The sequence below is a fragment of the Nycticebus coucang genome, chromosome 5 (genome assembly GCF_027406575.1).
Source record: "Nycticebus coucang isolate mNycCou1 chromosome 5, mNycCou1.pri, whole genome shotgun sequence".
NCBI lineage: Eukaryota > Metazoa > Chordata > Mammalia > Primates > Lorisidae > Nycticebus > Nycticebus coucang.
In genome coordinates this window covers 87,851,181-87,912,128 of record NC_069784.1, presented here as the reverse complement: position 1 = coordinate 87,912,128, position 60,948 = coordinate 87,851,181, and the positions used below count along the sequence as shown (strand labels likewise).

General features: G+C 43.9%; 2 protein-coding genes and 1 pseudogene across 5 annotated transcripts; all 3 read right to left on the bottom strand.

The window, feature by feature from the left end:
- Positions 1 to 862: 862 nt before the first annotated feature.
- RPF2 (ribosome production factor 2 homolog) lies at positions 863 to 32,438 on the bottom strand. Of its 4 annotated transcripts, none has more exons than XM_053592681.1 (10): positions 32,356 to 32,438; positions 28,650 to 28,782; positions 26,634 to 26,671; positions 25,729 to 25,768; positions 18,016 to 18,097; positions 15,327 to 15,403; positions 11,884 to 11,983; positions 5,779 to 5,881; positions 2,724 to 2,868; positions 863 to 1,051 (listed from the first exon to the last, which is right to left on the bottom strand). In XM_053592681.1, exons 1-10 carry the CDS (start codon positions 32,376 to 32,378, stop codon positions 872 to 874), a joined length of 921 nt encoding a protein of 306 aa, XP_053448656.1. In that variant the 5' UTR covers positions 32,379 to 32,438; the 3' UTR covers positions 863 to 871. The 4 variants fall into 4 exon arrangements, with proteins under 4 accessions (XP_053448656.1, XP_053448659.1, XP_053448657.1 ...); XM_053592684.1 differs by lacking the exon at positions 32,356 to 32,438 and adding an exon at positions 32,127 to 32,206; XM_053592682.1 differs by lacking the exon at positions 32,356 to 32,438 and adding an exon at positions 31,930 to 32,099.
- A 4,994-nt stretch (positions 32,439 to 37,432) lies between these two features.
- On the bottom strand, positions 37,433 to 47,519 carry GTF3C6 (general transcription factor IIIC subunit 6). Its single transcript, XM_053592685.1, has 6 exons — positions 47,365 to 47,519; positions 46,978 to 47,058; positions 44,805 to 44,868; positions 44,071 to 44,115; positions 41,229 to 41,342; positions 37,433 to 37,787 (listed from the first exon to the last, which is right to left on the bottom strand). Exons 1-6 carry the CDS (start codon positions 47,416 to 47,418, stop codon positions 37,495 to 37,497), a joined length of 651 nt encoding a protein of 216 aa, XP_053448660.1. The 5' UTR covers positions 47,419 to 47,519; the 3' UTR covers positions 37,433 to 37,494.
- Positions 47,520 to 58,343: 10,824 nt separating this feature from the next.
- On the bottom strand, positions 58,344 to 58,408 carry LOC128586989 (uncharacterized; annotated as a pseudogene).
- Between the last annotated feature and the right edge of the window lie 2,540 nt (positions 58,409 to 60,948).

Here is a 60,948-nt window from a genome sequence, read left to right as displayed (position 1 = left end):
TAGGGCTCCGGCCCCATATACCAACAGTGGCGGGTTCAAACCCGGCCCCGGCCGAACTGCAACAAAAAAATAGCCAGGCAACTGGCTTATTGTACCCTCAATGAATCCCCAACAATAAAAAAAAAAAAAAAAATAGCCAGGCATTGTGGCGGGCGCCTGTAGTCCCAGCTGCTCGGGAGGCTGAGGCAAGAGAATCGCGTAAGCCCAAGAGCTGGAGGTTGCTGTGAGCTGTGTGACGCCCCGGCACTCTACTGAGGGCAGTAAAGTGAGACTCTGTCTCTACAAAAACAAACAAACGAACAAACAAAAAAACACAAAAACAAATACTAAGGTAATGTGTCAAGGGTCAGTTGGTGGACATCCCTCTTAGAGACCTGTATTTTAAGACACAAAGCTGAAAATCTCGAATGAATCTGACTAGTAGGATTTCAGGCAAAATAACAGAAAAGCAAAAAATAAAAATCAGGTTGCATATGTATGTTGGAAGATGAGGTTAACTTTCTAGGTAGCTCATACTGAGTGTGTATAGAGCTCCTTTGGGTAATTTTTGTTTTCTATGGCTTTGCTTCCCCTTTAATGCCTAACTTGAAAATTTTCTAAAAATATCAATGATTGTGGAGATGAGACAGAAGAGTTGTAAGGACATATGACAAAGAGAAAATGGCACTCCAGGGTGTTATGTCTCAAGTAAGAGGTTTTAAACTTAATACTAATATATTATGGTATGTAATAATACATATTAAATCATGTTAAAAAAACAATAAAATCTTACAAGAAACTTGATAATTACAAGTTTGAAACTTACAAGAAGTTTGATAATTCTCTTAAATAAACAGACTACAATAGAACTGTAGTCGCTGGCTAAGCTCCATCAATTTTTTTTAACTCTCTTTGATTTTTTCTCCTGATAGTCTGTTATCCTTTCTGCAGGTCGCTTCTTCAACCCCTTCATTTTCCTGGTTTGTAGTTTGCTTAGGTCTTGTTTCTGCATATGAATCGTTCCATAAGTTGTACCAAAAGTGTCATGGGAGATATTTTTCTTCTTCTTTGGCTAGGAAAAAAGGAAATATATATACATATAAAATATCCATTTAACAACTTTTTACTATCATGAGTCAGTAAAACTCTAGTTTACAGCTATTTTTTTTTTTTTTTTTTATGGAGACAGAGTCTCACTCTATTGCCCTGGGTAGAGTGCCACAACATCATAGCTCATGCAACCTCAACCTCTTGGGCTCAAGCCATCCTCTTGCCTCAGCCTTCCCAGTAGCTGGGACTATAGGCACCTGCTACAATGCCCAGCTCGTTTTTCTACTTTTAGTAGAGAGATGGGGTCTTGCTCTTGCTCAGGCTGATCTTGAAATTCTGAAGTGAGGCAATCCACCTACCTCAGCCTCCCAGAGTGTTAGGATTACAGGCATGAGTCGTCAGCTAACTTAATAACTATTTCCATTAGTGAGTATCCCCTAATGATTGATGCGTATAGCCCTATATGAAACCTCTCTTCTCAACTGAACATACAAATGAACTGGGGATCCTGTCAAAATCCAAAATCTGATTTAGTAGGTCTAGGGTGGGGCTGACGTTCTGCATTTTTTTTTTTTTTTTTTTTGTAGAGACAGTCTCACTTTACCGCCCTTGGTAGAGTGCCATGATGTCACAAGACTCACAGCAACCTCCAGCTCTTGGGCTTCCGCGATTCTCCTGCCTCAGCCTCCCGAGCAGCTGGGACTACAGGCGCCTGCCACAATGCCCGGCTATTTTTTGGTTGCAGTTCAGCCAGGGCTGGGTTTAGAACCCACCACCCTCGGTATATGGGGCCAATGTGGCTCAGTGAGTAGGGCACTGGCCCCATATACTGAGGGTGACATTCTACATTTTTAACAATTCGCAGGTAAACTGTGAGACCACATTTTGAGAAGCAAGATTATAAATTACATTACAAGAGAATTTCCTGTGTTGAGCTTAAGGAATTATGACTATCGTTTCAATCTCTACTGGATTCCAGAGATAACATTTCTACTTGTTTTTTAAAACTACTTAAGAAGTCATCTCTTCTCAAAAAAAAAAGAAGTCATCTCTTCTGTGGTAGACTTTCTAAAATTTTTTTTAAAGTAGAGCCAGGCGTGTTGGGTGGCTCATGCCTGTAATCCCAGCACTTGGGAGGTCAAGGCCAGTGGACTGCCTGAGCTCACAGGTTCCAGACCAGCCTAAGCCAGAGCAAGGCCTCGTCTCTAAAAAATAGCTGAGCATTGTGGCGGGCTATAGTCCCAGTCACTTGGAAGGCTAAGGCAAGAGGATCACTTGACCCAAGAGTTTGAGATTGCTGTGAGCTAAGATGCCACTCTACCAAGGATGACCAAGTGAGATCAGTCTCAAAAAAAAATTTTTTTTTTAAATTTTTAAAGTCAGAACACATTTTATGTACACATGGTTTATACATCCTGTGCTCTAAATCCTTCAGTCTTTATGATGCTATTTTTTTTTTTTTGGCTGAGAATGGCAGTCCTGACTACCAGAAAGCCAAATTGATGTCCAGTTTCTGTAATTCTTATTCATTAACCTTTATAATTGCCTTCTTTGATTTTTTTTCTTCTCTTCCTGGCTCTGAGTAGCTAGTTTTATCTGCTCTGTTGGTCTCTTTACATATTCCTTTAATGTAATACACAAGTCCTTTGTGGAAGTAAGAAAATATATATGGCACCAAGCCTCCAGTCATGTACCTTGAGAGCTTTTGGCATTTTCATAGATAATTTATAAAGGTCATCTGACGCTAGGTGAGTCCTTCTCAAAACTAGATCCAGCGAGGGTCCCATTTCTTCCAATTCAATCCGGGGCGTTCTAAAACCAGATTTCTTCAACAGCAACCTTTATGAAATAAGAAAAAACAAAAATGCTACTTTGACTTTTATAAAAGTCCTCTCACCAAAATATTTTTGTTCAAGGGTATTACATTTCCATAAAATGACATAAGAATGTTTGGAAAAGCTAAGCTACTTAAATATTTTATACATTTAGATATCCTTTGGTTCACTTATTTTTATAATTTTCTTTTCTCTTTTAGAACAAAAGGGTCACACAAATATCAAGCAAATTTTTTAGTATATCCTTTTTCTTTCTTTTTTTTTGAGACAGAGTCTCACTATGTTGCCCTCAGTAGAGTGCCATAGCATCACAGCTCAAATTCTTGGGCTTAAGTGATTCTTTTGCATCAGCCTCCCAAGTAGCTGGGACTACAGGTGCCCGCCCCAACACCTGGCTATTTTTTTGTTGTAGTTGTCATTGTTGTTTAGCAGGCCTAGGCCAGGTTCAAACCTGCCTGCCTCGGTGCATGTGGCTGGTGCCTTCGCCACTGAGCTACGCGCCCCGAACCTATCCTTTTTCTTTTTGAGTTAAGAAGTGGTTTGTTAAAAATCAGAAATAAAGGGCAGCACCTGTGGCTCAGTAAGTAGGGCGCCAGCCCCATATACTGAGGGTGGCAGGTTCAAACCCGACCCCAGCCAAACTGCAACATAAAAATAGCCGGGCGTTGTGGCGGGCACCTGTAGTCCCAGCTACTCGGGAGGCTGAAGCAAGAGAATCGCCTAAGCCCAGGAGTTGGAGGTTGCTGTGAGTTGTGACGCCACGGTACTCTACCCAGGGCGATAAAGTAAGACTCCGTTTCAAAAAAAAAAAAAAGAAGAAGAAGAAAAGAAAATAATGAAATAAAAAACAAAACTAAAAAAAAAAAAAAAAAAAAGAAAGAAATTAGGGACATTATATATAAAATTCCAAATAAAATATTTCTATCACTTAAAGTACTAATTTTCTGCCAAGAAGAAAACTTGCCAGCATTTGGTATGTTTAATGAATTGAGATTACCCAAGCACCACTGACTATTGCCAAAACTCCTCTCAAGTACCTTTTTATTTACTTATTTAAAACTATTTCTCTAAATAGCAGTCATCTACTTTATAGCATAACATTCTTGGAAGCTCCAAATTCAAATGTTGGAAACTCAAACAGCAGACTTAAGGAGCTTTCATCTTAACTAACTAAAAATGATTAGAAAGTCCCTATATCGCATTTCATTGCATTTTACCATATAATTTTATCTTTTTTTTTGAGATAAGAGTTTCACTATGTCACCCTTGGTAGAGTGCCATAGTATCACAGCTCACAGCAACCTCAAGCTCTTGGGTTCAAGTGATTCTCCTGCCTCAGCCTCCCAAGTAGCTGGGACTACAGGTGCCTGCCACAACACCCAGCTATTTTTTTTGTTGCAGTTGTCATTATTACTTAGCTGGCCCAGGCTGGGTTCGAACCCGCCATTCTTGACGCATGTGGCTGGCACCGTAACCACTGTGCTACGGGAGCCAAGCCATATTATTTTACCTTTAATGAAGAAAATAGAAAAACAGAAGCAGTGGTGCTAATCATACTGTGAGAAGTACTAAGTGCCTCTGACTCAATGTAGCAGAGACCAAGCTGGAAATGTACACACACTTGGATGCTCAGCTGGACATAGGCTGGTCAGCCATGGAGCCCATTGGGAAAAAAAAAATAACCCCACGTATGAAATGCTGAACACAGGGTGGTGCCTGTGGCTCAGTGGGTAGGGCGCCAGCCCCATATACCGAGGGTGGTGGGTTCAAGCCCAGCCCCAGCCAAACTGCAACAAAAAAATAGCCGGGCGTTGTGGCGAGCGCCTGTAGTCCCAGTTACTCGGGAGGCTGAGGCAAGAGAATCGCTTAAGCCCAGGAGTTGGAGGTTGCTGTGAGCTGTGTGATGCCACGGCACTCTACTGAGGGCGATAAAGTAAAACTCTGCCTCTACAAAAAAAAAAAAAAAAAAAAAAAAAAAAAAGAAATGCTGAACACAAATGGTTGCACAAACAGCACAACTAAACAGAAGACGCTGTCAACACTGAGCTGACAGGTCAACACATACTCCAAAGGCTGAATCTCAATACAAAGAAAGGCACTTTGTGGGTGGCGCCTGTGGCTCAGTGGGTAGGGCGCTGGCCCCATATACCAAGGGCGGCAGGTTCAAACCCGGCCCCAGCCAAACTGTAACAAAAAGTAGCTGGGCATTGTGGCAGGCACCTATAGTCCCAGCTACTCGGGAGGCGAGCTGTGACACCATGGCACTCTACCAAAGGCAACAAAGCGAGACTCTGTCTTTTAAAAAAAAAGAAAAAGAAAGGCACTTTCCAATAGTCAGTGTATTCACTGGGAAAGTGAAGGCTCTACCAGCCAATGCCACATTTACCCCAAAAGGTACAGTTATAGCATGTCATCAGCTCTTTAATAAAAGCAGAATCAGCGTGTTCGGACCGATTTGTGCGGGAAGGAGTAAAAGGCCTAGACTGGAGGGAGGGGGTATAATGAAATGAGCCACTAAATCTTCTCATTCTTTTTAGAAAATTCCATTTTTAGTTTTAGGGTTTTCAGATTTGCTTTGGCTGACCTACAACTTGTAGTGTAGTGCTCTTAGTCCAGCCAAGAACAATGAAGAAAAAATGCATAAATAAAGCTAGGGAGGGTTAGTGTTCCAGGTTCAGAGAGAGTACAGCATCAGATGTGCTGGGGCCCTCAAAACATGGTTTCAGAGGCACCACTGAGCTGGAGAACCACAAAACCGAGGACCAGCACAGAGCTGGCTGCACTGTTGCTATCTTGCAAACTCTCCAATAAAACGTCTGGCCAAACCTTATTTCTAAGTTTGAGCTCTATAAAACAGCCACACTAAAATGTTAGCCCTGAGGGATGAGAAAAACATGGTAAGAAAAGCACTTACTTATAGCTTCGAAAGTAAATCTTCCCATTCAGTGAAGTGAAGTGCAGAACATACTCTAATCCAGCCAGGCGGATATTTGATACTGTGGGTCCTCTGAAAAAATCTTAAGAAATACATTAAGTCGTTAAAAAAAAAGAAAAAGAGCTTTTAGAATTCAGTTATAAAGAATGAGCATTCTGAATGCTGGTTTATGACAGTATCTAAAAAGGTAAGATAGGTAGCACAAGAAAGGATCCCTGAAAAATGTCTGAAGGTCTCACCCCTCAACCACTTTATCTCCTGACTTTATTTCTGCACTCACTTCCTAAGATATGTAATTTTTCAGTTTTAAGGTTCTCCCTCTAAACCAATGCTCGGCATAGAAGAACAATATTTATCATGAATATTAACTTAAAAAAGTAAATACGAGCATGAAATTTTAATCTACAAGAACAATGGGTAATTATGAGAAATTTCTATAAAAATGGCTGTTGCAAGTTTATTAAATCAAAATTAATTTATCCATGTATTTATTTACTTAGCATGAGAGTTAGAGTGAGCCTCTGTCATCTAGACTGGAGTGCAGTGGTGTGATCACAGCTCACTGCAGCCCTCAAATCCTGGGCCTAAGCAATCCTCCTGCCTCAGCCTCCTGAGCAGCTGCACTACAGGTTTGAGCTCCAACAAACCTCAAAAAAATTTTTTTTAGAGATGGAGTCTTGCTATGTTGCTCAGGCCTCTGCCTTTATTATTTTTATTGTAGTTGTTGTTTTTATGAGGGAAGCAAGCAAGAAAAAACTTTAAAAGTAACCATTACACGAGCAAAGGATGACAAACTTTATATAAACTGTCAAACCCAAAAGGAACCCTGGGGGTGGCACCTGTGGCTCAGTGGGTAGGGCGCCAGCCCCATATACCAAGGATGGTGGGTTCAAACCTGGCCCCAAACTACAACAGAAGAAATAGCCGGGCGTTGTGGCAGGCGCCTGTAGTCCCAGCTACTCGGGAGGCTGAGGCAAGAGAATCGCTTCAGCCCAGGAGTTGGAGGTTGCTGTGAGCTGTGATGCCACAGCACTCTAGCGAGGGTGATAAAGTAAGACTCTGTCTCTAAAAAAATAAAAAAAGGTTAACTAAAATTAAAAAGAATGGTCCATTAAGTACTGGCAAGGAGACGACCAACTAGAGTTCTCTCTTATTTTTTAAATGGAGACAGAATCTCACTATGTTGCCCTTGGCAGAGTGCCGTGGTGTCACAGCTCACAGCAACCTCAAATTCTTAGGCTTAAGCGATTCTCCTGCCTCAGCCTCCCCAGTGGCTGGGACTACTGGTGCCCGCGACAACGCCTGGCTATTTTTTGTTATTGTTGTCATTGTTGTGTAGCAGGCCCAGGCTGGGTTCGAACCTGCCAGCCTCGGTGTATGTGCCTGGTGCCATAACCACTCTGCTACGGGCACCAAGCCCAACTAGAGTTCTTATACACTGCTGATAGGAATATAAAATGGTACACCATGAGTCTTACCCAAATTGAGAACAATTTGGTAGCTTCCTACAATGTTAAATGCACACCATTCAAATAACCATTCCATTCCTAGGATTTGTATATAAATGTATACAGCAGCTCTACCTGTAACAGCCCAATTGTGGGATCAACCTAAATATCCATGAGATGAGTAAACAGATTTGGAACAGCTACGTGTACAGTATTTCTCATAAAAAGAAATGAGCTATTGGGGCGGCACCTGTGACTCAGTGAGTGGGGCGCCGGCCCCATATGCCAAGGGTGGTGGGTTCAAACCCAGCCCCGGCCAAACTGCAACAACAAAAAAATAGCCGGGCGTTGTGGCGGGTGCCTGTAGTCCCAGCTGCTCGGGAGGCTGAGGCAAGAGAATCACATAAGCCCAAGAGCTGGAGGTTGCTGTGAGCCGTGTGACGCTACGGCACTCTACCGAGGGCAGTAAAGTAAGACTCTGTCTCTACAAAAAAAAAAAAAAAAAAGAAATGAGCTATTGATACACAGCAACATGGATGAATCTCAAATAATATTGAGTGAAAAAAGTTAGGCCAAAAAAGCACATGCTATGGAATTCTATTTATCTAAAATTGTACAAAATGCAAACTAATCTGTGGTAACAGAAAGCAGATCAATGTTTGCTTTGGATGAAGAAATAGGATAGATTACGAAGGGGCACGGAATCTTGAAGAGTGATGTAACAGTTCTGTATTTTGATTGCAGTAGTGTTTTCTTGGATTTCCAGCCTCCAAAACTATGAGAAAATACATTTTTGTGTGGTTCAAGCCATCACCTTTGGTATTATATTACAGCAATGTGAGCAACTAACATAATTATCTTTTTAGGGCTATGGAGAGGATTAAATTTAATAAATCACTTGACCCAATTTACACTAGTTACTTTCATTAATACATATTTTTCTTTCTCTTTTTTTTTTAGAGACAGAGTGACTTTACTGCCCTTGGTAGAGTGCCGTGGTGTCACACAGCTCACAGCAACCTCCAACTCCTGGGCTTAGGTAATTCCCTTGCCTCAGCCTCCCTAATAGTTGGTGCCCGCCACAACGCCCGGCTATTTTTTTGTTGCAGTTAGGCCAGGGCAGGGTTTGAACCCACCACCCTCTGTACATGGGGCCAGCGCCCTACTCACTGAGCCACAGGCGCTGCCCAAATACATATTTTTCAAATAACATAAGAATTAGAAAATTAGAAAGGTTAAAAAAATAATTAAAACAATGACACTGATGTAGCTATGACTGCCAGTATAAATAAAGGTAATGAAGGGACAGGGCGAGGTGGTTTCATGGCTGTAATCCCAGCACTGGAGACACAGGGGAGAGGACTGCTTGAGGCCAGGAGTTTGAGACCAGCTCAAACATAGCAAGACCCAATCTCTATAAAAAATTAAAACAGCCACATTGGGGATTATATTAGCCACAAATCTACGTAATATTTAAGAAAGCAAAATGGAAGCAAAATTCAAGATGAGGGTGTTGCCTGTGACTCAGTGAGTACAGTGCTGGCCCCATATACCAAGGGTGGCGGGTTCGAACCTGGCCCTGGCCAAACGGCAACAAAAACTAGCCAGGCATTGTGGCGGGCACCCATGGTCCCAGCTATTTGGGAGGCTCAGGCCAGAAATCACCTAAGTCCCAGGGCTGGAGGTTGCTGTGAGCTGTGATGCCATGGCACTCTGCCGAGGGTGACAAAGTGAAACTCAGTCTCTAAAAAAAAAAAAAAAAAACAAATTCAAGATAAACAAAATGGGTATCTTGCATGAAAATACTGACATTAAGAAAGTCTACTTTTCTTCTTGGTCAATTACTAAAATGAAAGGAACTTCCTAGAAGGAAGAAAGCCCTTGATAAATGTCTGTCCCTGCTGATCTATGATATTTCATATGCAAAGAGGCAGCTGCCTGTCTTCTTGTTTATGAAGTTGAAAGCCCAACCTCCCTTGGAGCCCTCCAGTCTCATTCCATGCTTCTACATTCTGCTTCTGTCCTGATTCCTTTTTTCACTCACTTTCCCTCACTGCTGCAGTATTCAGTCACTCCTGCCATCTAGTGGAAGCACGAGATAATGAGAAGGTGGGGATGAGAAGGACTGGGTGTGGTGGCTCACACACCTATAACCCTAGCACTTTGGGAGGCTGAAGCAGGAGGATCATTTGAGGCCCAGGAGTTGGAGAGCAGCCAGAGCAAGAGTGAGACTATCTTCAAGAAAATACAGAAAAATTAGGCTGGGCGCCAGTAGTTCAGTGCTTAGGGCACCAGCCATATGCTTCGGGCTGATGGATTCGAACCCATCCGGGGCCTGCTGAACAAAAAAAAAAAATAGCCAGGCACTGGGCCAGGCGCCTATAGTCCCAGATACTAGGGAGGCTGAGGCAAGAGAATTGCTTAAGCCCAAGAGTTTGAGATTGCTGTGAGCTGTGACGCCACAGAACTCTACTGAGGGCGACATAATGAGACTCTGTCTCAAAAAAAAAAAAAAAAAAAAAAAGAAGGGCGGCGCCTGTGGCTCACTGAGTAGGCGCCGGCCCCATATGCCGAGGGTGGCGGGTTAAAGCCCAGCCCCGGCCAAACTGCAACAAAAAAATAGCCGGGCGTTGTGGTGGGCGCATGTAGTCCCAGCTGCTCGGGAGGCTGAGGCAGGAGAATCGCGTAAGCCCAAGAGTTAGAGGTTGCTGTGAGCCGTGTGACACCATGGCACTCTACCCGAGGGCAGTACAGTGAGACTCTGTCTCTACAAAAAAAAAACCAAAAAAAACACTAACAAATGCTGGTTAGCAAAAAAAAAAAAAAAAAGAATGAAAAAAGAATAAGTTACTTAAACAATGTCAGGAGAGGCTTGTGAGAAGGAAGCACTGTATGTAAAGCATCTAGCATATGCTGGTACTTCAGATGATGATAATAGTGGAGGAAAAGGAATCAGGGGGTCAGTGAGGGTTTCCTGCGAAAGAAACTTGATCTGAAACTTGAAAGAATGGTAGAAACTAATGACCTTTTTTTTTTTTTTTTTGAGACAGTCTCGCTTTGTCGCCCTCAGTAGAGTTCTATGGCGTCACAGCTCACAGCAACCTCAAACTCTTGGGTTCAAGCTATCCCCTTGCCTCAGCCTGCCAAGTAGCTGGGACAACAGGCGCCTGCCACAACACATGACTATTTTTTAGAGATGAGGTTTCGCTCTGGCTCAGGCTGGTGGTGAACTCTTGAGCTCAGGCAATCCACCTGCCTCAGCCTCCCAGAGTGCTGGGATTACAGTGCCCTGTAATGAGTGAGCCACCGCACCTGGCCTAACAAACCATTTTTTTTAATGGAAAAAAGAAGGAAATTGGAGACGAAGAAGGCAAGTTGTATTGGGGTCATATTGTGAAAGGCCTTGTAGGACATACAAGAAAACCAATACAGGGTCAGGTGCGATGGCTCACACCTACAATCCCAACACTCTGGGAGGCTGAGGTGGATGGATTGCTTGAGCTCACAAGTTCAAGACCAGCCTAAGCAAAAAGCAAGACCCTGTCTCTACTAAAAATAGAAAAACTGAGGCAACAGGATCACTTAAGCCCAGGAGTTGGAGGTTGCTGTGAGCTATGACCCCAGGGTGACAGATTGAGAATCTGTCTCAAAACAAACAAACAAACAAAACAATAGAGGTTTCTGAGTTGGAAGTGATGATGCATCGCATTCTTGAAAGTTCTACTTTTCATTTCCTAAATTTAAAATAATGATGCCAGTAATGGTAAGAAACGGATGCAAGGGCGGCGCCTGTGCCTCAGTCGGTAAGGCGCCAGCCCCTTATACCGAGGGTGGCGGGTTCAGAACCCGGCCCCGGCTGAACTGCAACCAAAAAATAGCCGGGCGTTGTGGCAGGCGCCTGTAGTCCCAGCTACTCGGGAGGCTGAGGCAAGAGAATCGCTTCAGCCCAGGAGTTGGAGGTTGCTGTGAGCTGTGTGATGCCACGGCACTCTACCGAGGGTGATAAAGTGAGACTCTGTCTCTATAAAAAAAGAAACGGATGCAAGCACTTAACACATTGTAAAGCACTCTACAAACAGATGATACCTACGTTACTAATGCATCAAAAATAATCACCTACAGAGCATGAAAGCCCCTTTAACTTTACAAGACAGGTACCTTCCTTCTGAAGGTGGGGAGAAAATAACAAAAAGGGAAAAAAGAAGAGATCCAAAAGGAAAAAAGAGAAAGTTACACGCCTAGTGTAGAGTAGCAAAGTGCCACCAATGTCAGTCTTAGACTGCCTACCTCAGCTACCTTGCAGATAATAAATACTAAAATAGCAGGCTAAGCATCATAGCTCACACCTAATATCCTAGTACTTTGGGAAGCCATGGAGGGAGAATGGCTTAAGCCCAGGAGTTCAAGACCCACCTGAGTGACATAGCAAGAACCTGTCTCTACAAAATAATTAAAAAAATTAGCCAGGCCTGACTGCAGGCCTACAGTCCCAGCTACTCAAGAGGCTGAGGCAGGAGGATTGCTTAAGCCTACAAGCTTAAGCCTACAGTGAGCTATGATTAAACCACTGTACTCTAGCCAGGACAACAGAGTAAGACACTGTTTCTCAAAAAAAAAAGGAAAAGAAAAAACTTACCAATAAGAAGATTTTTTAATCTTCTATAGTCTTCTGTTAAATCAAAATCATCACCAGCAAATATTAACATGGGTTTTGTTCCCTCTGGACATTTACTGTTCTAGGAAATTAAAAGAAAATATAATTATATGATTATCAAAGTCTAAACTGTTTATATGCTGATTTTAAATAAGTCAATGCTCATATACGGTAATTTATTAACTGTTCTAAAATTATATCTGCAAATACTGATTTTAGACTTAAAAACAGAGGTAGGATTTTTAAGCTTACAGATTGCTTGGGTTTTTTTTTTTTTGAGACAGAGTATCACTCTGTCGCTTTTGGTAGAGTACTATGGCATCACAGCTCACAGCAACCTCAAACTCTTGGGCTCATGTAATCCTCTTGCCTTAGCCTCCTGAGTAGCTGGGACTACAGGCACCTGCCACGATGTCCGGCTATTTTTTTTTTTTTTTTAGAAACGGGGTCTCACTTGTGCTCAGGGATTACAGGCATGAGCCAGTGCACTGAATCAAATGTTTCTACTTTTAGAAGAGATGGGGTCTGAGAAACATTATAATTTTATACAAGCTACAGAAAGTCTGAGCCAATCGTTATTCAGAGGGGTTGAAGCTTTTACTATAAAAAAATGTTTGCCCAGTTTTAGATTTTTTTTTTAATCTCAATTAGAATGTGAGGTGAGTAATCAGCGGATTTAAAAGTCACTGAAGGGCGGCGCCTGTGGCTCAGTGAGTAGGGCGCCGGCCCCATATGCCGAGGGTGGTGGGTTCAAACCCAGCCCTGGCCAAACTGCAACAACAAAAAAATAGCCAGGCGTTGTGGCGGGCGCCTGTAGTCCCAGCTGCTCCGGAGGCTGAGGCAAGAGAATCACATAAGCCCAAGAGCTGGAGGTTGCTGTGAGCCGTGTGACGCCACGGCACTCTACCGAGGGCAGTAAAGTGAGACTGTCTCTACAAAAAAAAAGAAGTCACTGAAGAAGAAAAAAATCAAATAGAAAAAAATTCTTTAACTGAGAGATTAATTTATGGAGGAAGGTGAATATGCAAACAACATCAAAAACCAAGGAGACCTGACAAACAAGAAAGGTTTTGTGGTCCAGGCTTCAGCCTCCCAAGTCAGCTGGGATTACAGGTACACACCACAACACCCAACTAGTTTTTCTATTTTTAGTAGAGATGGGGTCTCACTCCGGCTCAGACTGGTCTCGAACGCCGAGCTCAAGCAATCCACCTGCCTTGGCCTCCCAGAGTGCTAGGATTACGGGTGTGAGCCACCGTGCCTGGCCTATGGTCCAGTTTTGAAATTGCACAGTGACAAGTGTTTCACTGCTTTGGAAGTGAATTAGAACAGGGAGAAGGGCTGGCATCAGCCAGTGCTCACGCCCACAGAGCTGGGGACCGAGCTGGCAGTAGTGGTAAAGGTCAAATGCAGACATGCTGCCCATCTCCAGGAATTCCTGCAACCCCAGAGAGAAACTGTCAGTATGATGGCTTCCGCTGTAATCAAGCATCAACAGCTTCCGCACTTTATAGAACACTTACTAATACACTGTCTTCGCTGATAGGCATTTTCATACATACTGTCTCATTTGATATAGGCTTGTTTTATACATCATCGCAACTGAGGGTCAAGGAAGTCACTGACTTGTCAGGTCACAAATGGACAAGACAGGCCTCAAACTGAAATGTTCTCTCTAAATCCAATCTCAGGCCAGTGTTCTGCCTGTACCTGAGGAAGCTGGGGTGACTGCCTAAATAACTGGGATCTGCTAAGAGCCTATTTCAAACCCACAGGATAAAGATATTTATTTTAGGAATTCTACCAAAGTTGGAAAGTATATCCCCCTTTTAAAGGGAGACTGGGAAAAGGAGGGATAACGTACATAGCTAATTCAACTAGACCATGAGCCTCAAAAAGCCATCAACTGAGAACAATTACATAAACTTGGCATTAAAACAAGATCCCTTCTCTCAAAGCCTTTGAGTCCTAATCTTGGTTATATTCACCATGTGTGACTCTGGATCACCAGTGAAACCCCTCAGGGACTTGATCTATGAATCTATGTAATAGGGAAAATCATTTTGGCCTTGCACAAGGAAGCACAAGGTTTGGGTGAAATGATAAATGAGAGAAGCAGAGTTCTAGGGGAACAAGAGCCAAATTTGGACCCAGAAGCTGAGTTTGAACACTCTCTGCCTTTCTGAAACTATTTTTATGCCAGGCATGGTGGCTGATGCCTGTAATCACTTGGAGAAGTGGAGGCAGAAGGATCACTTAAGGACAGGAGTTGCCAGCCTGGGCAACATAGCAAGATTCTGTCTCTACATTAAAAAAAATAAAATAAAATAAAATAGGGGTGGCGCCTGTGGCTCAAAGGAGTAGGGCATCGGCCCCATATGCCAGAGGTGGTAGGTTCAAACCCAGCCCCGGCCAAAAACTACCAAAAAAAAAAAAAGAAAAGAAAATAGCTGGGCATGGTGGCATATGCCTATAGTCACAGCTACTTAGGAGACTGAGGCAGGAGGATCATTGGAGCCCAGAAGCTTGAGATTTCAGTTAGCTATGATGACACTACCATACTCTACGCACTTTAGCCCAGGCAACAGAGCAAGACTGTCTCAAATAAACAAAAACTATTCTTCCTACTATTTAGCACTTTCTATTTCACAATCTCCTTCAAACAAAGGAGACACAAGATGCATAAAGTAACCAAGGGGATATGAAGCTGCAATTTGGTGGCTAATAGCCCAAATACCACAAGATTAATCAGAGCTTTGAACAGGGCTCAATTTGAAAATTCTACTGATATTTCCAAGGTTCTATAATATAGGTGTGCTAATTCAGAGAGAAAGAACAGCATTTAAACTATAGCCTAAACAAGAATTACCAAGTACACTAAACGCCACAGGATCTGCATGTGTTATTATACACTATAAATATATCCTTCTTTTTAAAATAAATGTAAATAGTCAGGCATGGTGGCTCATGCCTGTAATCCTAGCACTCTGGGAGGTCGATGTGGGCGGACTGCCTGAGATCATGAGTTTGAGACCAGCCTGAGCCAGAGCGAGATTCCATCTCTAAAAATAGCTGGGTGTTGTGGTGGTCGCTTACAGTTCCAGCTACTCAGGAGGCTGAGGCAAGAGGATTGCTTGAGTCCAAGAGTTTGAGGTTGCTGTGAGCTATGATGCCATAGCACTCTGCCAAGGGTAACAGACTCTCTCTCTCAAAAAAAAAAAAATTTTTTTTTAATTTAATTTAAAAATGGAAAATAAAAAAATAAAGGTAAAATAAAATTTTATTTTTATCTTAGAAAATGCCAAAATAAAAACAAAGTCCTTTATCTATAAAACTCTACAAGAACTCTTCACCACAAGATGTCACTCTTGGCCAAGTACAGCATTACAAACTGCTTTTCCTTGTTATTAGCAGTACCTTCTTACCTTAATGTCTTTTAGAGAGACAAACTTTTCAATACCTAATTCAATCATATCCAGCACATGATAGTCATACATACGACCTAGAAGAAAAATGCATTTTTAAGTCTGTATTTTTTCCAAATAGCCATGTACCCACCCATGTGCCCTTTCCCCTACATGTGCCCATTTATATCTGTATGTTCATAGTGTTCTAATGTCTGCCTCTTCCCTTCCTCCCTATACACCCCAAAACATGCCCTCTTTCTTAAATTTTCAACTCTCCCTTGAAGAGACCTTTCGGACAGTCATGGAAAGGATCTGAAGAGATTTAGCCCACCTCCTTTACTTTAAAACTAGAATAAATGAAGACCCTAGAGAGGAAAGGGCTTGCCTAAGCCAGTAAGCATGCCAGACCAAATCTTACTAGACCAGCAAAGGGTTTTTTCTTTGTTTTTTTGAGACAGAGTCTCACTGTTTTCCAGGCTAAAGTGCTGTGATCAGCCCAGCTCACAGAAGCCTCCTGGGCTTTAGCAATCTTCCTGCCACAGCCCCCAAGTAGCTGGGAGTACAGACAAGTACCACAACACCCAGCTAATTTTTCTATTTTTAGTAGAAGCAGGGTCTTACTCTGGCTCAGGCTGGTCTCAAACTTCTGACTTGAAGCAATCCTTCTGACTAGGCCTCCCAGACTGCTAGGATTATAGGCATAAGCTACTGCACCTGGCCAGGGCTCTTTTTCAAATATATTTCCTCAATAGATATCAATTAGGAAAGGGTGAATTTATGTGGGTAGACACGATACTTTGTTTTTTTCTAACTCTAATATTGATTAAATATTGATTTTTTCTTTATTTTTATTAAATCATAGCTGTGTACATTAATGCAATCATGGGGTACAATCTGCTCGTTTTATATACAATTTGAAATGTTTTCATCAAAGTGGTTAACATAGCTTTCACGGCATTTTCTTAGTTGTCTTGTTAAGACATTTATATTCTACACCTAGTAAATTTCACGTGTACCCTTGTAAGATGCCCTGTAGGTGTGGTCCCATAAATTTCATTTTTTGAAGACAGAGTCTTACTCTGTCACCCAGTGATGTCACCCAGAGCACAGTGATGCAATCATAGCTCACAGCACCCTCAGACTCTTGGGCTCCTGAGCTCAAGTGATCCTCCTGTTTCATCTACCCAAGAAGCTGGGAATACTGTATCGGCACATGCCACCTCCTTAAAAAAACTTTTTTTTGATTGAGACAGGATCTCACTATGTTGCCCAGGCTGGTTTCAAACACCTGGCGTCAAGTAATCCTCCCACCTCAGCCTCCTACAGTGCTGGGACTATAGTTGTGAGCCACCACACCTGGCTATATTTCACATTAGACGAAATATCTACAACTTGAGGTAGGGTAATTTTTCCCCCCAATTCCAGTGGACGCATGATTACAGGCGAGCTCAGAGACACTCAGAGCCAGCACAAGGTGACTGTGGTGCATCTACAATTCAGGAAGGATACTGACAGCCCCAAAAGCCACACTTCCAACAGACAAAAGACAATGCTGTTCTAAGAAACCTGAATAGACCTGGCACAGTGGCTGACACTGTTATCCTATAATCCTAGCACTCTGGGAGGCGGAGGCGGGTGGACTGCTTGAGCTCAGGAGTTTGAGACCAGCGTAAGCAAGAGGCAAGACCCCATCTCTAAAAATAGCCGGGTGGGCTTGGCGCCTGTAGCTCAGTGGCTAGGGTACTGGCCACATCCACCAGGGCTGGCAGGTTCTAACCCAGCCAGGGCCTGCCAAACAACGACGACAACAAAAACAAACACAAAAATGGCCAGCGTTGTGGCAGGCGACTATGGTCACAGCTACTTGGGAAGCTGAGGCAAGAGAATGGCTTAAGCCCAAGAGTTTGAGGTTGCTGTGAGCTGTGATGCCATAGCATTCTACTGGGGTGACATAGTAAGACTCTGTCTCAAAAAAATAAATAAAAACTAAAATAAAAAACAGCCAGGTGTTGTGGTAGGCACCTGTCGTCCCGGCTACTCAGGAGGCTCAAGCAAGAGTCTGAGGTTGCTGTGCACTATGACGCTGTGGCACTCCACTGAAGGCGACAGAGTGAGATTCTGTCTCAAAGAAGAAAAAGAAGAAACTTGAACTGAGGAACTCTCATCTTCTTTCTTACTATGTTAGAGTTCCCTGCATTGGTAAGGTAATACTTATACACCATTCTTTACATGGAGACTGCCAAGAAAACAATTTTTACTCATGTCACAAGGTTCAAAATAAAACTAAAACTTACAACTAAAAATAAAACTAGGCAGAGCCTGTGGCTCAGTGAGTAGGGCACTGGCCCCATATACCGAGGGTGGCAGGTTCGAACCTGGCCCCGGCCAAACTGCAACAAAAATAGCCGGGCATTGTGGCGAGTGCCTGTAGTCCCAGCTACTCAGGGGGCTAAGGCAAGAGAATCGCCTAAGCCCAAGAGCTGGAGGTTGCTATGAGTTGTGACACCACAGCACTCTACCAAGGGTGACAAAGTAAGACTCTGTCTCTAAAAAAATAAAATACAATAAAAATAAAAATAAACAAAACCCTGCCAAGCTAGTTTAAAGTTACTGAGTTGAGGATTCAGTTTACTCCTGATTCTTCAACACCATCAGTTAATCTGAGACGTGGAGCTGAATATAACATTAAAAAGTAAATTTTACTTACCTATTACTAGATTATTTGGCCGCTTCTTATTATGGCAACCAAACATGAATAAAGAACAATCTGACTTCTTTGAAAAGAATTCCTATAAAACCAAAGAAATCTCATTCAGTTAATGCATAAATGTAAAAACCTGAAGGTCTTACCTCTGAACTTAGAAAATGTTTATCAGTTTTTTCCACTGGAAGTTAATGAAGACTTAACAAACTACACAGGATAATACTGAAGAATTCAAACTACTTGGGCAGCACCTGTGGCTCAAAGGAGTAGGGCGCTGGCCCCATATGCCGTAGGTGGCGGGTTCAAACCCAGCCCCAGCCAAAAACTGCAAAAAAAAAAAAAAAAGAATTCAAACTACTTTATTTTTGGCTTTTTATTTCAAATTTTCTTTTTTTTTATTTTTTTGTAGAGACAGAGTCTCACTTTATGGCCCTCGGTAGAGTGCTGTGGCATCACACAGCTCACAGCAACCTCCAACTCCTGGGCTTAAGCGATTCTCTTGCCTCAGCCTCCCGAGTAGCTGGGACTACAGGCGCCCACCACAACGCCCGGCTATTTTTTGGTTGCAATTTGGCTGGGGCTGGGTTTGAACCCGCCACCCTTGGTATATGGGGCCGGTGCCTTACCGACTGAGCCACATGCACCGCCCTATTTCAAATTTTCTAATTGAGGGTACACCTAGGGAAAAGATTTATATTTAAAGACAAAAAAATGTGAAAACGATTAAGTTACTAAGTAAAGTAAGACCGTTTATTTTCAGTTACACAGTCATTTTGGAACAGCACACAGAGTGTTTCACTTGCTGAAGAAACCCCTTTATTCACAGTACATTACCGTTATACCACCATTGATGGCACACATGAATATACAGGGGACCTACATAAATTTGTCAGTATGGTGTTTTGGATGTTTATAACTGAATTCATGAGTTTACTTTTCAAACTGCATCCACGCAAGAATCATGCCCTAGACTCTACATACACCCCAGCTGGAAGCAGTTCCACGCTGTGCACCTGGAGAGACTGACTGACAGCTCTGTGATGTTCCTACCTGCAAGAGACATCTTCTCCCTCTGGCTCTCAGAAGTACTAACTTCCATTACAGAGGGAAGAATAGTGGAAATACGACTAGGTACGGGGTTTCAATCCTAGACAGCTCGTTCTACACTATGTCTATACTTTCTGCATCCCACATACTTTACTGAGATCACCAATCTCGGCACAAAAATTATGGATTCAACATGTTCTAGTCCAAAAATCAGTTGGAAAGCCTCCTACATTAACCACAACAAAGAAGTTAAAGAACAATGAAATAGTCATAATCCTCAACTGTTCTTTACTGGTTATAAGACTCTTTGAAGTGTGGGCCCCTAGTCTGGTTATCATCCATTCCAGTATCTACGCAGAAGCATATGGTGCAAACAACTACCAGTGCCCATCCCCTCCCATGTGGAGGACACAGAGTCAGAAGGTCTAGGAATTCAGGCTCTGCCACTTACTAGGGTATCTGGACAAATTAACTTTATTATCAAGGACAATAATACCACCTGCAAAAGCCTGAGAGGGAACCATGAGATTTCACATGTAAACATGGTTTATACAGTGTCTGACACAAAGTATTCAAACTGCATCCATGCAAGAATCACACAATAACAAAATATTCAAAAAATATTTTTTTCAATGTCTAAATCAATGGATATGATTTCTTAAAAAATTTTTAACATTCCTGGCCATACATGGTGGCTCATGCCTATAATCCTAGAAGTCTGGGAGGCTAAAGTAGCAACTGAATTGCTTGAGCTACAAAGTTAGAGACCAGCCTGAGTAAGAGGGAGATGCCATCTCTACTAAAAAAAAAAAAATTCCAGCCTCAGCAAGAGCAAGACCCCATCTCTACTAAGAAATAGAAACAGGGGCAGCGCCTGTGGCTCAGTCGGTAAGGCGCTAGCCCCATATACCAAGGGTGGCGGGTTCAAACCCGTCCCCGCTGAACTGCAACCAAAAAAAAAAAAAAAAAAAATAGCCGGGCGTTGTGGCGGGCGCCTGTAGTCCCAGCTACTCAGGAGGCTGAGGCAAGAGAATCACTTACGCCCAGGAGTTGGAGGATGCTGTGAGCTGTGTGAGGCCACGGCACTCTACCCAGGGCCATAACATGAGACTCTGTCTCTACAAAAAAAAAAAAAAAAAAAGAAATAGAAACAAACGGGCGGCACCTGTGGCTCAGTCGGTAGGGCGCCGGCCCCATATACCGAGGGTGGCGGGTTCAAACCCGGCCCCGGCTGAACTGCAACCAAAAAATAGCCAGGCGTTGTGGCGGGCGCCTGTAGTCCCAGCTACTCAGGAGGCTAAGGCAAGAGAATCGCTTAAGCCCAGGAGTTGGAGGTTGCTGTGAGCTGTGTGAGGCCACAGCACTCTACCGAGGGCCATAAAGTGAGACTCTGTCTCTACAAAAAAAAAAAAAAAAAATTAAAAATAAATATATAAAAAAAAAGAAATAGAAACAAACAACAACGACAAAAAAAAAAAAAAAAACTAGCTGGGTGTAATGATACACAGCTGCAGTCTCAGCTACTTGGTAGGCTGGGGCAAAAGGACTGCTCAAGCTCAAGAGTTTGAGGTTGCTATAAGCTATGATGCCAAAGCACCCTAACCAGGGCGAGAGTCAAACTCACAAAAACAAAACAACAACAAAAAAACATAAAACTTTGTAACATTCTCATGTTATGACTCATTACCTAAGCTACCATAAAAGACCCTTTACACTCATGCACATGTTTTATACACATGTACATACACATAAATACACATGCAAACTCATCTCTGTTGCTCTTCTCCAGTCTATTTTTGAAATTTTAGAGCAGGTGTAGTCAAATTATCTGCTAAAGGCCTAATAAATACTATTTTGGGATTCTTACATGCTTTTCTTTTTTTATTTTATTTTATTTATTTATTTTTTTGTGGTTTTTGGCCGGGGCTGGGTTTGAACCCGCCACCTCCGGCATACGGGACTGGCGCCCTACTCCTTGAGCCACAGGCGCCGCCCGCTTTTCTTTTTTTAACCAACTCTTTAATAATGTAAAAAGCATTCTTGGCTCACAGGCTTTACAGAAACAAGGATTCTACACATGGTATATTTTTGACAACCTCTGTTCTAAATCACCAAAGAATATTTCCAAGACTGTAGTGAAAAGAAATGTGTGATAAAGCAGATCAAGGGGAGGAAACTGACCACGTCTCCAATACAACCACTCTTTCCACAGCCATGTGGCCATCTGGAGGTCTGAGATCTATTTTTCTTTTTCCTTTTTTCTCAATACTATACTGATGAGGAAAAGTCTGAGATTCATTATAGCCAATGAAATATACTCTACCTCTGAAGGTGGGAGATCAAAGAGAGGAAATGCCACAACTTCAAGTGTAAGAAAAGCTGTCATATTAATAGTGGATTGAAAAAGAAGTACAAATAGGCCGAGCACAGTGGCTCGTGCCTGAAATCCCAGCACTCTGAGAGGCCAAGGCGGGTGGATTGCTTGAGCTCATGAGTTCAAGACCAGTGTAAGCAAGAACGAGACCCTGTCTCTAAAAATAGCTGGGCGTTGTTGGGGGCGCCTGTAGTCCCAGCAACTCAGGAGGCTGAGGCAAGAGTTTGAGGTTGCTGTGAGCTATAACTCCATGGCACTCTGCCTAGGGCAACAAAATGAGATTCTGTTTCAGAAAAAAATGTACAGGTACTACAGATATCCCACTACAGATTTTACTACATAATATTGTTATGGCATATAAAAGAGAAAGAATTCTGGAATGAGCTCTATTATTTTTACTTTCATTATCTTGTCAACAAATGACATGACACGCCAAGACGCCTGTAATCCTAGCACTCTAGGAGGCCGAGGCGGTGGACTGCCTGAGCTCACAGGTTCGAGACTAACCTGAGGTCTCAATAGCAGGTTGCTGTGAGCTATGACACCGTAGCACTCTACTGAAGGTGACAAAGTGAGACTCTGTCTCCAAAAAAAAAATGACATGACTAAAAAACATGAGACTAAATAAAACCTATTTTGCCAACATGTTCCCTTCTTAAATTTTTTTTAAGAGATAGGATTTTCCTCTCTTGCCCAGGCTCGAGTGCAGCTACACAACCACAGCTCACTATAACTTCTAATTCCTGGGCTCAAGCAATCCTGCCACCTCAGCCCCTCAAGTAGCTAGGACTACAGGCGCACACCACCATGCCTGGCTAATTTGTAAAGTTAGAGATGGGGTCTTGCTATATTGCCCAGGTAGGGCCAAGTAATTCCTGGCCTCAAGTAATCGCCCCACCTCAGCCTTCCAAAGTGTTGAGATCACAGGTATGAACCACCACACCCAGCCATTACTTTTCTATTTTTTTTTGGTTTTTGGCCGGGGCTGGGTTTGAACCCGCCACCTCCAGCATATGGGACTGGCGCCCTACTCCTTGAGCCACAGGCACCGCCCCATTATTTTTCTTAATACAAGGTGGTTATAAAAAGTTCATGTGCATGGCGGCACCTGTGGCTCAAGGAGTAGGGTGCTGGTCCCATATGCCGGAGGTGGCGGGTTCAAACCTAGCCCCAGCCAAAAAAAAACCAAAAAAAAAAAAATAATAAAAAGTAAAATAAAAATAAATTAAAAAAAAAAAAAGTTCGTGTGCAATTTAAATTAAAACACACAAACTTTATGCCCATTCTGTATAATTCTTACTACAGTTAGTTACCACATTAGGATTAAAATATTCAATTTGGGGCGGTGCCTGTGGCTCAATGAGTGGGGCGCCAGCCCCATATACCGAGGGTGGTAGGTTTGAGCCCTGCCCCAGCCAAACTGCAACAAAAGGTGGCTGGGTGTTGTGGTAGGTGCCTGTAGTCCCAGCTACTAGGGAGGCTGAGGCAAGAGAATCGCCTAAGCCCAAGAGCTGGAGGTTGCTGTGAGCTGTGATGCCACAGCGCTCTACCAAGGGCGACAGAGACTCTGTCTATTTAAAAAAAAAAAAAAATTCAATTTGTTGTCACGTTGTTTTATTTTTCTTTCTTCGAAGACAGGTTCTCACTCTTTCGCCAGGGCTAGATAGAGTGCAGTAGTGTCATCATAACTCACTGCAACTTCAAAGTCATGGACTCAAGCAATCTTTCTGCTTTAGCCTCCCAGGAGTTGAGACTACAGGTGCAGGCTACCATGCCCAGCTAGTTTCATTTTTTTTTAATTGTTTGGTAGAGACAGGGTTGATCTGGAACTCTAGGCCTCAAGTGATCCTCCTGCCTCAGCTTCTCAAAGTACCAGGATTACAGGTGCACTTGGCCAGTCTTCTAATTAATTACTGGGATGCTATTTAAAAGTTCTTTCTTTTAAATTTACTAACTAAAAGAAAAACAAATAGTAGGTTTCTATCAAGAGAATACAATCATGGCTCACAGATTCTAGACCAGCCTGAGCAAGAGCCAGACCCCATCTCTAAAAATAGCCAGGGCTTGGTGCCCATAGCTCAGCGGTTAGGGCTCCAGCCGCATACACCAGGGCTGGCAGGTTTGAACCCTGCCCGGGCCTGCTAAAACAACAATGACAACTACAAAAAAAAAAAAAAAATAGCCAAGCGTTGTGGCAGGCGCCTGTAGTCCCAGCTACTTAGGAGGCTGAGGCAAGATAAACGCTTAAGCCCAAGAGTTTGAGGTTGTTGTGAGCTGTAACACTACAGCACTCTACTGAGGGCAACATAGTAAGACTTCTTTAAAAAAAAAAAAGGGCCGCACCTGTGGCTCAAAGGAATAGAGCACTGGCCCCATAAGCCGGAGGTGGTGGGTTCAAGCCCTGGCCAAAAACTGCAGGGGCGGGGGTGGGGTGGGGTGGGGAACGACGACAACAACACAATCATATCCTTATTTTTTAAGGTCAGTTTAAATAGTTTAAAGGGCTTATTTCCTTAAGATTCTTAAGAAAGAAACCAATTATCATCACATACTCCAAAGTCTATTCATCATTCACCATTTTACTAAACTGTCTTTGATCTTTTGATTCCATTTACTAATCTTTTTCATTTAGCTTTAGTTGATAATACAAAAAGAAATTTTATAGCTGGGTGCTGTGGTGGGCACCTGTAGTCCCAGCTACTCGGGAGGCTGAGGCAAGAGAATCACTTGAGCCCAAGAGTTTGAGGTTGTTGTAAGCTATGACACTACAGCACTATACTGAGGGCGACAAATTGAGTCTCTATCTCAAAAAAAAAAAAGAATTTTATTAACTCTAGCAAAGCAACTGACAACTGTTAGCAATTAATTCAAGTAACAAGCTCCCTGTTCTAAAAATATTCAAAAGTAGTAGTCAGATTTTTGAAACTCAAAATTGCTTCATACAAATAAATCTTTAGAAAACTTCCTGGGCTTGGTGCCTATAGCTCAAGTGGCTAAGGTGCCAGCCACATACACTGCAGCCGACAGGTTCGAATCCAGCCCCAGCCCGCCAAACAACAATGGCAACTGCAACAAAGGATAGCCAAGCAGGCGGCGCCTGTGGCTCAGTCGGTAAGGCGCCGGCCCCATATACCGAGGGTGGCGGGTTCAAACCCGGCCCCGGCTGAACTGCAACCTAGCCGGGCGTTGTGGCGGGCGCCTGTAGTCCCAGCTGCTCGGGAGGCTGAGGCAAGAGAATCGCTTAAGCCCAGGAGTTGGAGGTTGCCGTGAGCTGTGTGATGCCATGGCACTCTACCGAGGGCCATAAAGTGAGACTCTGTCTCCACAAAAAAAAAAAAAAAAAAAAGGATAACCAGGCGTTGTGGTGGGCGCCTGTGGTCCCAGCTACTTGGGAAGCTGAGGCAGGACAATTGCTTAAGTCCAAGAGTTTGAGGTGTGAGCTGTGACACCACGGCACTCTACCCAGGGTGACAGTTTGAGACCCTGTCTCAAAAAAAAGAAAAAAAAAAACTTCCTTTTGACAATTCATTAATTATGCATTTAAGATGTAATTCAAGTTTTTTTTTGTAGAGAGAGAGTCCCATGTTACTGCCCTCAGTAGAGTGCCGTGGTGTCACACGGCTCACAGCAACCTCCAGCTCTTGGGCTTACATGATTCTCTTGCCTCAGCCTCCTGAGCAGCTGGGACTACAGGCGCCCGCCACAACGCCCGGCTATTTTTTGTTGCAGTTTGGCCGGGGCTGGATTTTAAAAGTTCCATCAATATATCTGCAAACAATGCAAAACTTTTAAAAGTTTTAAAAGTTCTATCAATATATCTGCAAACAATGAATACACTTACTAGCTAAAGTGAAATGTAAGATCTATAAGTATGGGCAGTGCCTGTGGCTCAGTGGGTAGGGTGCCGGCCCCATATACCAAGAGTGGCGGGTTCAAACAGAGCCCCGGCCAAACTGCAACAAAAAAATAGCTGGGCGTTGTGGTGGGCGCCTGTAGTCCAGCTACTCGGGAGACTGAGGTGAGAGAATCACCTAAGCCCAGGAGTTGAAGGTTGCTGTGAGCTGTGATGACACCGCACTCTACTGAGTGATAAAGTGAGACTCTGTCTCGAAAAAAAAAAAAAAAAATCTATAAGTACATTTTTGAAAGTATAAGGGTCTTATTTCCTCTCCATTTTACATCAAAATTCCTTCATATAGGATTCTAATGAAAAAAATCACTAATTAAGGAGTATCACATTAATTAGTCTTAAAAATCATTTATATACTCTTTTAAAGCAAAGATTTAATACTTACCAGAGATGTCTGATCCTCAAATGGTCTTGTAATATTTTTCCTAAGAATGTTTAAAAAAAGGTGATCCCAATTTTAATAATCTTGTAAGTAAATTCAATTAGGTAATAGTAAGTAAAAGATGTTTTACACTTTATAAAGTGATAAAAAAGAACTAAAAGGATATTCATTTATTCAGAGATTTACTTAGTGCCTATTATATGCTGGATACTGTTCTGGGAGCTAGGGATACTATAATACTACATCAAACCAGAGGCTTGCTTTCATGAAGCTTACATTCTAGTGGAAAGAAAAAATACAATCTGCCCGCCCTCTGGACCATGGTTTCTGCATCCATGGATTCAAGCAACCACAAATAGAGAATATATAAGAAAAAAAAAAAAAAACGGGTGCAGTGGCTCACGCCTGAAATCCTAGCACTCTGGGAGGCTAAGGCGGGTGAATTGCCTGAGCTCAGGAGTTTGAGACCAACCTGAACCAGAGACCCTATCTCTATAAATAGCTGGGCATTGTGGAGGGTATCTGTAGTTCCAGCTACTTGGGAAGGTGAGGCAAAAGAATTAAGCCCAAAAGTTTGAGGTTACTATGAGCTGTGAAGCCACGGCACTCTGAGACTCTGCCTTATTAAAAAAAAAAGTTATAGAAGGTGTGTAAAGGGTACATGGGAATACAGTATTATTTCTGCAACTTTTTTGTAAGTCTACAATTATTTCAAAATAAAATATATATGTCATGGTTACAATTATAAAAGAACATTCAATAAAAATGAAAAAACAGACTGGAAAGAAATAAATTATAGTGTTAATAGCATATATAAGGAATTACAGTGTTTTTAATCTTCCATAAAATGGTTATTCCCATAATAGAACAAAATAATTTAAAACAGAATAAAAGAAATTATGACTTACTTTTTGTACAGAACACCATATGGTTTTTTCAGGGCATACTGTAAAACAAAATTTATAGCTTTCAAAACAAAAAAGACTTCTGAAAAGCAGAGATTAAAAAAAGGCATTATAACAGTCATTCTACAAAATCACTCTAGTCACTGAACCCTGTTCTGATGTCTTCTGGTTGGCTCTCTTTTGATCACTTACAATAATTCTAACATAAGCTTAATATTCTAACAAACTGAACTTTCCTAATTAAAAGTTTTTGAACTCGCCACCTCCGGCATATGGGACCAGTGCCCTACTCCTTGAGCCACAGGCGCCGCCCCCTAATTAAAAGTTTTTAAGCCCGGGCGGCGCCTGTGGCTCAGTGAGTAGGGCACCGGGCCCATATGCCGAGGGTGGCGGGTTCAAACCCAGCCCCGGCCAAACTGCAACCAAAAAATAGCCGGGCGTTGTGGCGGGCGCCTGTATTCCCAGCTGCTCGGGAGGCTGAGGCAAGAGAATCGCGTAAGCCCAAGAGTTAAGAGGTTGCTGTGAGCCGTGTGACGCCACGGCACTCTACCCGAGGGCGGTACAGTGAGACTCTGTCTCTACAAAAAAAAAAAAAAAAAAAAGTTTTTAAGCCCTAGCTCGGCCTGTAGCTCAAGCAGCTAGGGTGACAGCCACATATCTGGGTTCAGACCCAGCCCCGGGCAAACTGCAACAACCGGAGCTGGTGGGTTTGAATCCAGCCCAGGCCCACCAAACAACAATGCCAACTACAACCAAAAAATAGCTGGGTGTTGTGGCGGGCACCTCAGGAGGCTGAGGCAAGAGAATCACTTAAGCCCAAGAGTTTGAGGTTGCTGTGAGCTATGATGCCATGGCACTGTACTGAGGGTGACAAAGTGAGACTCTGCCACAAAATAAATAAATAAATAAATAAATAAAATAAATGCATTCAATGACTACACAGTGTTCAGAATAAAACTCAACTCCACGTTACTACATGTTCTCACCCGGCCCACTCTCCTATGGCCGTCCCGATTATTCTCCAAATGCACCATGCACCTTCACCCTCCCTTCTGCACATGCCTCTCCCTCAGCCTTGGTAGCCCTTCTCACTACAACTCCTTCAAAATAAAGCTCAAATGTTCTTTCTGAGAGCCCATCCTGTATGTGGGTTCTCCCATGTGATTATTTTTTGAGACAAAGCCTCAAGCTGTCGCCCTGGGTAGAGTGCCGTGACATCACCACTCACAGAAACCTCCAACTCCTGGGCTCAAGTGATTCTCCTGCCTCCACCTCCCAAGTAGCTGGGACTACGCCCGCCACAACGCCTGGCTGGTTTTTTTTTTTTTGGTTGCAGCCATCATTGTTGTTTGGCGGGCCAGGCTGGATTCAAACCCACCATCTTAGGTGTATGTGGCTGGCGCCTTAGCCGCTTGAGCCACAGGCGCTGAGCCTCCTATGTGATTTTTTTTTTTTTTTTTTGTAGAGACAGAGTCTCACTTTATGGCCCTTGGTAGAGTGCCGTGGCCTCACACAGCTCACAGCAACCTCCAAGTCCTGGGCTTAGGCGATTCTCTTGCCTCAGCCTCCCAAGTAGCTGGGACTACAGGCGCCCACCACAACGCCCAGCTATTTTTTTTTTTGGTTGCAGTTTGGCCAGGGCCGGGTTTGAACCCGCCACCCTCAGTATATGGGGCCGGCGCCCTACAGACTGAGCCACAGGCGCCACCCCCTCCTATGTGATTTTAATACTGTTTCCCATCCGACCCTGTGTAAGCCTACAGCACAGCACTTAACTCACAATGCTATAATTTTGTGAATGTTCGTTTCTCATTAAGCTCACCGAAGGGAGGGACTATATTTTATCGAACTAATTCACAGCACCTAACACAGTAACTAGTGATATTGAATAAATACATATCAGTATGTAGTTATTTCACTTTACGATTGTAACTAGGTATTTCTCCGGCAGTCTCAGCTAGTAGGCTGAAAAGCATAAAATGCTTTCAGTACTATTTTCGAAGCACCCCATACACGTACCACATCTCTCAGTGCCTGTGTCACTGTTGCACTTGCATTTCCTCCTTTAATCAGCATGGCATTTTTAATATTTTCACTGAGTTTTGGTTCTCTCTTCTCAAGGAATCTCTTGGCTCTTTTTGTCTTGGGCTTTCTATTCAGAAATACACAATTCATAACAAATAAATATTTTTCTCATTGGAAAAGTATGACTATTGTGCAAATTCTTAAAAACCAATAGAGATACAACATTACCATACGTAATATCAGTTAGGATTCCGTCTGAAACAAAACCTCACTTTTTAGGAAGATATTAGTAAATTAAATTCCCTCATTTCTGTTCAATAGGTATTTTATTTTGTTTTTTAAAAAAGCTTTCATAGCCAGATGTGGTGGTGCGTGCTTGTAGTGCCAGCTACTTAGGAGGCTGAGGTAGGAGGATTGCTTGAACACAGAAGTTGGAGGTTGCAGTGAACTATGATAACATCACTGGACTCTAGCCTGGGCCAAAGAGCAATACCCTGCCTCAAAAAAATAAATTAAAATTTTAAAAGCTTTCATTTTTTAAAGCTGGGAACGATAGCTCACGCCTGTATTCTAGAACTCTGGGAGGCCAAGGCGGGCGGATCACCTGAGCTCAGGAGTTTGAGACCAGCCTGAGCCAAGAGCAAGACCCTGTCTCTAAAAATAGCCAGGTGTTGTGGCGGGCACCTGTAGTCCCAGCTACTTGGGAAGTTGAGGTAAGAGGATCACTTGAACCCAAGAAGCCCAAGAGTCTGAGGTTGCTGTGAGCTATGACACTGTGGCAACAGAGTGAGACTCTGTCTCAAAGAAAAAAGAGCTTTCACTTTGATGTCCCAGAACTTTTATTATTGCCTTTTTCTAAATCTTTTTTTAATTAAAATATTAAAAACTCAAGTAAATACGTTGCTATTTTTTTTTCTTTCTTTTTTTTTTTTTTGTAGAGACACAGTCTCACTTTATGGCCCACGGTAGAGTGCCATGGCCTCACACAGCTCACAGCAACCTCCAACTCCTGGGCTTTAAGTGATTCTCTTGCTTCAGCCTCCCGAGTAGCTGGGACTACAGGTGCCTGCCACAACACCCGGCTATTTTTGGTTGCAGTTTGGCCCAGGGCCGGGTTTGAACCCACCACCCTCGGTATATGGGGCCGGCGCCCCACCGACTGAGCCACAGGCACCGCCCAATACGTTGCTATTTTTATCCCACTATTTTTTCTTCAAACTTAAGCAGTCAAACTACCTCCCATACTCTAAACACAAAGAACATGAATTAACCTGTGAGTATTTTACTAAACATACAGAAGCTAACTGCTGCTTATCTTTCTTCCAGGTTTAAGGACACAATGTCTGTCAGAAAGAATATACTGTCCCATTCCAACATCATTGCTGAGAAAGTCAATATTATTGCCAACAAAAAGAAATAATAATTGTTCACCTCAATCTTCATCACAAACCTGTAGGACAGGAACAATTATCATCTTCACTTCAGCTGAGGCCAAAGAGGTACTATGTCCAAGGTTACATAGCTAGTAAGTAGGCCAACCTTCAAAATGAGCTAGATTTAAAAACTCGTCTCACAGGGCAGTGCCAATGGCTCAATGGAGTAGAGTGCCAGCCCCATATGCCAGAGGTGGCATGTTCAAACCCAGCCCCAGCCAAAAACTGCAAAAAAAAAACTTGTCTCAGTGGAGTGCAGTGGCTCATGCCTGTAATCCTGGCATTCTGGAGGACTGCTTGAGGCCCGGAGTTTGAGACACCACGAGTAAGACTGAGATCCTATCTCTCCAAAAAAAATAGAAAAATTAGCCGGGCCTGTAGTCCCAGCTACTTGGGAGAGTGAGAGAGGAAGATCACTTGAGTCCAGGAGTTGGAGGTTGCAGTGGTGAACTATGATGGTGCCACTGCAATCCAGCAGGGGCAACAGAGCAAAACCCTGTCTCAAAAAATAATTTTTTTTTGAAATGAAAATAAAAATGAAAAGAAAAAGAAAAGGAAAAAGAAGAGAAAAAGTAAAAAAAAAAAAAAAAAAAAAACCCTAAAAACTTATTTAGACTTATCACTCACATATGAAGGAAAAGCAAATTCATTATTCCTACTTTATGATCTGACAGTAGGAGTAGCACGTTTTTATACATTTCTATTCAGAAAAAGGCCTTCATCTCTGCTCCCTCTGCATGAGCATCTTGCTTTTCCAACAGTTCTCTCAGTTCCTCCTCTCTTAAATAATTACGACTCTGCCTCTTCTGGTCCTTCAGACATTTCCAGAAGGAAAAGAAAAACATAACACACATACATTTTAGTTTCCCATGTAGATTTTAAAATTCTCCTCCATGCAGACAATTTGGGGAAAGACACAAAAAAGTCTCTTAAGTAAAATGTTACATATAAAACTGCTAAGATTTCCTGGTTGATAAGATACAAATTGTATTAAGTCAAATCAAGAGATATGTAGTGTGTCTGTTTATACACTAAGTGTTATGTGCTTTAGATTTCATGTGGTTTGTTACTTCTCATTAACCAGCAACGAATGCAAAGCAAAGAAAGTGTCGTTTTGCATACACGTTAAGCTAGGAAAATCGTTAAGAATACCCTACCAAAAAATAGCATGATTATTTAGCTCAATAAACATTTTTTTTTTTTTTTTTTTGTAGAGACAGAGTCTCACTTTATGGCCCTCAGGTAGAGTGCCGTGGCATCACACAGCTCACAGCAACCTCCAACTCCCGGGCTTAAGCGATTCTCTTGCCTCAGCCTCCCGAGCAGCTGGGACTACAGGCGCCTGCCACAACGCCCAGCTATTTTTTGGTTGCAGTTCAGCCGGGGCCGGGTTTGAACCCACCACTCTCGGTATATGGGGCCGGCGCCTTACCGACTGAGCCACAGGCGCCGCCCACAATAAACATTTTTGAGTGCATTTGAAACAGATATCACTTAAGGTTAACTCAGAAAACTGTGCAAAGTCAAAAGGAAAAGAAACAGGGCGGCGCCTGTGGCTCAGTGAGTTGGGAGCCGGCCCGATATACCGAGAGTGGCGGGTTCGAACCCGGCCCCAGCCAAACTGCAACAAAAAAATAGCCGCGCGTTGTGGCGGGCGCCTGTGGTCCCAGCTACTCGGGAGGCTGAGGCAAGAGAATCGCCTAAGCCCAAGAGCTGGAGGTTGCTGTGAGCTGTGAGGCCACAGCACTCTACCGAGGGCGACAAAGTGAGACTCTGTCTCTAAAAAAAAAAAAAAAAAGGGAAAAGAAACAGCTAATGAAAAAGCAACTGAAGCAACTAACCCTCACAGCTCTATTTAGTATGACTATGATGGTCAAAAAGTCACAAAGCTTTAAGCGGACGCGTCCGATTGTCACCCAGATCTGTCGGATTCCGAGGAGGCCTACGTTCCTGATCACTCTACCATCTCGCTCACTTTTAGGAAGCCAGACGTTTCTCTACTGGCTAGGATAGAAGCGGCCCAGCGCCTCGAACCCACCTCCCATCCCGAAACTCGCGCTCAAAGGCTTCCGGGCTGTCGGTGTCCGGGCAAGCTGCCCGAGTGAAGGAAGACCCGGGCTGGAGTTAACCGACTGCTCCCCATTCGGTACGACTGGCCAAAGGTGTCAGAAAGAATAGACACAACCAGCAGGGCAGAGTGGCGGAGGCAATATCACGCCTATCACTGGAGCAAAACTTTCCTCCCAAAACGTTCCCAGTGCACTTACACAACTCGATCCAAAGCGTCCATAACTAGGAGTCTGCAAATCCAAGCTGGAAAATGCACGTGCACTCCGCGGTTGCGCACAGCCCCTTGCCCCGGAACCGGCGGAACCGGAAGCTGCCGTGACGCCATTTCCCGGGACGCCCAGCGGTGCTGGCGGCCATTTTGGGTGGAATCACGCCTTGTTCCCTTGGTTACGGATTCTTTTCCCGAAATTAAAGTTTCAGGTTAACATATAGTCCTGATATTCAGGACCTATGTTTTATTCTCCACCACTATTTAGTTCCGGAACCTTTGTTTGGGGGGGGGGCAGGGTCTTACTTTGTTGCGCAGGCTGGAGTGCAATGGCCTCATCGTAGCTCACTGCAACCACAAACTGCTGGGCTCAAGTGGTCCTCCTGCCTCTGCCTTCCAAGTAGCTGGGACCACGCCAGGCTTACTGTTCTATTTGTTCTAGAGATAGGATCTTGCTCTTGTTCAGGCCGGTCTCAGAGTCCTGCCCTCAAGCAATCCTCCTGCCTCCACTCCCAAAGTGCCAGGATTAAAGGCATATGCAACTGCCCCAGCCTAATTCCAAAACATTTTATCACTGCAAAAGGTACTCTTCTTATCAAGTAGCAGTCACTCCCTATTTTTCCCTCTTGTCGACCCTTGGCAGCCACTGGTCTACTTTACGTTCCATGGATTTGCCTATTCTGAACATATATAAAGGAATTCATACAATGCCCTTTTTTTTTTTTTTTTTTTTTTTGTAGAGACAGAGTCTCACTTTATGCCCCTGGGTAGAGTGCCGTGGCCTCACACAGCTCACAGCAACCTCCAACTCCTGGGCTTAAGCGATTCTCTTGCCTCAGCCTCCCGAGTAGCTGGAACTACAGGCGCCCGCCACAATGCCCGGCTATTTTTTTGGTTGCAGTTCGCCCGGCTGGGTTTGAACCCGCCACCCTCTGTATATGGGGCTGGCGCCTTACTGACTGAGCCACAGGCGCCGCCCCCCATACAATGCCCTTTGGTGTCTGAGTTCTTTTACTTTTTTTTCTGGTAAACTCTATTGGATACATAATACTTGTATGTCTTTACAGAGTGCATATGATGTTTTGATACAGGCACAAGATATGGATTAATGAAATCAGGTCAATTTGGGCATCCATCAGCCCACACACCCATTATTCCTTTGTTAGGAACACTCCAAAACCACTCCTATAGCTATTACAAAGTGTACTTTAACTTATTGCTGGTTATAGTCACCCATTTGTGTTATAAAATAATTTTCATTCTATGTAACTATATTTTTATACTCATTAACCACCCCCTGTCCCAGCTACATCTCCCAGCCTCTCACAGCCATCATTCCACTATTTCCATAAGATGAATTGTTTTTAATATTTAGCTCCCACATGGGTGAGAACATATGAGATTTGTCTGTGTCTGGCTTATCTCACTCAATGTTCTCTAGTTCCATCCACGTTGTTGCAAATGGCAGGATCTCATTCTTTTTTGCGGCTATACAATATTCCATTGTGTATATTTACCACATCTGCTTTATCTATTCATCTGTTGATGGACGCTTAAGTTGATTCCAAATCTTGGCTATTGTGAATAGTGCTCTAATAAATAGAGAATTGCAGTTATCTTTTTGGCATGATTTTCCTTCCTTTGGATATATACCCAGCAGGCGGCTTGGTGAGTCATATGGAAGTGCTGTTTTCATTTTTTTGAGGAGCCTCCATACCGTGCACTATGATAGTTGCACTAATGTACATTGCCACCAACAGTATGCAACAGTTCCCCTTTCTCCACATTCTAACCAGATTCATCATTCCTCATTGCCTATCTTTTTCTTTTTCTTTTTTTTTTTTTTTTGAGATACAGTATCACTATGTCGCCCTCAGTAGAGTGCGTGGCATCACAGCTCACAGCAACCTCAAACTCTTGGGCTTAAGTAATTCTCTTGCCTCAGCCTCCCAAGTAGCTAAGACTACAGGCACCTGCCACAGTGCCTGGCTAAATCATTGCTGTCTTTTTGATAAAAGCCACTTTAACTGCAGTGAGATGAAATCTCATTGTAATTGTTTTGTTTGGGGGCAGAGACTCACTCTGTTGCCCTGGGTACGGTGCAGTGGCGTCATCACAGCTCACTGCAGTTTCAAACTTATAGGCTCAAGCAATCCTCCTGCCTTACCTCCTGAGTAGCTGGGGCTTCAGGAGCACACCACCACATCCAGCTAATTTTTTCTGGCTTTGGTAGAGATCAGATCTTCCTCTTGTTCAGGACGGTCTTGAACTCCTCACTTCAAGCAATCCTCATACCTTGGCCTCCCGGAGTGCTAGAATACAGGAATGAGCCACCACACCCAATCCTCAACTGTAGTTTTTATTTGCATTTCTGTGGTTACTAATGATGTTGTTCTATCATTGAGTTTGAAGAATCTTCTAATTTTCTCCTTGCCCCAACTAATGCACAGCAGTAGGTTGTTTAGTTTCCATGACTTTCTGTTTAGACAAGCATTTCTGTTTGAATTGATTTCTAGTTTTATTCCACCATTGTCTGAGAAGATACATGGTATAGTATCTGTTTTTTAAAAATGTGTTGATACATCTTTTGTGTCCTAGGATGTGATCAATCTAATCTTCTGTGAGGTGATGCCCATTTGTTCTAGATCTCTTCTGTTTAAGTTCATCATTTCTTTTCCTTTTTTTTTTCTAGACAAGTCTCACTCTGTTATCCTGGGTAGAGTGCTGTGGCATCATCAAGCAACCTCAGTCTCTTGGGCTCAAGAAATCATCTCAGCCACTAGCATAACTGGGACTACAGGCACCCACTACAACACCTGGCTAATTTTTCTACTTTTAGTAGAGATGGGGTCTTGCTCTTGCTCAGGCTGGTCTTGAACTCCTGAGCTCAAGCAATTCACCCACTTAGCCTCCCAGAATGCTAGGATTACAGACATGAGCCACCATGCCCAGCTTCATGCTGCCAACTTCTAACCACAACAGTGACTAGAGGTTTGTCTGTTTAGTTCTGTATATAAATGGAGTGTTGTGGGATGACCGCTCCCCTTTTTTCCCTGGTTGAAGCCATTCATGGAAGCAGGACCAGTAAGGGACCTTCTATTAGAAAAGAAACTACACACACACACACACCACACACACACACACAACCAAACATGATAGTAGAAGAGATCTTACTTTGGATCTGAGGAAACTAGGACCTCTATTACTTTCCTATTATTAGTATATATATACATTTTTTTGGCCAGGGCTGGGCTTGAACCCACCACCTCCAGCATATAGGGTCAGCGCCCTACTCCTTTGAGCCATAGGCGCCGCCCTATTTATTTTTTTTTGAAACAGAGCCTCAAGCTGTCGCCCTGAGTAGAGTGCTGTGGCATCACAGTTCACCAACCTCCAAACTCCTGGGCTTAAGCGATACTTCTGCCTCCACCTCCCAAGTAGCTGGGACTACAGGCGCCCACCACAATACCCGGCCATTTTTTGGTTGTAGTTGTCGTTGCTGTTTGGCAGGCCTGGGCTGGATTTGACCCATCAGCTCTGATGTATGTGGCTGGCACCTTAGCTGCTTGAGCTACAGGCTCCGAGCCACTTTCCTATTATTATCAATGATAAATAGTTTGGCTGTATTAAACTCATATACAAACCTCTGTACTTAAAAACTACCAACTGTCATTAACAAAGGTGTGTATTTACTCTGAATTAATAATGTAAAGTTACTACTAGACAATTTTTTTTTTTTTAGTGACAGAGTCTTACTTTGTCACCTTCGGTAGAGTGTCATGGCATCACAGCTCACAGCAACCTTCAACTCCTGGGCTTAAGCGATTCTCTTGCCTCAGCCTCCCGAGTAGCTGGGACACAGGTACCCACACAATGCCCAGCTATTTGTTGTTGCAGTTTGGTGAGGGCTGGGTTTGAACCCACCAGCCTCGGTATACGGGGCCAGCATCCTATCCACTTAGCCACAGGCGCCACCCTCCTAGACAATTTGTAAACAAGATTTTCCTATTACTTGTGTTAACATCATTTCCAAAATCAATGAAACATTTCTGGAAGATAAATCTCTGCAAACTCGACACGTTAGGAACCTAGAATATTTTCACATGAACTGCTGCAATGAAAGGAAATAAAAATAGTAAAAATAACAATAAATGGCTGGGTGTGGTAGCTCACACCTGTAAACCTAGCACTCTGAGAGGCTAAACCAGATGGATTGCCTGAGCTCAGGAGTTCAAGACCAGCCTGAGCAAGAGTGAGATCCCAGGCTGTACTAAAAATAGAAAAATTAGCCAGGCAGTACGGCAGGTGCCTATAGCTATGACATGCCTGCACTGTAAGCCTGGGCAACAGGGCAAGACCCTGTCTCAAAAAAAAAAGGTGGGGTGGGGGGCATGAGTGGAGATTTGACCTACCACTACTGGCTCTTTAGCGAAGGGGACCATAAGCCAAGGAAAGTAGGCAACCCCTAGAAGTGAGAAATGGCCCTCAGCTGAGACAAGAAATGGGACCTTCAATAAGAAATTAAATTCTGCCAACTGAATAAGCAAGGAAATGGATTTGCCCCCTCTAGAGCCTCTAGAAAAGAACAGTCCTGCCAATACCTTGATTTTAGGTAGCCCAGGTAAGACCTATGTCAGACTTCAGACCCACAAAACTGGGTATGAAATGATATTATTTATGGAGGGTTTTTTTCGGGGGGTGGAGGGTGGGAGGTAAAGGACAAGTCTCACTCTGTTGCCCAGGCTATAGTGCCGTGGTGTCATAGCTCACAGCAACCTCAAACTCCTGGGCTCAAGTGATGCTCCTGCCTCAGCCTCCCAAGTAGCTGGGATTCATGCATTCACCACCATGCCCAGCCCATTTGTGTTGCGTTAAGCCAGAGTTGTGGTAGTTTATAAAAACTAAAATGGAAAACTTACACACTTATCTTAGTAAAACTTTGAACTTAAAGCCATATTTTTAAAAAATTCAGTTCATGTCTGGTCCTGAATGATTCTGGTATATTAAGTTGTACCATACTGGAAATATGTGTATACCCAATAAAAATAACACAGTGAAGTGAAAGCTACACAGCTGATTATTTTATATAAAAACTCTCCAGAGTTCATGACAACTTATGAGAAACATTTCATCTAGGAGTGATTTCTAAGGCAACATCTTGAGTTTCCATAAACACAGAACCTTCTGTCTCAGAGGGGATTTCAATAAGAGGACCAGAATCCTCTATTTCCAAGTGCACTGGCTTCTCCTGTTCATAACTCAGGTTTGAAATGTCTTTCATTTGAATCTCTTGTTCTTCCAACTCCAACGGTTTACCTGGGGCTGAAGCTACCACTTCTTCATCTTCATGTTGAAAACTACAAATCATGTTGGGTCTATAGGAGAAATCATTATCCTTGATTTGCAGCCATTCCACCCCACCTAATTTTAGGGGGCAGGGAGAGACCAAGAAAGAAACATGAAAAACACATTTTAGTTAAGAATATTTTTCTTGGGCTCGGCACCTGTAGCTTAAGCAGCTAGGGCGCCAGCCACATACACTGGAGCTGGCAGGTTCGAATACAGCCCGGGCCAGCCAAACAACGACAACCGCAACCAAAAATAGCTGGAAATTGTGCCAAGCGCCTATAGTTCCAGCTACTTGGGAGGCTGAGGCAAGAGAATCACTTAAGCCCAAGAGTTTGAGGTTGCTGTGAGCTATGACACCACCACATTCTACCCAGAGTGACAGCTTGAGACTCTGTCTCAAAAAAAAAAAAAAGTATTTTTCTTTTTATTTTCCCTTTTTTAATTTAATTTAATTTAATTTTATTTTTTTTCCTTTTTGAGATAGTCTCACTCAGTTGGCTCCGGTAAAGCACAGTACACTCACTGCAACCTCAAAACTCCTGGGCTCAGGTGACCCACCGCCTCATCATCCCAGACAGCTAGGGTTACAGGTGTGAGCCACTACACCCAGCCAAGAAATTTTTCTTTAATTTAAATGTTCATCCTATGAATACATGTCAAAGTAATTCTAACATAAGCCAAGGACCATTATGCCTGTTACTACTGATAAATGATTATGTAATGTCCATCTTTTCTGGAGGACTTAGAATTCCTTTGTAGTATGTACCGCTACAAAAATCAACATCAAGCTGGGAGGCCGAGGCAGGTGGATTGCCTGAGCTCACAAGTTTGAGACCAGCCTGAGCAAGACTGAGACCTCATCTCTAAAAAATAGCTGGGTGTTGTGGTAGGTACCTGTAGTCCCAGCTACTTGGAAGCCTGAGGCAAGAGAATCGCTTAAGCCCAAGAGTTTGAGGTTACTGTGAGCTATGAAGGATCGTACTCTATAGAAGGCAACAAAGTAAGACTCTGTCTCAAAAAAAAAATTTTAATTAAAAAAACAAAAATACAATCAACTTCAATTACTATTCTGTGCTCCTTCTGCAGAATTTAATTTTCACTTGGCTCGGGGGCTCACACCTGTAATCCCAGCACTTGGGAGGCTGAGGTGAGTGGATTGCCTGAGCTCATGAGTTCCAGACCAACCTGAGCAAGAGGGAGATGGCTCACACCTGTAATCCTAGCATTTGGGAGGCTTAGGTGGGTGGATTGCCTGAGCTCACAGGTTTGAGAGTAGCCTGAGCCAGAGGGAGACCTCATCTCTAAACATAGCTGGGCATTGTGGCGGGCACCTGTAGTCCCAGCTACTCAAGAGGCTAAGGCAAGAGAATTGCTTGAGCCCAAGAGTTTGAGTTGCTGTGAGCTATGATGTCACGCACTCTACCAAAGGCGAAAAAGTGAGACTGTTTAAAAAAAAAAAAAGCAAGAGACCCTGTCTCTAAAAAATAGCTGGTGCTATGGTAGGCACCTGTAGTCCCAGCTACCTGGAGGCTAAGGTAAGAGAATCGCTTGAGGCTCAGCATCCATAGCACAGTGGTTACAGGACCAGCCACATACACTGAGGCTGGCAGGTTTGAACCCAGCCTGGGCCAGCTAAACAACAATGACAACTGCGACAAAAAATAGGTGGGCATTGTGGCGGGCGCCTATAGTCCCAGCTACTTGGGAGGCTGAGGCAAGAGAATTGCTTAGGCCCAAGAGTTGGAGGTTGCTGTGAGCTGTGACACCACCGCACTCTACCAAAAAGGACATAACAAGACTCTTGTCTCAAAAAAAAAAAAGAGAATCGCTTGAACCCAAGAGTTTGAGGTTGCTGTGAACTAAGATGCCACCGCAATCTATCAGGGGTGACCAAGTGAGATTCTGTCTCAAAAACAAAACAAAACAATTTAATTCTCAACACACTCTGTGAAATCATTTCAGCTCTTACCATCTCATGCCTAAAGGAAAGTTCGTCACTTGTCTGTAATTTCCTCCTTACCTATGCAATTTTCATAATATAATGAATACTATTCTATCACCTCCCAAGTCAAGATGCTCACATCCTTTTGAGTTAGAATATCCAATTGTGTAATAAGAAGCTCCCAAACAAAGCAAACCCCCCCAAAAAACAACCTTGATAAAATTTTTGTTCCTTTCTATATCCATAGTCAAAGCCCTAACCTTACAATGAACCCCCCACAAATTGCTCCAGGCCTTTTTTGTTACAGGGGTCTGTTCATTTTCTGTGGTGAACTTATCTTGCTCTATAAACCTCTTTCTCTTCCTCAATAAACTTTGTTTCACGCTTGCAAAAAAAAAAAAAAAAGAAGAAGAACTGGTCCAATACTGCTAGTCATTCTTCTTTTATCCTGATTACCTTTCAGTCAAGCATTTTCAATGGATCTTCACTAAATTCCATAGCAAGCCCAAACTATTTACTCCCCTTTTCTTTTCTTTTTTTTTTTTTTTTGAGACAGAATCTCACTTTGTCACCCTCAGTACAGTATTGTGGCATCACACAACCTCCAACTTGGGCTCAAGCGATCCTCTTGCTTCAGATTTTCTATTTTTAGTAGAGACCGGGTCTCCGGCTGGTCTTAAATTCCTGAGCTCAAGCAATCCAACCGCCTCAGCCTCCCAGAGTGCTAGGATTACAGGCATGAGCCACGGGACCCAACTATGTACTCCCCTTTACAAAGTTCCATTAAATAGTTCTTTTTCTCTTCTTTTTTTTTTTTTTTTTTTGAGACAGATCTCACTATGTCGCCCTCAGTAGAGTGCCGTGGCATCACAGCTCATAGCAACCTCAAACTCTTGGGCTTAAGGGATTCTCTTGCCTCAGCCTCCCAAGTAGCTGGAACTACAGGTGCCCACCACAACGCCCGGCTATTTTTTTGTTGCGGTTGTCATTGTTGTTTAGCTGGCCTGGGCCAGGTTTGAACTGGCCAGCCTCGGTGTATGTGGCTGGAGCCATAACCACTGTGCTACAGGTGCCAAGCCAACCCATTAGATATTTCTAAGATATCTCAACTTACCTTGCCGACCTGTTCATTGCTCCATCTGCTCCTATTCCCCACAATAAACTCCTCTGCAACTGTTCGTTGAAACTTTCTCACTGCTGATCCCACATCTTTTATTTTTTTTTTTTTTTAGATTCAGAGTTTTACTTTGTTGCCCTCGGTAGAGTGCCATGGCTTACAACTCACAGCAACCTCCAGCTCCTGGGCTTAGGCAATTCTCTTCTCTCAGCCTCCCAAGTAGCTGGACTACAGGCGCCCACCACAACACCCGCCTATTTTTTGTTGCAGTTTGGCCAGGGCCCGGTTTGAACCTGCAACCCTGGGTATATGAGGCCTGCACCCTACTCACTGAGCCACAGGCAGATCCCACATCTTTTCATGTTATGCCTATAAAATTCCCTCTATAAAAAACGTATTAGTCCTTTTCCCTCCTGAAGCTGAAGTTCAGCTTCAGAGAATTAAGTGAACTAACCTATGTTTTCTTCTCCTTCCTTCTTTTCCGTCAGAAGAGTTCTTGTCATGCTGAGCTTCTTCATTGTATGGCATTTATATTTTAGTACTGTTTTGTTACTGCCTTCTGAATCCACTGGAACATAAAATGAACTCAATTATTACACTGCTTACTGCCATCAAATCAAACAACATGAAGCCTCAATAATTCCAGTTTAGGGAGTCAGAATAAATAGCGTTCTGTCGAGATAGTAAATACACAGTATAACTCATCACTCTTGGTCCAAGCATTGAGAAGTGACAGATAAAATATGTAACATTTGAATGCATGACTGGATTCAAAAACAACAAACATCTTCAGAGAACAGGGACATAGAGTTGTGAGATTAAAGTGACAGACCTAACATGCTCCAGCCCTCAATTGGGGAACAGGTCAGAAATTTGGCCCTACTGGGTACTGGGGTCTAAAATTTTACCACTCAAAATAAAGGACAAAAGTCAGACCCTACTTGAAGCCAGAAGCTGGAGTGAGGACATTCTCAATCACGGAAGGAGACCGAGAAAAATACCTGCAGCAGAAGCCTAGATGCAGTGGCTCACGCTCATAATCCCAGCACTCTGGGAAGTGGAGCTGGGTAGACTGCTTGAGCTCACAGGTTCTAGATCAGCCTGAGCAAGGGCCAGACCCTGTCTCTAAAAATAGCCCTGGGCAGCACCCGTAGCACAGTGGTTACAGCCCCGACCACATGCACAGAGGGTGGCGAGTTTGAACCCAGCCCGAGATAGCTAAACATCAATTAAAACTGCAACAAAAAAATAGCAGGTGTTGTGGCAGGGGCCTATAGTCCCAGCTCCTTGGGAGGCTGAGGCAAGAGACTTGAGCCCAAGAGTTTGAGGTTGCTGTGAGCTATAATATCATAGCACTCTACTGAGGGCGACAAGTGAGACTGCCTCAAAAAACAAAAACAACCTGAGGCTGCCCAGCTGCCTGCAGTTGCAGCTATTATAAAACTATGCCTTGGCTTGGTGCCCATAGCTCAGTGGCTAGGGCGCCAGCTACATATACCAGGGCTAGTGGGTTTGAACCAGGTCCAGGCCTGGTAAACAACAATCACAACTACAACAAAAAAATAGCCAGTGTTGGCTTGGCGCCTGTGGCTCAAGTGGTTAAGGCGCCAGCCATATACACCTGAGCTGGGCGGGTTCAAATCCAGCCTGGGCCCGCCAAACAACAATGACGGCTGCAACCAAAAAATAGCCAGGCGTTGTGGTGGGCGCCTGTAGTCCCAGCTACTTGGGAGGCGGGGGCAGGAGAATCGCTTGAGCCCAGGAGTTGGAGGTTGCTGTGAGCTGTGATGCCACAGCACTCCACCCAGGGCGACAGCTTGAGGCTCTGTCTAAAAAAAAAAAAAAATAGCCGGTGTTATAGCAGGCTACCAGAGTTTGAAGTTGCTGGGAGGTGTGACTCCATGGTACTCTACTGAGGGTGACATAGTGAGACTCTGTCTAAAAAAAAAAAAAAAAAAAATTGGGGCGGCACCTGTGGCTCAGTCGGTAAGGCGCTGGCCCCATATACCGAGGGTGGCGGGTTCAAACCCGGCCCTGGCTGAACTGCAACCAAAAAATAGCTGGGCGTTGTGGCGGGCGCCTGTAGTCCCAGCTACTCGGGAGGCTGAGGCAAGAGAATCGCTTAAGCCCAGGAGTTGGACGTTGCTGTGAGCTGTGTGAGGCCATGGCACTCTACCGAGGGCCATAAAGTGAGACACTGTCTCTACAAAAAAAAAAAAAAATTGTATGCCTAGGCAAGAGGGAGGATGTGGCTCTGAGACAAGGATGTGAAGCACTGAAAACTTCCATGCTATAATTTAGGCTCTGCACCCATAGCTCAGTAAGTAGGGCACCAGCCACATATACCAAAGATGGCGGGTTCAAGCCCAGACAGGCCGGCTAAACAATGACAAGTGCAACCAAAAAATAGCCAGGCATTGTGGCAAGGTGCCTGTAGTTCCAGCTACCTGGGAGGCTGAGACAAGAGAATCACATAAGCCCAAGAGTTTGAGGTTGCTGTGTGTTGGGAGCCAACCTCCTGGGAGGCAAGGTCCCCCAGTTTGAGGAACTGCATTTGAGTCAAGGACCGAATGCAAACCTGGCCCCAGTGGTTTTCCTGTTATGGCTGGTTCCTGAACCAGATTAGAATGGAGCCATTCTCCTTCGGTCAGCACAGACTGCTGAGAATGCTATTTTGCTCCTAGACTGTTTTTAATCAAGTTATGCAATTATGACAAGATTGTGCCTTCAAGCTACTGTATATAAAAGCTATGCAATAAAGCTGAGATTGCTTGTTTCTATTGAAGAAAAGCCCTCCTGATCCCGCTATTCTATGTCTCCTTTTTCCATCCTGCGCCGGTCTACTCCCAGGGTTTCTAATAACTTTTGCCAGGCAGGTTGCTGGCAGCTGTGAGCTCTGATGCCATAGCACTCTACTGAGGGTGACATATTGAGATGCTATCTCCAAAAAAAAAAAAAAAGAAAAGAAAAGAAAAGAAAACATACAAGTCTAAAGTCAAAAACAGAAAACATACAAGTCCTAGCTACTCGGGAGGCTGAGGCAAGAGGATCACTTGAGCCCAGGAGTCTGAGGTTGCTGTGAGCTATGACATCACCACACTCTATCCAGGGTAACAGAGACTCTGTCTCAAAAAAGAACCTTTTCTTTTAAAAAGTTTTTTCAAAAGTAATTTATATAGGGCAGCACCAGCCCCATATGCCGGAGGTGGCAGGTTCAAACCCAGCCCCGGCCACAAACTGCAAAAAAAAAGTAATTTATATAGTAAAAAAATTGGGCTAACATAGCCATCACTTACCATGTTCAACATTTTCTTCAAATACAACACAAGTCCCAAGAGTATCTGCAGAAAAAAATGTAAAGGCAAGCTGTTGAGAAATAAGAGCTACTTTCTCTGAGAGATATATTTAAAACAAGGAATTCCATCTATCTTTATAGTCCCCAAACCCAGGGCTGTGGACCAGAAGTGGTCTGTTGGGAACTGGCTGCACAGCAAGAGGGGAAAGGGTGCTAGCAAGCTCTGTTTGTACTCACACAGCCATTCCCGTTCACATCACCATCTGAGCTCTGCTTTTTGTCAAATAAGCAGGAGCATTAGATTCTCATAGGAGCACAACTCTAAGTGTAAACTGTGCCTGAAGAGATCTAGGTTGCATGCAAACTTCTTTTTTTTTTTTTTTTAGGGACAGAGTCTCACTTTGTCGCCCTTGGTAGAGTGCTGTGCCGTCACAGCTCACAGCAACCTCCAGGTCTTGGGCTTAGGTGATTCTCTTGCCTCAACCTCCCAAGTAGCTGGGACTACAAGCACCCACCACAACGCCCGGCTATTTTTTGTTGTTGTTGTAGTTTGGCCAGGGCTGGGTTCGAACCCTTGGTATATGGTGCTGGCGTCCTACTCACTGAGCCACAGGTGCTGCCAGAGGCTGCAAACTTCTTATGAGAATCTCATTCCTGATGATCTGAGGTGGAGAGGTAATGTGCCTGAATTATCCCAAAACAAAATTGGAGACAGCTGATCTGACATGCTCCTACCTTCATACTCCCCAGCAAAGACATAGCTGTCCACTTGCAGAATGGGCCTCTCAGTGTCAATCCCCTACAACACAATAAAGAATCATTAAAAAAATCATCATTAGAAAACACCTTCAACAGGTAACCTAACCTTGCTACCCAGGAAACTGATCTCCAAAACTGGAGAACCCCTCTAGAGCAGGGGTCCTCAAATTGTGGCCCGCAGGCCACATGAGGCGGTGTGATTGTATTTGTTCCCGTTTTGTTTTTTACTTCAAAATAAGATATGAGCAGTGTGCATAAGAATTTGTTCATAGGGCGGCGCCTGTGGCTCAGTGAGTAGGGCGCCGGCCCCATATGCCGAGGGTGGTGGGTTCAAACCCAGCCCCGGCCAAACTGCAACAAAAAAATAGCCGGGCGTTGTGGCGGGTGCCTGTACTCCCAGCTGCTTGGGAGGCTGAGGCAAGAGAATCGCTCTAAGCCCAGGAGTAGAGGTTGCTGTGAGCCGTGTGATGCCACAGCACTCTACCCGAGGGCGGTACAGTGAGACTCTGTCTCTACAAAAAAAAAAAAAAAAAAAAAAAAAGAATTTGTTCATAGTTTTTTCTTAAACTATAGTCCGGCCCTCCAACGGTCTGAGGGACAGTGAACTGGCCCTCTGTTTAAAAAGTTTGAGGACCCCTGCTCTAGAGCATCTTGTCTTAGCAAGTACAAGATAAATTACAAGTGCTCTAATCACTGCAGCTACAAGGAGATAATGCCTTAATTCGCACCCCAGTGGCAAGGTCAAAGACTTTAAAGTGATGAAACAGATGGCAAGCATCACAGCTGAAGTCAATGGCAGTGGCCTTTGAAATCCTTTCTTAGGTATTTTTCCTCTATTCTCTTACGCATGTACCTGTCTTCCCATCACTCTGTTTCTCCCTCCCTGCTTTCTAAAATATGTATTTAAAAAATGACAGGTGAGGGCGGTGCCTGTGGCTCAGTGAGCAGGGCGCCGGCCCCATATACCGAGGGTGGTGGGTTCAAACCCAGCCCCGGCCAAACTGCAACAACAACAACAACAACAACAACAACAACAAAAAAACAAAAAATAGCCGGGCGTTGTGGTGGGCGCCTGTAGTCCCAGCTACTCCAGAGGCTGAGGCAGGAGAATCGCCTAAGCCCAGGAGTTAGAGGTTGCTGTGAGCTGTGTGACGCCACAGCACTCTACCGAGGGCAATAAAGTGAAACTCTGTCTCTACAAAAAATAAATAAATAAATAACAGGCGGTGTGGCGGCTCACATCTGTAATCCCAGCATTTGGGAGGCTGAGGTGGGTGGATTCCCTGAGCTCAAAGGTTTGAGACCAGCCTGAACAAGAGCGGGACCCTGGTTTCTAAAAAATAGCTATGTGTTGTGTTGGGCGCCTGTAGTCCTAGCTACTTAGGAGGCTGAGGCAAGAGGATCGCTTGAACCCAAGAGTTTGAGGTTGCTGTGAGCTAAGACGCCACAGCACTCTACCAAGAGTGACCAAGTGAGACTCAGTCTCAAAAAAATAATAATAAATAAATAAACAAGACATGTTTTTTCTTTTTTTTTTTTTGAGATAGAGCATCAAGCTGTTGCCCTGAGTAGAGTGCCATGGCCTCACAGCTCACAGCAACCTCCAACTCCTGGGCTCAAGCGATTCTCCTGCCTGCGCCTCCCAAGTAGCTGGGACAACAGGCACCCGCCACAACGCCTGGCTATTTTTTGTTGCAGCCACCATTGTTGTTTGGCAGGCCCAGGCTGGATTCGAACCTACCAGCTCAGTTGTATTTGGCTGACGCCTTAGCTGTTTGAGCCGCAGGCGCTGAGCCAAGACATGTTTTTTTCTTTTAATCTTTTTCTTTTCTTTATAACCAACAAACTCCTGAGATAAAAACGTGTTTTTTCAGTATATCTTACTGATCTATACTAAAGCGCTACGTCCTCCAAAACATTCCATGCACATATTCAGACTCTCAAGCCAAGTTGTGCATTTTCTGCTATCTGCTCCCATAGTCCCCTCTGTACTTCTACCATGATCCCTAGGGTTCATTCCTTTGTAAGGTGAAATAATGACAGCTAGAGATAAATAGGTATTTCACCACTTTTATTTTAAATTTAAGAAAATAAACAAATAATGGATTTAAGAAAATCTATAACAATCTTCCAATTCTAGAAGACTCACCAAAATCTTGCATTTATTTCCACATTTTGAGAGAAAGTCCGAATCGATAATTCCCGACAATTCCACCAGAACCAGCTGCTCCTGGTGTGGTGGAAGAAAGAAGGGTTAACAAGTACGCCAGGGAGCAGGAAGAGGCAATTAACAAGAGAAGCCAGAAATCCCCCCTCTGTGAAAACCGGGCCCTTCCCCGTACTCCCCCATTCTAACTGCCGCGGGGCAATTCCGGCTGAGACTGGACGCTCACCGGCCCCGCGGGCCTAGGGGCAATAAGCCGGTGACGCGCCGCGGGCCTGCCCCCCGGCCTCCGATTCCCAGACTCCCTTCCCCCACACAGCCACCGCAGCCATCACGGCCACACCACGCAAGTTCCGACCTAAAGCATACTACCTCTTCTTCCTCCTCTTCTGTGTCCTCGGGACTCCGCTCTACGGCCGCTGCCATGGCCCGCACCTCCTCCGCGCCTCCGGGTCATTCGCCACGCCCGCCGAGAGCTGCCATCTTGAGTGCGGGCAACAACTCTCAGTGTTCTCACCGCGCAAACCACTCCCGCCAGAATTCAATATGGCGGCCGCCGGCCGGACGGTGGCCGCGGGCACCCATAAGGGTTCCCTCCTTGCTCAGTGCTTGAGAGCGGGAGCCGGGCCAACGCTGACGGCCCTGCAGGCGGCTGGGTTACGCACGAGACCCCTGCAGGGGAAGTCCGCGAACTTGGGAACCGCCAGGCTCCCGGCCCAGCTGGGTAGAGAAGACTGGCGAGGCAGAGGGGACAAATGTGCAAGTGAGGAAGTCATGGTGTGGACACAGGCCTTGCATTGACCAGAGCACATTTCTTGGAAAGAAATTTTTTTTTTTTTTTTGTAGAGACAGAGTCTCACTTTATGGCCCTCACACAGCTCACAGCAACCTCCAACTCCTGGGCTTAAGCGATTCTCTTGCCTCAGCCTCCCGAGTAGCTGGGACTACAGGCGCCTGCCACAACGCCTGGCTATTTTTTTTTTTTTTTTGGTTGCAGTTTGGCCGGGGCCGGGTTTGAACCCGCCACCCTCGGTATATGGGGCCAGTGCCCTACCGACTGAGCCACAGGCACCGCCCGGAAAGAAATTTTTTTTTTTTTTTAATTTTTTTCTGTAGAGACAAAGTCTCACTGCACCGCCCTCGGGTAGAGTGCCGTGGCGTCACACGGCTCACAGCAACCTCTAACTCTTGGGCTTACGCGATTCTCTTGCCTCAGCCTCCCGAGCAGCTGGGACTACAGGCGCCCGCCACAACGCCCGGCTATTTTTTTGTTGCAGTTTGGCCGGGGCTGGGTTTGAACCCACCACCCTCGGCATATGGGGCCAGCGCCCTACTCACTGAGCCACAGGCGCCGCCCGGAAAGAAATTTTTTAATACTGTGTGAGTGCTAATTCTCACTGCATCCTCGTCCCAATCCAACCTAAAGGCGTTCAAGTTTAACAGGACCGCACAAGGAGGGATGAAAATAGAAAGTGGGCTTGGGTTTCAGGCCTGCAGGGAGCTTAGGAGAGAGAAGTATATGAACAGACCCAACCAAGTGCTGTAAGAGATACGGACTGTTAGGGGACTACAGAAAAACTCGAGCATGACAAGTTTCAAACAGGATTTTCTTAAAGCAGCTCATGGATTTTTCTGCTTAAAAAATAATGGATCGGCTGTGAGCTAGGCTGAGGCCATGGCACCCTAGCCCCTGCAAGAGAACAAGACTGTCTCAAAAAAATAAAAAATTAATTTTGTACTTGATTTAGGATGATCTAGAGCTCATGAGCTCTAGAGTCTAATACTTGTTGGGTTCTACTGCATTCATTATTAGCTGCAAGACGTTGGGCAAATTGGTTATTGTGAGGATTAAATGAGATAATACATATTAAGTATAAGGTACGTTGATCCTAGTATTCGTCACCTAGTAAGATTTAATGTACATTTAATCTATTAGTAGCATATAAAATTTTTTAGTTTTATGGCTTTCTAAAAATATTTTGGTATATATTCTTCTACAGTTCTTTCTACATATACAGACAAACCTTCTCCCTCACTCAAATGTGTTCAAATTGTACATCTGTATTTAACTTGCTTTTTTTTTTACTCATTGTTGAGACTCAGAAAACAACACCCCAAAATAAAGGCCTCAGAAGCAAAAATTTTTCTCTGAATTTCTTCTCTCATCCTGTCAAGTCCCACTCTCTCCCAGGGTAGCCATAGAAACTAGAATTCCTCTTCCCCTAGCTGGATTATAGAAACCAGAAACCTTTGTCCCAAAAGCCAGTCATAAATAAAAATGTTACTCTAACTTTCTCTCAGTGTTCCTTCTTTCTTTCTTTCTTTTTTATTTTTGTTTTGGAGTTTTGGCTGGACTGGGTTTGAACCCACCACTCTTGGCATATGGGGCAGGCACCCTACTCCTTGAACCACAGGCACCGCCCTCTCTCAGTCTTTCTGTGTAAAAACTGGTTATAAAGAAAATATCTGACCTATCTTGTTTGTAAGTCATAAGACCCTCATTCCAGAGAGAGCCCTGACACATACCCAGAAGGAAGGAATGCTGTCCAGAGAGACCAAGAAGAATCTAGATAAACTAAACAGGGTCAGATTGTTGGGTTTCCCCACACAGACTATTTGAATTAGATCATATGATCATACCCCCCCTTTATTTTTTTTTTTTGAGACAGTCTCGCTTTGTTGCCCTTGGTAGAGTGCTGTGGTATCATAGCTCACAGCAACCTCAAACTCTTGGGCACAAGTGATTCTCTTGCCTCAGCCTCCCAAGTAACAGGGACTACAGGCGCCCACCACAACACCCAGCTATGTTTAGAGTTGGGGTCTTGCTCTTGCTCAAGCTGCTCTTCAACCTGTGAGCTCAGGCAATCCACCTGCCTCAGCCTCCCAGAGTGCTAGGATTATAGGCGTGAGCCAAGATCATACCCTTTTTATCCAATTGTTTGCTACCCAGCTGTTTATACTTTGTTGAACTTAAGCATAAAAATAGACAATTTTCCCTTTTATCTTTGGGTCTTCATTCTGAAGGCTCTTGTGTATACACATTAAATAAATTTGTACAATTTCTCCTGTTAATCTGCATCTTGTCAGTGATTTTTCAGCAAACTTTCACTGGGCCAATGGGAAAGTTCCTACATTATCATGGATTTTTTTCATGATTAATATAGATTAACATCTAATTTTTTTGTAGCTGCATATTATTTGGTTTCTTGTTTTGTTTTGTAGTTGGGGATAAGTCCGGATGTGTTGCCTAGGCTATCCTCAAACTCCTGGGCTCCAGTGATCCTCCCACCTCAGCCTCCCCAGGAGTTGGGACTATAGCATCTTTGTATACTATTTGTTGTGTGAGTGTGCCGTCATTCAATTCATTTATTTATTTATTTTTGAGACAGAGTCTCAAGCTGTCACTCTGGGTAGAGTACTGTGATCACAGCTCACAGCAACCTCCAACTCAGGCCCAAGCCATCCTCTTGCCTCAGTTTTTCTATTTTTAGTAGAGATGGGGGTCTCACTTTTGCTCAGGCTGGTCTCAAACTGGTGAACTTAAGCAATCCACCCGCCTCGGCCTCCCAGAGTGCTGGGATTACAGGTGTGAGCCACCGAGCCTGGCCTCAATCCTCTATTTTTTTTTTTTTTTTTTTGGTAGAGACAGAATCTCACTTTATGGCCCTCGGTAGAGTGCCGTGGCCTCACACAGCTCACAGCAACTCCTGGGCTTAAGTGATTCTCTTGCCTCAGCCTCCCAAGTAGCTGGGACTACAGGCGCCCGCCGCAACGCCCGGCTGTTTTTTGGTTGCAGTTTGGCTGGGGCCGCGTTTGAACTTGCCACCCTCGGTATATGGGGCCGGCGCCTTACTGACTGAGCCACAGGCGCCACCTTCAATCCTCTATTTTTAACATTTATTCAAAATTTGTGGATATTATAAACATGTTAGTGAACCCCTTTGATTGTATTGCCCAATTGCCTAATGAAATGACTAGGATTTCATAGCTTAAAAAAAAGTAGAAGGAACACTGGACCTGTTAGAAGGTACATTTGAATTCTAACTCTGAAACTAAATAATTATGAGCTGGGATAACCTGCTGTACTTTTCCAACCTCAATTTTCTTATTTATCAAACAAAGATAAAAATATTTACACTTACTATGTATTTTCTGCTCAAAAAGCAATTATTAGATCATGTACCTAAAAACGCTTTGTAAGGCTGGGTGCCATGGCTCATGCCTATAATCCTAGCACTCTGGGAGGCCAAGCTGGGTGGATTGCCTGAGCTCAGGAGTTCGAGACCAGCCTGAGCCTGAGTGAGACTCCCATCACTAAAAATAGCCAGGCACTGTGGCAGGCATCTGTAGTTCCAGCTACTTGAGAGGCTGAGGCACCCGGATCACTTGAACCCAAGAGTTTGAGGTTGCTGTGAGCTATGACGCCGCAACTCTCTACCTAGGGTGACAAAGTGAGACTATCTCAAAAAATATATATATTTGATTTGCAAGGTCAATGTAGTAACTCAAAAGGTCCCTTTCAAATAAACAAGCCTCATACTTCTTGCCACGGTTATTCATATTTGGTATTTTGGGAATAAGTATTATTTTTGTTTATTTTTAATGATTTACAAAAGGACAGAGAGTTAAAAGTAAGCCTTCCCTTCCTGTCACCCAGTTCCTTTTTCTGTAGACGGTCATTTTTTACTTGTTTCTTATGCATCCTGTCAAAGGTTTTCTGTGTATTTATAAAAATGTGTATATAGAAAATCTGTAAGTTAATCTTAATATTATAATATGGCACACAGACTGCAAAACCATTCCCTTGGGAGGAAAGAAGACATCATAGCATTAGCTCTATGACATAGAGCTCATGCCCTATAAAAATAAGCTTAAAGTTTGGAATCTCTCTCACACTAAAAACAGGAGCTTGGCTCGGCGCCCATAGTACAGTTTTGGCGCCAGCCACATACACCAAGCCTGGCGGGTTCGAACCCAGCCTAGGCAAATTAAACAACAATGATGACTGCAACAAAAAATAGCCAGGTGTTGTGGCGGGTGCCTGCAGTCCCAGCTACTTGGGAGGCTGAGGCAAGAGGATTGCTTGAGCCCAAGAGTCTGAAGTTCTGTGAGCTATGATGAAATGACACTCTACCAGGGGTGACAAAGTGAGACTCTGTCTCTAAATAAATAAATAATCAAGCTCTTGTCCAGTTAATAAAAGGGGCTGCATACAAAATTATAATAATATTATTAAAATAAAAAAAGAAGAATAGAAGCATTTAGTTTTATTAAACTGAACAGGAAAGAGAAAATTGCTTAGAGTGATCAAAGAAAAATCTTTGATGGCGGCGCCTGTGGCTCAGTGAGTAGGGCGCCGGCCCCATATGCCGAGGGTGGCGGGTTCAAACCCAGCCCCGGCCAAACTGCAACAACAAAAAAAAATAGCCGGGCGTTGTGGCGGGCGCCTGTAGTCTCAGCTCTCTCAGGAGGCTGAGGCAAGAGAATCGCGTAAGCCCAAGAGTTAGAGGTTGCTGTGAGCCGTGTGATGCCACGGCACTCTACCCGAGGGCAGTACAGTGAGACTCTGTCTCTACAAAAAAAAAAAAAAAAAAAAGGAAAGAAAAATCTTTGAAAGCTGGATCAGGGTAGATACTATAGTGGCTGCACAGAAGTATTATTTCTGGATCCAGGTTGGCTTAAGGATCCATGTTTGAGAAAGAGAAAATTTGCTTTAAGTGTCAATAGGTTGCTTGAACTGAACCCACTTTAAGCCTTGTTGGTGAAAATGAAGGCTATTCAGACAGAAATAATTTGATAGAGGTTTATTGGAAACCAAACATGAGGATCAACCCAGGAAGACACATGGACAAAATTGGGAGTGTTCTGGAGTCTGTTATATAACAGAAGGCTTTTTTAAGAGAGTTTGGAAGAAGGAATATCAAAGTTATCCCTTTTCATTGGAGGGTATAATCACTGACTACAGATTAGAACATAAAGGCTCAAATGTCTGTTTGCAAGATAGTAAAACTATGATTCAGAAATAAAACAGCATCTTTTTCAGGTTAGGCATTAATCAGTATGTCAACAATTTAAGGAACTCATGATAAGATTCTTTACTCAGGGACAGGATGTCGCCACGAACCACAAAACCTCCCCAGAGCAGGTTAATGTGGAAGCCTGTTTACTTTTAAAGTAAACTGCTAAATGTGACCGGTAGGTTATCAGCCTCTTGACAGTCTCACAAGGTAATTATTATCAAGAATGATGTTCGAAATATTTAACAACTAACTAGGAGGACACAGTCACTCCACCATGCTTGAGTAGGGTCCTGGGAAAGCTGGGTCACGGAGAGGAGAGGAGTGAGCTCAAGGCATGGGCCAGTTGCTTTTTACTGATTGATTTGGGAAAATTCCACTAATTTAACAACCAGCATGGTTTTACCAGTGCATGGCAGCTAAATATTAGCCTCCAATGGTCTAATTTCCGTTTTACACATTGGAAAACTAAGACTTAGAAAGTTAGGATGCTTGCTTGTCTGACTCACTACAATCTATTCTGTCATCTTTTCTAGGAAAGTAGGAGAACCTGAGCTCACCTGGTAGAGAAGGCAACCGCTGCCTCAGGCCACTTGGGGCCAAAGAAATGAGATGGAGCTGAAGGGCAAAGAACTAGGTTGCTGTGCACCTGATAAAACTGGGTCAGCTGTGTCACTCTTTGGCAAACTTCAGTGACATTGGGATCAGTAACCTTTGCTCTATGAACTTGTTCATTACTATCATATAATATATTCTCCATCTCTTTTTGATGTGTTCTTTGCTATACTTTTTAGCGTGTGAATTGCAACCACAGACTTGGATATATAAGAAAAACCATGTTTCTTTAGTTTCCTTAAATCAAATTAAACTTGACTCTGAACCTCTGTTATATCAGGCTGGCAGGAAAATTTAATTTCTGTCAATTTCATCTCCTTTTCTTTTTTTTTTTTAAAGTTTTTTTTTTTACTTTTGTTTATAATTTTTTTGAGTGTAATACTTCTTTTTTTTTTTTTTTGTAGTTTTTGGCCGAGGCTGGGCTTGAACCCACCACCTCCAGCATATGGGGCAGGCGTCCTACTCCTTTGAGCCACAGGCGCCACCCTAATTTCATCTCCTTTTCACCCCTAGATCATGCACAGTGTTTGAAGAAACCTCTGCAGTCTTCAGCCCACGTTGGTTACTGCTGAGATTTCCATGGTTGAAACCATACACACATTCTTGAAACGCAGGGACTCTGTTTTAGCAGAGTATGGGAATCCCTGCTATGTTTGGAAACCCCAAAGTTTAGAGGTCCAGTCTTTCTAAATAAACCATGCTTAGGTCTGGGCACTGCTCCAGGACCCTAGTAGGTAGAATGAAAACATTCCAAGTTACATTCTTGTTTTATTTTTCATTTATTTTTTTTCAAGTTACATTTTTTCTCAGCCTAAGGGTATCTCCATTTCTTTTTTTTTTTTTTTTTGTAGAGACAGAGTCTCACTTTATGGCCCTCGGTAGAGTGCCGTGGCCTCACACAGCTCACAGCAACCTCCAACTCCTGGGCTTAAGCGATTCTCTTGCCTCAGCCTCCCGAGCAGCTGGGACTACAGGCGCCCGCCACAACGCCCGGCTATTTTTTGGTTGCAGTTTGGCCGGGGCTGGGTTTGAACCCGCCACCCTCGGCATATGGGGCCGGCGCCTTACTGACTGAGCCACAGGCGCCGCCCGGGTATCTCCATTTCTTCTACAGTTTTTAATAAATGGACTCCTCCCCTTTTCTCTTCCGGTCATCTAGCATAATTTCTTCAGTGAGCTCAGACTAACAATAAACAGGAAAAGGAACAGTCATCAAATACCTTCAGTTTTCCTTTCTTTTTTTTTTTTTGAGATAGGGTCTCACTCTATTGCCCAGACTAGAGTGCCATGGCATCAGCCCAGCTCACAGCATCCTCAAACTCCTGGGTTTAAACAATCCTCCTCCTGCCTCATCCTCCTGAGTAACTGGAACTACAAGTGCTTGACACAACACTGGCTGATTTTTTTCTATTTTTAGTAGAGATGAGTCTGGCTCTGGCTCAGGCTGGTCTCGAACTCCTGAGCTCAAGGGATCCTCCTGCCTTGGCCTTCCAGAGTGCTAGGATTACAGGAGTGAGCCACCACGCATGGCCCAACTTTCCATTCTTTAAGCATCTCAGATAAAGAAATATAAATGACCTAGCTATCTTCTTGTAAGGGATAGAGGAGAAAGTAAAGGGCATTAGTGTCTTTGTACATTACCCTGCCATACTAACCAAATCTTTTGAAAAATTCAACCCTGGCCAGGCTGGTGGCTCAAGCTTATAATTTTAGCTCTTGAGAGGCCGAGGCAGATGGATTGCCTGAGCTCACAGGTTTGAGACCAGCCTGAGCAAAAACGAGACCCCATCTCTAAAAAAATAGCCAGGCATTGTGGTGGGCGCCTGTCATCCCAGCTATTTGGGAGGCTGAGGCAAGAGAATCACTTAAGCGTAGCTATGAGCTGAGATGACAGGGCACTCTACCAAGAGCAACAAAGTGAGACTCTGTCTCAAAAAAAAAGGGAGAGAAAGAAAGAAAAAGAAAAATTCACCCCTGTTAAACATGTTGGTTTTAAGAGTCAAAGAGGCCAGCCAGGCCTGGTGGCTCATACCTGTAATCCTAGCACTTTGGGAGGCCACATCTGGGGAATCACTTAAAGCCAGGAGTTCTAGACCAGCCTAAGTAAGAGTAAGACCCTGTCTACAAAAACTGAGAAAATTAGCAAGCCATGGTGGTGTGCACCTGTGGTCCCAAGCTGCTCAGAAGACTGAGGCTGGAAGATCACTTGAGCCTGGGAGTTTGAGAGATTACAGTGAGGTATCATGAGGCCACTGCACTCTAGCCTGGGCAACAGAGCTAGACCTTGCCTCACTAAAAAAAAAAAAAGAATAGAAAGGATTTGTTCAGATATAAGGTCATTATAACCTGGGAGCTAGACAGGTGGTGGCAGTGGCTATCCCTATACTCTGGGAAGCTCGTGTGGTTCCTGGAGTAGAGGCAGAGGGGGAGGGGTAGTGAGTGGCATAAAAGATAAACAGTCTAAGTGTTGTTGAAATCCTATAAGGGAAGAAACTCATTTCAAAGTGTTCTCGGTGAAAAATTTCTACCTCTAGTTAGGATGGGTGACAAAATGCGGGAAAAGTTATAAGTCAGAATAAGAGAAAAACTACATGGCTTTCTGCAGGCACAATTGGAGCTAGTAGAGAAAAATCTGCATCTGTAATTTGGAGGGGAAAAGCCATTGTTTGCAATTCATTTTATTGTGATTAGTAAGAGGAATTATGAAAAAATTCAGAAATGTAATACTAAGAAATTTAAGTGTGGTGTTGCATTCCATATTTCAAAGCCTGCCACTAGGAGGAGACAAATGAATTGAAAATCTGCTCTTCTTCCTTACAACACGCTTTATTTATTTATTTTTTTGTAGAGACAGAGTCTCACTTTATCGCCCTCAGTAGAGTGCCGTGGCATCACACAGCTCACGGCAACCTCCAGTTCCTGGGCTTAGGCGATTCTCTTGCCTCACCCTCCCAAGTAGCTGGGACTACAGGTGCCCACCACCAATGCCCAGCTATTTTTTTTGTTGCAGTTTGGCCGGATTCAAACCCGCCACCCTCAGTACATGGGGCTGGTGCCCTACTCACTGAGCCACAGGCGCTACCCACAACACACTTTCTAAATGAAGAAAAGCCTGTATAAAAATTATATTTAGTAGCAGAATTCTAGTAAAAATAGAGAAAGATTTAAAAGCTGCTTAGCTGGGCGCTGGCCCGATATGCCAGAGGTGGAGGGTTCAAACCCAGCCCTGGCCAAAAACTGCAAAACAACAAAAAAAAGGAAAGGTTCTTTCCATAAAAGCTGCTTAGGGCCACATTCCTAAGGGTACTCTCCTCCCCACCCTTTAGATTTTCTCTTCTGTTCAAGGTATTTTGTGGAAAAGTTTGAACTATGTTTCTTTTTTTTTTTTTGGAGACAGAGTCTCACTTTATTGCCCTCGGTAGAGTGCCGTGGCATCACACAGCTCACAGCAACCTCCAACTCCTGGGCTTAAGCGATTCTCTTGCCTCAGCCTCCCAAGCAGCTGGGACTACAGGCGCCCGCCACAACGCCCGGCTATTTTTTGGTTGCAATTTGGCCGGGGCTGGGTTTGAACCCACCACCCTCGGTATATGGGGCCGGCACCCTACTCACCGAGCCACAGGCGCCACCCTGAACTATGTTTCTTAAAAGTAAATAACAGCTTTAGGACATCATGGTGACATTTGCAGCTGGAGAGGTGCTGGGGTAAATGGGGGGATATTTTATTTTGAAAAAGCAAAAACAGGGTGGCGCCTGTGGCTCAAAGGAGTAGGGCGCTGGTCCCATATGCCAGAGGTGGTGGGTTCAAACCCAGCCCTGGCCAAAACTGTAAAAAAAAAAAAAAAAGAAAGAAAAAGAAAAAACATTAGCTGAGTATGGTGGCTCACACCTGTAATCCTAGCACTCTGGGAGGCCGAGGCGGGTGGATCATCTGAGTTCAGGAGTTAGAGATTAGCCTAAGTAAGAGTGAGACCCCCGTCTCTAAAAATAGCTGGGCGTTGTGGGGGGCACCTGTAGCCGCAGCTACTTGGGAGGCTGAAGGAAGAGAATCACTTGAGCCCAAGAGTTTGAGGTTGCTGTGAACTACGATACCACAAAAGTGAGACTCTGTCTCAAATTATTATTATTATTTTTTTTGTGTGGTGTTTGGCTGAGGCTGGGTTTGAACCCACCACCTCCAGTATATGGGTCTGGCGCCCTATCCCTTTGAGCCACAGGCACCACCCTCTGTCTCAAATTTAAAAAAAAAGTAAAAACACGAAGAGGAACTAGTGTGAGGAGATCAGTGTTGAGCTTGGCTTTGGACATGGAACTTGAGCTCCTGGGAGTAAGGTTAGGCGGAGTCAGTGCTAGTCATTGAAATGTAGTAGTGTAACTCAAAAAGATTTAGAAGATCCAATTTCAGAGTCATCTTTATTGAAAGAGAGAGAGAGAAAAGGAAGGGAGGGGAGGAAGGAAGGGAAAGAAGGAAGGAAAATGTTGAAACTTTTTTCTAAAATCTGGTCCTAAGTGGTTTCAGACAGGTGGATAACTTAGGAAAAAGGTAGGAGGTTCTGATCGAAAAGAAATGTCGAGGTAGAAAAACATTTAAATGTCATTAACTTAAAAGCAAAACATTTGAAGGTGTTCCAAAGTTTAGTTTAATGTGGTAACCAAGGACAGCCAATAGAAGTTCTTTAGGGAAACCATAAAACATTTTTTTGGTTTTGTTTTAATTTTAAAAACATGGAAAGCTTCACCAATTTGCATGTCATCCTTGCACAGGGGCCCTGCTAGTCTTCTCCTGAGGGCTCAGTGGAAAAGGTTACTTGGCAGCTGTGTGGATGGGGTGGGCTGGGAACAGGAAGCTTTTCTGTAGATATTCGGGTATGGGGTAATGAGGCCCTGAATTACGGCAGTGACTGAGGAAGATAAAAGGAGCCGTGAGAAGCATTCCAGTTGGAAAAGCAGTAAGACTTGGGTGGCTGCCTAAATGAGCAGGCCAGTAAGAGAACGAAGTTGAAAAAAGTATCTCCAATTATAAGCCCGAGAGAGTCAGTTCAGAAGTATAGTCTTGGCAACGCGAGGTAGCTTTCCTCAGTTGCTCTGTCCAAAAAGATGAAAACAATGATTAACCAGGCCCGCGGTTCTCAAGTGTGGTCCCCAGACCAGTGTAGTCAGCATTACCTGGGTTGGGTTTGTTTGTTTTTTTTTTTTGAGAAGAGTCTTACTATGTCACCCTCGGTAGAGTGCCGTGGTGTCACAGCTCACAGCTCACAGCCACCTCAAACTCTTGGGCTTAAGCGATTCTCTTGCCTCAGCCTCCCAAGTAGCTGGGACTATAGGTGCCCACCACAACACCTGGCTATTTTTTGGTTTTGTTTGGCAGGCCTGGGCTGTAATCAAACCCGCCAGCTTCCATGTATGTGGCTGGCGCCCTAGCCGCTGAGCTACAGGTGCCGAACCCGGGGTTTTGTTAAAATTGCAAGTTCTCAGGCCCTACTCCAGACCGCTAAGTTAGAAATGATGGGAAGGAGCCCAGTATTTTGTAGTTTAAGCTCTGCAGGTGATACTGATACACATAAAAGTTGGAAAACTGAGCTAGGTCAGTCAGATGTTCTTATTTTTGTTTTTTTCCTTTCAAGAATTTGGACTGTGATACAGAGAGAATCAATTGAGTGTGGGGAGAAAAGCTGAAAGTTGGTTATGGAGAGACTGTGAGCAAACTGGAATTATGAGTAAACAGAAGCTATGACTAAGTGAGGTAGGTGGCGGGTAGTCATAAGAATAGTCACACCCTCATGATTGGGGTTCTGCAAGCTGCTGCAGCCAAGAGTGACATTTTAATCCAGTCTCTGCGTGTGTGTAGAATTTGTCCACTTCCATGTTCATTTTAGTTCCCATTTGAAGTCCAACCATATTGCTATTCTTACGTTCCTGTGACATTCTTACCTTTATTGTCATGTGTATCCTTAAAATAGACTCCCCATTTCTTGACATGGCCTAAGTGAATCTGTCTCGAAAGTTGGCAGAGGTTAAGCAATCTAAATCTGCAAATCTGAGATCTAAAATGTTTCAAATCTAAAATTTTTTGAACAATGACATGAGGCCTAAAATGGAAAAGTACTGTCAAAACTTTGTTTCAGGCACAATTATTAAAGATAGTATGTAAAATCACCTTCAGTTGGTGTGTATAAGATGTATATGAAATATTAATAAACTCCATATTTGGACTTGGGTCCCATCCCCAAGATATCTTGTTACGTATATGCAAATATTCCAAAATATGAAATCTGACACATTTCTGGTCCCAAGCTTTTTTGACAAGGGATACTCAATGTATATATAACTATAGTATTAGACTGAGCACAATTTTAAATTAATAACAAAATTACTTTTTTAGGGTGGCGCCTGTGGCTCAAAGGAGTAGGACGCCAGGCCCATATGCCGGAGGTGGCAGGTTCAAACCCAGCCCCGGCCTGAAACTGCAAAAAAAAAAAGGGCAGCGCCTGTGGCTCAGTGAGTAGGGCTCCGGCCCCATATGCCAGGGTAGCAGGTTCGGACCCAGCCCCGGCCAAACTGCAACAGAAAAATAGCCGGGCGTTGTGGCGCGCGCCTGTAGTCCCAGCTGCTCGGGAGGCTGAGGCAAGAGAATCGCATAAGCCCAAGAGTTAGAGGTTGCTGTGAGCCGTGTGATGCCACGGCACTCTACCCGAGGGCGGTACAGTGAGACTCTGTCTCTACAAAAAAAAAAAAAAAAAAAAGGGCGGCGCCTGTGGCTCAGTTGGTAAGGCACCAAGCCCCATATACCGAGGGTGGCAGGTTCAAACCCGGCTCCGGCTGAACTGCAACCAAAAAATGGCTGGGCGTTGTGGTGGGCACCTGTAGTCCCAGCTACTTGGGAGGCTGAAGCAAGAGAATCGCTTAAGCCCAGGAGCTGAAGGTTGCTGTGAGCTGTGTGAGGCCACGGCACTCTACCAAGGGCCATAAAGTGAGACTCTGTCTCTACAAAAAAAAAAAAAAAAACAATCATGCAGGTAGACTTGTAAACATAAAGAATCATCAACTGTTGGTAAATGAGGCAGTTACCTTGCCCAGTGTTGTCCGTTCTTTAGACAGAACCCTACACTGCCAGCATTGTTTTTTTTTTTTTTTTGAGACAGAGTCTCAACTTCTTGCCCCCTGGTAGAGTGCCATGGTGTCATAGCTCATGGCAACATCAAAGTCCTGAGCTCAAGTGATCATGAACCTCTTGCTTCAGCCTCCCAGTAGCTGGGACGATAGGTGCCCACCACATTGCCCAGCTATTTTTAGAGATGGAGCCTCACTCTTGCTTAGGCTAGTC

Bases quoted from the DNA above. Each gene is read 5' to 3' on its own strand.
- RPF2 (XM_053592681.1), bottom strand. From the start codon at position 32,378: ATGGACGCTTTGGATCGAGTTGT. The intron at 28,783-32,355 runs GTAAGTGCACTG...ATTTCTGAATAG, and splicing joins GACGCTTTGGATCGAGTTGT to AAAGCCCAAGACAAAAAGAG. The intron at 18,098-25,728 runs GTAAGTATTAAA...TTGGTTTTATAG, and splicing joins TTGAGGATCAGACATCTCTG to GAATTCTTTTCAAAGAAGTC.
- GTF3C6 (XM_053592685.1), bottom strand. From the start codon at position 47,418: ATGGCAGCGGCCGTAGAGCGGAGTCCCGAGGACACAGAAGAGGAGGAA. The intron at 44,869-46,977 runs GTGAGTCTTCTA...ATTGTGTTGTAG, and splicing joins GAAATAAATGCAAGATTTTG to GGGATTGACACTGAGAGGCC. The intron at 37,788-41,228 runs GTTAGTTCACTT...CCCTAAAATTAG, and splicing joins GGAAGGAGAAGAAAACATAG to GTGGGGTGGAATGGCTGCAA.